Genomic DNA, 72,089 nt, shown 5'->3' on the forward strand with positions numbered 1-72,089 from the left:
CAAGCTTTCTCTGCCCTTAACCTTGTTCTGAACACCTCCAAAACAAAGGTTATGTGGTTTGGTAAGAAGAATGCCCCTCTCCCCACAGGTGTGATTACTACCTCTGAGGGTTTAGAGCTTGAGGTAGTCAGATCATACAAGTACTTGGGAGTATGTCTAGACAGTACACTGTCCTTCTCTCAGCACATATCAAAGCTGCAGGCTAAAGTTAAATCTAGACTTGGTTTCCTCTATCGTAATCACTCCTCTTTCACCACAGCTGCCAAACTAAGCCCGACTTAGATGACTATCCTACTCATGCTACATTGCGGAGATGTAATTAACAGATCGACAGATAAGGGTGCTCTCGAGCGGCTAGATGTTCTTTACCATTCGGCCATCAGAATTGCCACCAATGCTCCTTAGAGGACAAATCACTGCACTCTATACTCCTCTATAAACTAGTGTCACGAACCGGCTCAAAGCCCGTAACAAAGGGAGACAACGTGGAGATAAGGAGTAACAAAATATATATTTATTAACTAAAGCAACTAAGGAAAATATACAATGGTGTGTGTGTAATCAGTAATCAGTAGTGTGAGTGTTTTGCATGCATGAATGTGATAATGCAGGATGTTGAAAGGTGCCAAAGCAAACAAACAAAAGGCCACCATGACCACAACACAATCTACAAAGGTGTCTGCATGGAGAGAGTCTCTTCCATGAATGTGGAAGAGGTCTATTTATCCTGGGAGACACCTGGCCCAGGTGTTTCCCATGAAGCTGACGACCCTCCCAACTCCGCCCACCGGCATCCTAATAAGGAAACAAGAACAAAGACAGAATACGGCAGACAGAGTGGGAGGGTCGTCACACTAGTCATCTCTGTATACCCATCGCAAAACCCGCTGGTTGATGCTTATTTATAAAACCCTCTTAGGCCTCACTCCCCCTATCTGAGATATCTACTGCAGCCCTCATCCTCCACATACAACACCCATTCTGCCAGTCACATTCTGTTAAAGGTCCCCAAATCACACACATCCCTCGGTCTCTCGTCTTATCAGTTCGCTGCAGCTAGCGACTGGAACGAGCTGCAACAAACACTCAAAGTGGACAGTTTAATCTCAATCTCTTCATTCAAAGACTCAGTCATGGACGCTCTTACTGACAGTTGTGGTTGCTTTGTATGATGTATTGTTGTCTCTACCTTCTTGCCCTTTGTGCTGTTGTCTGTTACCAATAATGTTTGTACCATGTTCTGTGCTGCTACCATGTTGTGCTGCTGCCATGTTGTGTTGCTACCATGTTGTTGTCATGTTGTGTTGCTACCATGCTGTGTTGTCATGTGTTGCTGCCTTGCTATGTTGTTGTCTTAGGTCTCTCTTTATGTAGTGTTGTGGTGTCTCTCTTGTCGTGATGTGTGTTTTTTCCTATATTTTTAATTTTTAATCCCAACCCCTGTCCCTGCAGGAGGCCTTTGCCTTTTGGTAGACTGTCATTGTAAATAAGAATTTGTTCTTAATTGACTCGCCTAGTTAAATAAAGGTTAAATAATAAAAAAATAATAATTGAAAACTTCTATTTCCAACATGACTATAAAATACGATCTTATAGTGTTAAGCTTTCACAAGGCAATTTAGAGAAACAGATCGCAATTTTGGTGCGCATCGAAAAGAGTCATGAGTGCATTCAGGTGTGTGTTCTGTGACAAGTTTTCTTCAAAATAGACAAACAGGCTCATTCTGTTCAGAACAACACAAGGTTTGATGTCATGTCATCTTGCAGTTGTTCATCAAACATAGTGATCATAAACTTTGACACTGTATATGACATGAGTTTTATGATATGGAAATGTGAAGTGCACATTTGGACTCAAGGGTATTTGGCTTGCTTGTATGACATCAAAGCTGTATTTATAATCATCGTCTTATCTTTCAAAATAGTCCTCTTAATTTACATAATTTCAAAATATGCAAGAGTTGCACGATTAGCGGAGGGATGGGGGCAACTTCTTGTCATGCATGGTGCCCAATTTCAGAATGGCTGTCAGTCAAAACCCATACCTTGTTAAGCGCAGAGCTTGAGGTCTGACGTCATTGATAGCATGTTACTGTACATCCACGGCATTCCAATTTAGCTGCATATCAGTGCACAAATCTGACATTCCAACCCGTTTATGGGTATGAGTGTAAAGGGCGACACAAAATCCAGGCGGTCAACTGATGAATTAAAAATGAGAGTGCTATTGTGATATACACATATGTTGATGTTGGGGTGGTGCTGGAGAAGATGAATATGAAGTTGAACATTTTGACGTTTCCCTTTAAAACAACTTTCTATCACTAGATTTGAACATGTAATCTTTGGAACTAGAGGCAGATGCTTACACCCATCCGCCATCACCAATACTTTGGCTAAACCGAAACCTTACTTGAAGGTATCAGTGCCCACTGTTGCCTCTAGTGGCCGGTTCCCACATCATCTCCTGACGTCCTCAGATATGGATGGACGTCAGAATACTGACTTGTGTCACGGGTGATCTGCCTGGATAGCATATGGGGAGATCCTTTCTTGGAATACCAAGGGTCTACAATGATTATACACAGATAAGTACTCCATTCCAGGAAAACCATTGGTGCCCTGCACACCTAAATACTAGCTAAAGAGTGCTCCGTTGCCATGGTTCTGTTTTTCTCATTGTGCTCTTACCATAATCCCTCTCTGATAATGCCAGTACCTGGATTTTTATGGAGGAAGACAAAACAATATTCGTCCCATCCAGGAATGGCTGCACATTTAGATCCCCTCAGTTGATTAGAAGCATGTTTATTATGTGGAGGAAAAAGGGAACTCAAAGAACACGTGTTTCTACAACCTAGGAAGGATTCTGTTTTGCCCTGACACTGTACAGTGTGGATTGCATACAGCCTTTAGTGTCTTTGATTACTTAATGCATTTGTGGTTCCTGTGTTGCTGCTGAAAGGTAGAGTATCTGCAAACCTATTTTGGAGACTGTGTCTCTGCATACCTCCTCTTGGACTCTGTCTCTCACCCAGTGTGATCTCTCCTGCTGTCTTGTCCATCAGAGCATGGCAGCCAGGACAGCCAGTTCAGCCCTCTCCCTGTGCCAGGCCTAATCCCCTTTATCTTAATGGCATCCACCTGCTATCGGCAGGATGGTGGGAACAATCGACCCTCTGTGTCTCTTTATCAGCACGGTGACCTCCCCCTTCAATATCTCACTGCCACCTGCTGTGACAGGCATCCCCTCTCAGCCTGATCCTATCACCCACCCTGACCCTTCACTGTCCATCACAATCTCCTCCATGTAGTATGTTTCCCAGTCCTGCCTACTGCTTATCAAACATGATTTCAAATGAAGTATACAAGAGGTGTCACTGTCAGGCTGTAGGCCTAGCCCACAGACAAAAGTTTAAATCAGAGTCAATATTTTAGAATCATATAGTTGAGATTAAATCATATCTTAAATTGAGAGGTAGCAGAGAGAGGGGGATTCCATCTCTTTTTGTGGCATTTACCTTTCCCTGGGCACCTTAAAAGAAAGAAGGTGGAAAGATTTAATGTCATGAAATTATGAATGATGATGGTGATTGCAATAAAACCAACTGTACAAATGATGGTATGTTCTGTATTAAATGGGAACCAATCTAGTCAGAGAACACCCTACGTGACTTATACAAACATTTGATGTATATTTACATTGGCTTTGGTTTATTTTTCTTTCCATGTACTGTAGCCTACTTGGACTGGTCTCCGTAGACCCAGTGTGAGGCCTGCAGCTCCACAGCAGGAGATCCCACAGGGAATTTTAGCTCAGAGGAAATAGTAAGAGCAATATCATATGGTAAAAACAAGGTTCCCATCTAGCAGTGAAGGACCCACAGTATTTCTACACCCCGTAAAACTATGATGAGATCAATACATTCAGCTACTCCAGATGGGATTTGAAACGAGTTTTAACACGGTTGGAGCATTTAGCTCAGCCTCAGCATGAACACAGTGTCCTGGTTTACTTCTTGTGTAAGACATTTCCATTTGTTATTGACTTTTACAGTTCATTCTTATCTAAAATAGTTATTTTAAAGTCACACGACATCGCCCTCTACAGGGTATGAAATGGATCATATTAGAGACATGATATAGTTTACCACAGTATGAGTCTTAATACCCATAAAACCTAGCGGTCAAACATGGTCATTTTTCCTATAGGGGATTTTAGACACTTCTAATAGGGGCTGTGTTTCGTGTAGACTAACCCTGGTGTGATATTTTGATATTTTTTAACACTTCTAATAGGGGCTGTGTTTCGTGTAGACTAACCCTGGTGTGATATTTTGATAACCGTGTAAATCTCTCTCAGGCAAAGTGTCTTTTATCAATATATTCGCCTGTATTTGCTAATGCTAATTATCTGCTAATGTGTCTATCACACAGAACAACAAATGTCTGTCTCAAGCTTCATGTCACTCACCAGGGCCATGATGATCTGGATGAGCCTGCCGAATCAAGGCAAAGCTAAAAATCTCTAGCTCATGGTTAGCTAGTTAGCAACATTAGCCTTCATAAGCCGTCTATTTGTCTAGCCATTTAAATGCATGAGAAATTCATAAAAACGAGTTTAGATTTCTTTGGCTTTTATAAGCCAACAGTCTAGCTTGATAGTTAACTAGCCAGCTAACTTTGATGGTGAAGCTAGGCATTCTTGATAATGTTTGTTTGTGTCTATGGGTGAGGGCTGGGGGGGATGGGTAGTCTGTATTTTTCATCCTATAGCTTGTTTTCCATCTTCTTTTTAAATAGTGAGTCAACATGTTTTCAGCACTTTTATTTCCATGACTGATCAAAACAAATTTTGTCATGCTCTCTCTTGTCTCTTTGCGGCAGACATACACTGAGTGTACAAAACATGAAGAAACCTTCTTAATATTGAGTTGCGCTTTGGAACTCTCCATCTTATCTCTATAAACCCACCCTACCTTCACCCATTTCCCCTATGCTACTTGATAACATCTAGACTCAGTAACACGTTTAAAGATACTTACACACGGGCCGTGGTAAATGGCAATTGAACCATGAGAAAATCCGTCTACCGTGTGTAGAGAACAGCGTTCCCGGTTGTTGTCAGTTCAAATGTTGTAATTTAAACATAATCTTTGCTGCTTACCGCAGCCCGTCTGTAAGTGGCATTAAAAGTGTTGTGGTGTACTGCTTTTGCTACATTTTGTCGCCTGTGTAATGCCGTACTCCTCTTATTCTGGGGTTCAGACTGAATGCAGTGGTAAAGGTGCTGCTCCAACATGGACCTGTTAAATTGACCAGAAGTGTATTGACAGAGCTGCATTTAGGCATGGCTTCCTTGTTTTCAGTCTTAAGTGTGTTTGTCATTCTGCTGGAATAGTATTTTATATTAAACCTACTTTAAGCATCCAGTTGTTTCTCCATTTGTAACTGACCCACCGAAAATTACAATATGCTATTTTACATGTTGTGTTATTTGTGCTGGTCTAATTCCTAACATGGAAAAGCGCTCTTGGTTATTAATAATGATTAATATGGTGCCCCTCAATGTCCCAGGTTTCAGGCATTAGTGAGTAAAATGATTGAATCTTTACTTCAAGTCACATGTTTATATGTTATGTATAAAATGCATATTTTATGCATTGTTTACTATTTAAATGTATTTAAAATAATGTAATTGTTGGAGTTTGGGTGCTTGACGTGATTGATGGGTGACTAGGTGCATTCTTGTCAAATAAATATGCTTATTCATTCATGATTCTGCAATCATTCTGGCTTTGAATCTGCAACAGAACATGTCAACAAGTTAGTTCTGAATTGCGTTAATATAGCAGTGCATTCTGACACCATGAATTGAAATAGATTTCACCTCGTTCATATAGTTGGCAGACATTATAAGGGATTAAATATAGACTCCACTGGCTGAAAGAGAAGAGGATCTGGTAAAATAAGGGCATGTTGCTAATTTCATCTTGGTAGCTAGCTTTTTTTGCAAAACAATTGCCTACTATTCATGGCACAATGTAAATATCTGACTGCTACTAGGATAGTATTCTGTAGAAGACACAAGACCAAACCATAAATAAGCCAACAAATATTAGTTAAATATGGAAAAGTAAATTAACATTTTCAATGTATCTTTTGTTTTGGATCAAGGTAGCTAGAAGCTAGCTAGCTGACAGCAAAGGTGCCGGAGCTTGCAGGGATTTATAGTCTTGCACAATGTCTACTTTGATGCTAATTAACATTTTCAAATTTGAGAGGAAATAGAGCCGAATACATTAAAGTCACCTGGTTCAAGAGAGATTTACACGGTTACCAAAACATCACACCAGTGAAAGTCTACATGAAACACAGACCTTGTTAGAAGTGGTTCAAAAATCCCTTATGGGAAAAATGAATAGTGAAAAAATGATTGGAACCATTTCCAGGTTTGACCTCTACGTTTTATGGGTATTACGACACGTCCACTGTGGGGCTATTTCTCTAGTTCATTCTTTACCCTTTTAGTCCCCAAACAAGCTCCCAGAGCTCTGGTCCCAAACACACATTAAGAATTGTCAGCATTGCTTCACATTTATACACGATTACCAATATCAAATGAACCAGGGCTTTTACAGTACTGAAGGTTCTCATTTATTAAAAATTCTAATAATGATATGTTTGTAAATGTTGTGTAAGTCCCTCTTTTTTTGTTTTGTTGTTGTGATGTCCGTTATCAGTGGTTAATGGACGATGAGGCATTCTGGCAGCAGGCAGTTGCCTAATTGCCTGGAGCACAACAGTGGGAGAGTAATTACAGGGACACAGAGGAGTATATGACTTCATGACTGGCACCATTTAATGATAATGGGGTGCAACTCACAGTAATGTGGTCAGCCAATCACACTGGACTGGCTGGGACACATCTCAATGCAAACGAGCCATGACTGGAATACAGAGTAGCAGCTCGCCCACACAGCTCAGCACCGTTCAACACGGGAGTATGCATATCATTATGACTGTGACCCCCCCCCCCCCCCTCCACCCCCTGCAGTGCCATGATTATGTCACCACGGATGGACAGGTTTAATTCTAGATAAACTAATCTCCTCCTGCTAGTAAGCAGTGGATGAATAGTCAGAAATATCTACACTTTTACAAGCACAGATTGTCCTTTATGATGGCACAATGAAAAACTTTGCATTGACCTTATCTACATTTCACAAGTACCAGTATTCATAAACTAATTAGGAATATGCCCATTATATTAGACAGTCATTGCACATCATACAGACAATCGGTAAAAGCGATTATATACTGGTCTGGGGCTTGTGTTATGTCACTCCTTATCATTTGAATTAAAAATAGAATACTGACTTCCTGACAAATCACAGAGTTTTGAAACCTAAATGTACACTGAGTGTACAAACACCTTCCTAATATTGAGTTGCACACCTTTTGCCTTCAGAACAGACTCATTTGTTCAGGGAATGGACTCTACAAGGGGTCGAATGTGTTCCACAGGGATGCTGGCCCATGTTGACGCCAATGCTTCCCAAGGTTGTGTCAAGTTGGCTGAATGCCCTTTGGGTGGTGGACCATTCTTGATACACACAGAAACTGCTGAGCGTGAAAAACCCATCGGAGTTGCAGTTCTTGACACACTCAAACTGCTGTGCCTGGCACCTACTACCATACCTTGTTCAAAGGCACTTAAATATTTGAATGGCAAACATACACAATCCATGGCTCAATTGTCTCAAGGCGACAAACTGACACGTTTTAATTTTGGTGAAAACCAACTTTATATCGAAGAAATGCCTTTGATTTCGATGCGAGAAGACCATTAGACCCAATGACGAGGTTCTGCGCATGAGCTTAGCTAGCCAAGATCGCCATGTGATCGGGGATTTCTATTGGAGAAGCAGTTTTAGCCTATCTTCATACGGTAATGTCTTTGGTTAAGGTTATGTTAAAATCTGATTTTAAAAGAAGATCAATTGAAGAAATAGGCAGGTTTATGACTTTGTGGCTATGGTAACTAGTGATGACCTGCATTATGGGTAACTAACAACAGTAGCTAATCAAATGTGTTGTACCGTGATGCGTTGTTCTGGAGGTAAAGTCAAGCTGAAAACATAAGCGAAACTGATCAAACTTGCATTAGGTTAGCATATAAATGATTATAGCTACATCGATTTAAAACTTGTATGACATAGCTAGCCAGCAAATTTGCCAAATATCTTGAACAATGATATCGTATTCAGAATTTACCAACACTGGCTCTAACTTTTGGTTAGCTAGCCAGTTAACGTTAAGATCAAGTTGCTTGCTCTTCTCGTCTGAATAAATGAGCGCCTTGCGAGAGCACAACAAAGACTTATTGATGCAGTTGAGGCACCAAACCAAAAGAGTATTGACTATCCAAGGCAGCTTGGAGAGTGACTCGGATGGGAAGACAACAAAAAACCGAGGTCAAAATAAAGAAAACAGACCCCCTGCAAAGACCATGATGACCTCGGTACTGCCAGGTCTGCTCTCAGTAAACCTACTGTACAGTTCAAGGAGAGAGACACTGAGACACAGGCCACAGCCCCACAGAGAACTGGATGTAGATAGCAAGCTAGCTAGCTATGTCAGTTGAATGCAAAATAACTGATGCCAGAGTATTTTTACATGCAAACTAATAATTCAATATTAAACTGATTATGTCAGAAGGCAGAGTATGGCATTAGTCATGTAAACAGCTTACTCTGCTTGCAGTGGCGGTCGGTGACGTTTAAGATGAGGGAGGACTTTTTTTAATGAGCATGGCCTTATTTCTATTACAGCATATTGGATGACTCATTCATATTCCATTCACCCAGCTCAATGTAACATCGATAGGTTTAGGTTATTACATTATACTTGAGTTTTCCCCTATACCCATCATGAGGTTGCTACATCCTAGCCTATGAATGAAAGTTTACAATGTAGATGCACAGGTTGAGACACAATTTTTAGTAATCAAGGTGACAGACAGTGACACATTCAATTCCACCTTGCACCTTGCAATTCCACCCTGCATCTAGATGATCTAGGGTGTAATTATTAGTCCAAGCGTCGCAAACTAGAGTTTCTATTGGACAAATACAGGTATGTTTCTCCCCGTTCCGTTTTCTTCAGTTTAAGAAATATTTTTCAACATAATCGTCGGAATGAATACACTCCTGATCAAATGGCCACCAGACTATTTACATTGACACCCAACCCCCTCCATTTGTTTTGTAAACTGCTGCTACTAGCTGTTTATTATCTATGCATAGTCACTTCACCCCTACCTAAATGTACAAATTACCTCGACTGACCTGTATCCCCGCACATTGACTCGGTACCGGTACCCCCTGTATATAGCCTCGTTATTGTTATTTTATTGTGTTACTTTTTATTATTTTTTACTTTAGTTTATTTGTTAAATATTTTCTTACCTCTTCTTGAACTGCACTGTTGGTTAAGGGCTTGTAAGTAAGCATTTCACGGTAAGGTCTACACTTGTTGTATTCTGCACATATGAGAAATAAAGTTTGATTTGAAAAACAGTTCACTTTCATAGCAGCCACATACAGCATGATCACTTTGCTCGTTAATTCCTTCTTGCATCTACACGCTCTCCTCTTCTCACCTTTTCCCTTCACTTTTGGACTTCAGTGCACAACACATCAGCTGTCTGTGACCAGTCGATAAAACCTTTCCAAGCAAAACCCTCATATAAAAACCGCTACACACAGCCTACATCATTGTCACTATATTAGCTAAAGTCATAGTCAATATTGCTACTAGAGCTAACGCATTAGTAAACCCGCTACAATATTGCAGTACAGTGTATAATCAGCAAGCAGTGAAGTGAGTTTGGAAAAACTTGAAGTATGCATCTTATAGTTTTCACATACAAACGTTATATGTCCGAACTCAGAATAAAAAAGTATTCACAAAAATAACATGGTCATTGCCGATTTTCTGCATTCATCAAAAGTCCCATCAGAAGCCTGACTTCAGATGTGTCCATGTAAACAAGATTATTAGGGAAATTGTTCTTCTTGCAAAGCATGTAAATGTTTTAAACAAACTATTATATTAATCTTATTATCCACAATAATCACATTATTGTGTGTATGTAACTGTGCTCTAGACTAATATTGGCATATCAGTCACATCATAAGATTTCCATAGAAAATAATGCTGAACCCGTTTTCCTCAGGTGAGGCAGAGGAATCTGTGAAAGTCACCCTCTGTCAGACCTCCACACCATCCCTTACCACAGGACACAAGCTCAAACCAGGCCAAGCTGCAGAACACACTACTGTTTACACAGGACTTTTTCAAGACCGAGCCAACGGCTGTCTTGCAAGTCTTGTCAGATCACTGGATATTAGGAGGGCCTTTACAAGGCCCATTCTCTATAATCAGGAGAGTGAACGTGTGATTTTGTTATTACAGAAGTGGTGTGTGGACAGTTCTGTTCAACTCCATTACTATGCAATTAAAAAGCAATGACTAGGCTAATTTCCAATTAAGGTTTAATTTGATAGTCCTAAATCAAAGTTGTTACTGTTGCAATTACTCTGTTACTACTATCATAGACCATTTAAAGAAAGATAGGTATATCTTCTCCCACTAGATGGCACTGTATCATCAAAGTGGAGCAATACAACTGCTTAATCTCACTGAACTCACTGCTGCATTTTTATTGAGCAGCACATTTCACCTTTTATAGTCTCATTAAAAATGTTTCCCTCTGCTTGTGTCCATAGAGGGAGGTGGATAACGACACATTCCAATCCCCTGGACTGGAGCAGATGTCAGCCTCAGAGAGACAGCAGCCCTTACTGGGCTATGACTGGATAGCATAAATGAATTCTACACAGAAAAAAAGCTAACCCAACCAGTTTAGTTTGTCTGTTTGAAATTGATACACTGTTTTCCCTCCTCCCTTAGGGATTGTGGATGCATAGAGCTCCATGACAGAGTGATCTGCACACTTCGACAGGTCAACAAACAGGCTAAGTGCATTTACTTAATCTAATATATTTTTCTTGAGCTGTGATTATGATCTGTGGTTCAAGTATTTTTAACCAAAATAATATGAGGGCTATGACTGAAATAGCGAAGTATTATTATTTGATGAATGACTGTTGATATACCCTCCTTACAGATGATCTGAAGAGGACCTCTCACCCTCATCACTGTCAATAAAGAAGGAAAACCCCCAGCACACCATGGGCATTCACCAAGTGTATGAGTAACTCTAGCACATTTTTGGATTAGACCTACATAATGTCACTATTGCTTACTGAAGAAGAGACCCTGGATGACTGTCCTGTCTGAATCAGTTTCTCCTTGTTGTTTAAGTACGTTCTGTTACAGGACTTTTTCCACATTTTGTTATGTTACAGCATTATTCTAAAATCGATTAAATAGTTTTGTTTCTCTCATCAATCTACACACAATACCTCATAAAGACAAAGCAAAAACAGGTTTAGAGATATTTGCACATGTATATAAAAAAACACTGAAATATGACATTTACATAAGTATTCAGACCCTTTATTCAGAACTTTTTTGAAGCACCTTTGGCAGCGATTACAGCCCTGAGTCTTCTTGGGTATCATGCTATAAGCTTGGCACACCTGTACTCAAGTAAAAGTCACCCAGTAAAATACTACTTTAGTAAAAGTATCTGATTTTAAATATACTGAATAATCAAAAGTAATAGTACATGCTAAAATATACTTAAGTATCAAAAGTGAAGGTAAATGCAAAAAAGTCATGTTATCAACGGCCGTTATGGTCGCTCGTCACTAAAACACTGCATAGTTTATTACATTATTTTAAAAAGGAACTCTTAAACAACAAACCCAAGACTGACTAACAATGCCGAGTACCCAAGGAGGTAAGGTAAACAGCGCTTCTCAGACTTCTTCCCCTACAGTTAAGCGTCAGAAGACCGCCTTCAGCACTGAAACTGAGGCCTTCATAGCTGGCGCAATTTCTGAAGCCAAGCAACAGAACTCTCTCAAGGGTATGTTGCAACGGATGTTAGCTGAGGTGGTGGAACCACTCAAAAGAAAACATCAAGAGACTTTTGCGGCTGTTGAAGCTATTCCAATCCACATTGAGAGAAGGATGAAAGTGATTGAAAATCTGTCTACTAAAGTGGACAATCTGCAAGGTGAAAATAGGGAAAGCAAACGGAAAATCAACAACTGTTCTTCACAACTGGAGAAGATGCAGCTCAAGATGGCAGAAATGGAGGACCACTCACGTCGCTCAAATGTAAGCCCATCGCATCTACTCGGGACCTGGAACTAGTAATGCTTCAGACAGACCCGAGGACGCTGATCTTCAAGGTCCCCGATACAACGACCGCCAAGCCATTCTACAAAGAGCCGGAGCAGCAGAGTTCATTCACCATGATGGTAATGTTCTGTGGTTTTTCTACAGCACACACACACAGCAAAGTCTTCAACGAGGTCCGGAACAAACTCAGACTGAGAGGCATCCAGTCACTCCTCACCTATCCAGCAACGCTCCGGGCCACACACAGGAGAGTGTCTGTCATTCACCACAGCACAAGACGTCAAGGAGTTTGTGGCATCACTGGGCGAGTACAACCACGAGCACTGCAGTGAGCACCACGCCACTGGTCCTGTTGAGAGGAAGAAGATTCAACAACGGGGCCATGCAAGCACCGGGGAACCTATGGATTAAGTGAACTGGTCAAGATCATTTTCCCACAACTCCAATGAGTTTTGAGGAACATTTGATCTAATTAACTTGTGATCATTATGAACTTCGACAACAGAGCACCAGCAAGCTAGCTAGCTAGAGAACTAGCTTTCCAGCTAGCTGGGTGATTGGGAAAGTAACGTTACAGCTAATAACGTTAGCAGCTAGTTAAGTAAGTCTTCATCACAACTGTTAGCTAGCTAACCAATTATCTCTTCAGTAGTGTTCAGTATAACCTACATGTTGTTGAAAGTTTATCTGGCTTCTATAAACTAAAATAGTATGTGGGCCCCCCTCTCCTTCTACGTGGCCCACATGAGTAAGAAATTTAAAACGTGTTAACCCTCGCAAGGCTGCTGGCCCAGACAGCATCCCTAGCCGTAGAGTCCCTAGCGTCCTCAGAGCATGCGCAGACCAGCTGGCTGGTGTGTTTACGGACATATTCAATCGCTCCCTATCCCAGTCTGCTGTCCCCACATGCTTCAAGATGGCCACCATTGTTCCTGTACCAAAGAAGGCAAAGATAACTGAACTAAATCGCCCCGAAGTACCCACTTCTGTCATCATGAAGTGCTTTGAGAGACTAGTCAAGGATCATATCGTCCACAGACGATGCAATTCACCATCACACTACACACTGCCCTATCCCATCTGGACAAGAGGAATACCTATATAAGAATGCTGTTAATTGACTATAGCTCAGCATTCAACATCTTGGTACCCTCCAAGCTCATCATTAAGCTTAAGGCTCTGGGTCTCAACCCCGCAAACTACCTGCCCTCCAGGACACCTACAGCACGTGATGTCACAGGAAGGCCAAAAGGATCATCAAGGCCATCAATCACCCGAGTCATTGCCTATTCACCCAGCTATCATCCAGAAGGCGAGGTCAGTACAGGTGCATCAAAGCTGGAACCGAGAGACTGAAAAACAGCTTCTATCTCTAGGCCATCAGACTGCTAAACAGCCATCACTAACATAGAGAGACTGCTGCCAACATAGAGACCCAAATCACTGGCCACTTTAATAAAGGTATCACTAGTCACTTTAATAATGCCACTAATCATGTTTACATATCCTACATTACTCATCTCATATGTACAGTTGAAGTCAGAAGTTTACATACACTTAGGTTGGAGTCATTAACTTGTTTTTCAACCACTCCACAAATTTCTTGTTAACAAACTAGTTTTTGCAAGTCGGTTAGGACATCTACTTTGTGCCTGACACAAGTAATTTTACCAACAATTGTTTACAGAAAGATTATTTCACTTATAATTCACTGTATCACAATACCAGTGGGACAGAAGTCTACATACACTAAGTTGATTGTGCCTTTTCAACAGCTTGGAAAATTCCGGAAAATTATGTCATGGCTTTAGAAGCTTCTGATAGGCTAATTGACATAATTTGAGTCAATTGGAGGTGTACCTGTGGATGTATTTCAAGGCCTACCTTCAAACTCAGTGCCTCTTTGCTTGACATCATGGGAATTATTTTTTAAATCAGCCAAGACCTCAGAAAAAAATTGTAGACCTCCAGAAGTCTGGTTCATCCTTGGGAGCAATTTCCAAACGCCTGAAGGTACGACGTTCATCTGTACAAACAATAGTACGCAAGTATAAACACCATGGGACCACGCAGCCGTCATACCGCTCAGGAAGGAGATGCATTCTGTCTCCTAGAGATGAATGTACTTTGATGCAAAAAGTGCAAATCAATCCCAGAACAACAGCAAAGGACCTTGTGAAGATGCTGGAGGAAACAGGTACAAAAGTATCTATATCCATAGCAAAACGAGTCCTATATCGACATAACCTGAAAGGCCGCTCAGCAAGGAAGAAGCCACTGCTCCAAAACATCCATGAAAAAGACAGACTACGGTTTGCAACTACACATGGGGACAAAGATCGTACTTTTTGGAGAAATGTCATCTGGTCTGATGAAACAAAAATAGAACTGTTTGGCCATAATGACCATCGTCATGTTCGGAGAAAAAAGGGGGAGGTTTGCAAGCCACTTCACAAAATAGATGGCATCTTGAGGAAGGAAAAGTATGAGGATATATTGGAGCAACATCTCATTACATCAGTCAGGAAGTTAAAGCTTGGTCGCAAATGGGTCTTCCGAATGGACAATGACCCCAAGCATACTTCCAAAGTCGTGGCAAAATGACTAAAGGACAATAAGATCAAGGTATTGGAGTGGCCATCACAAAGCCCTGACTTCAATCCGATAGAAAATTTGTGGGCAGAACTGAAAAAGAGTGTGCGAGCAAGGAGGCCTACAAACCTGACTCTTACGAGCTCTGTCAGGAGGAATGGGCCAAAATTCACCCAACTTATTGTGGGAAGCTTGTGGAAGGCTAGCCGAAAAATTTTACCCAAGTTAAACTATTTAAAGGCAATGCTACCAAATACTAATTGAGTGTATGTAAACTTCTGACCCACTGGGAATGTGATGAAAGAAATAAAAGCTGAAATAAATTATTCTCTCTAGTATTATTCTGACATTTCACATTCTTAAAATAAAGTGGTGATCCTAACTGACCTAAGACAGGGAATTTTTACTAGGATTAAATGTCAGGAATTGTGAAAAACTGAGTTTAAATGTATTTGGCTAAGGTGTGTGTAAACTTCCGACAACTGTATTTCATACCATCTATTGTATCTTGCCAATGTGGCTTGGCCATCGCTCATCCATATATTTATATGTATATATATTCTTATTCCATCTCTTTATTGCATTTGTGTGTACGAGGTAGTTGTTATGAATTTATTAGATTACTTGTTAGATATTACTACACTGTCAGAACTAGAAGCACAAGCATTTCGCTACACTCGCATTAACATCTGCCAACCATGTTCATTTGATTTCTTTATACATTTCAAATCTTCCCAATGAAAAAGCGTGATAGTAGTAATAATATTTACTACACAACTCTGACTTCATCTTTCAGTTTAGATCCAATTTAAAATACTTTTTAGAAATAAGGAGGACTCAACTATGGTATGGTTAGCTGTTAAAGGTTTCATAAGAGGAAACTTTTTCCTCTAATTTACAGAAAATCAGTGAATTGGAAAATCATTGTAAAATGCAGAAAGACTCTCTTAAAAATAACTAGTCAACAGAGAGAGAAATTGAGCTAAGAACAATTACACAGGAACTTAATGACCTGTTGCGACGTAGAGCAGAATTCATTATGCAAAGGGTGTGACAAAAACACTATTTTCAAGGGAGTAGTCCAAGCCACTTACTGTCACTTCAGTTTAAACATGCTGAAACAAGATGAATACAGTTGATCAGATCTACTAGGGGATTGAAATCTGGATCCTACAGAAATAAATGCAACTTTTAGAGCATAATATTCAGATTTATACAGTTCATCACATAGCTTTGATACTTCTGCTTGTCGGCAGTTCCTGGAGAACCTTAAGTTGCCCAAACATTCTCAAGAACATATCATTTTATTAGAGGAACCTGTCACTTTATCTGAACTGAAAGCTGCTTTTTTAAATAAGATAGATAAAAATTGCCTGGTATTGATGGAATACCTCCTGAACTCATTCTCAACTGTTGGGAAGAGCTAGGACCAGTTATTCTTGAATCTCTTAACATTTCTATTGAGAAAGTACAATTCCACAGAAACATCAAATCAGCTATTATATCCCTAAGAAAGGAAAAGATTTTCGGCCAATGAGTTTAATCGGAACATAAATGAAGATGTATGCCAAAGTTCTAGTCAAGAGATAGTTATTAACAAGCTCATACATCCTGAACAAACAGGGTTTATTAAGGATCGTCAGGCAGCCGATAACGTGTGCCGCCTGTTTCATGTGGTTGCTGGGGCTTCCTATCTGGATACCCCGTGTGCTGTGCTATCATTAGATGCAGAGAAAGCCTTTGACTGCTTAGAGTGGGAATATCTATGCCTTGTTCTTGAACATTTTGGTTTTGGGACCAGATTTATACATATGATTCGCACCATGCATGTGAATCATTCTTCTCTTATATCTATTGGCACTACCCATTCTAATCCATTTATCATACAACGAGGACGTAAACAAGGCTGTCCCGCCTCCACTATGCTATTTGCTCCCTCTTGAACCGCTGGCACAAAGCATACGTCAACATTAGGCTTCCTCACATATCAAAATCAAACAAACTGAACAAGCAATTTCTCTGTATGCAGATGACATACTGCTCTACGTCACAAACGCTCAGGAATCCCTCCAGCCAATAATGTCTATTTTCCGATCAACTGGTCTACATCAGCTCTACTAGCTCTTAACTCAGCTATGGGAAGCGTGCAACTACCACCCATGATCCCAGTGAAGAAACAAATCACGTACTTAGGCATTACCATATCCCCATCTATTCACACTACTGGCAGGAAGAACTACTTAGAAACTTTTCAAAAGATCCAAAAATACAGAAAAATATGGTCTGATATGGCCACTTCTTTGCATGCTAGAATCTCAATGATCAAAATCTCAATTATCCTTCCTCATATCAATTTTATGAGTTCCATGTTATCACTGCCTCCTCCTATAGACCATTGGTCTCAACTTTACTCCATCATAAAGAAGTTAATTTGGGGGAGACCACAGATTAAATATGCAACACTACAGAGAACAAAAGCATCAGGTGGACTTGCAGTTCCAAATCAAAAAAATGTATCACCTATCATTCCAAATGAATTTCCTGAAGACCTGGTTAATCCCAGAGGCTTCTGTTCCTTGGCGTGCTGTAGAAGAGTCAATAGTTTCACCAATTAGATTACAAGATGTATTCTTTTCTGGATTGACTCCTAGAAAATGTGTGTTATTGTTTGGACCCATTGTAGCACACTCAGTAAATGTGTGGAAAGCTACAAAGAAGCATATGAGAACTAATCTTAAATTGCATTCATACTCTCCAATATGGCGTAATAAATAATAATTATTGTGTAAGAAACCATTTATATCAGATTATTGGTCTAAGAAGGGTATGTATACTTTCAAAGACATTCAATTTGAATGGACTCCTCAGTTTCCAGGAAATCCACCAGTGTTTTAATGTCCAGGTTCATAATTTTGTCTTTACCTTCATCTCCGCCTATCCATGTGAGCCTATGGGCTCCCATGGGGAGCAGAACTAGCAGTACATCCATTGGTCAAACTTCTAAACGGACATGTGCCCCTCAAAAGCAGTGGAGAGAGAGAGAGAGCGAGAGAGTACTGGGGGAATGGCTGCAGGTCAAGCAGACACCGGATGACCACTAGGGGGTGTGGCAGGAGCAGATGTGACAATTAACCCCCCCCCCCCCCCCCCCAGGGCGCCATCTGGTGCACAACCCGATTGTCAGGGTGTGAGGTATGGAATTCCTTTTGATCTGGAGTGTAGACTGGAGCACGGGAACGGTTAGCTTGGGATTGGGTCCTGGCAGAGGCACGAGGAACACTCCTCCAGGTGCAATGACAACGGCGCCTGTGGTCCTGGACTGAGTTACTGTTAGATGGAGGAAGGCCAGTGATGAAGTCTAGAGCTATGTGTGACCAGGGGCGACTGGGTATGGGAAGAGGGCGAAGCCGACCGGACGTAGGTTTGATGGAGGTTTTGTTCCGGGCACAGACCGAGCAGGCTGAGATGAATTACCGAGCGTCTCTCACCATGGTGGGCCACCACAATCACTGCTGCAGTAAGGCGACAGTCCGGTTCATGCCAGGGTGACAGGTGAGGTGAGTAGCATGGGCCAGCTGAAGAATTTCAGAGCAACTGAATCTGGCACAAACAAAGCCTTACAACAACCGTTTCCTGGATCAGACTGGTTCAGCTGAGCCTGACGAACACAGGACTCGATCTCCCAGGAGACAGCAGCAACGATGCAGGAGGATGGCATAAGGATTTCTGGCTCGGTACCTGTGTTGTCTGCGGTGAACTGACGGGAGAAGGCGTCAGGCTTGGTATTCTTAGATCTGGGGCAAGAAAGGTTATACAACCTGCTACTGGGGAGGGGAGCTCCAGGCTGGAGGTCAATAGCATAGTCGTACGAGCGATGAGGCGGCAGAGACGAGGTGTGGTGCTTACTGAACACAGGAGCTAAGCTGTGATACTCTGGAGGAACAGAAGACAGGTCCGGGGGTTCTGGAATGGACTGAGGTACAGACAAGGCAGGTGGGAGGACAGAATGTAGACAATTGGAATGACAAAATGTACTCCAAATTGTAACCCTCCCGGTGGTCCAGTCAATCTGTGGGTTGTGTAGTTTTAACCATGGATGGCCCAGAAGTAGAGGAGAATAGGGACTGTCGATTATGTGGAAACTGATTTTTTCTTGGTGATTACCAGAGAGACGCTGGATGACTGGAACGGTTTTCTCACAGACACGGGAGAGAAGCTTACCGTTGAGAGTGTAGGCATCGAGAGGTGAATTAAGTGGAACAGTGTCCAGGCCCAACTGGTTGTCACGAGTCCGACCGAGGGTGTTTCCCTTTCCCGGGCAGGTGGCGCTCGGCGGTCGTCGTCACCGGCCTATTAGCTGCCACTGATTGTTTTTCCTTCCCCTCCTTGTATGTTGAGTGGTAGCACCTGTGGATGTTTAATTAGTTTGTCTTTATTAGACAGCCGGCCCGCCTGGTTGTTGTGCGGGATTATTTCTATGTAACCTTCGGCTCTGTGGTATAGGCACGTGTTAGTGCCCGGTCGGGATTGTTTCCCATTGTACATTTTGATTCCCTGTGTTTTGGGAACGTAACTTTTTTGTGAGCACCCTGTGGTGCGTTGGTGCAATTAAAAGACGCGCAGCATTGAACTCTCTGTCTCCTGCATTTGACTCCACACCCACGACACCCGGAGCATTACACTGGTTGACAACACCTCGGTCCAAAAAGCTCTCGTCGACACCTGAATCTATAAGAGCAGCTAGAGGAAAAGTCTGACTCTGCCACACAAGGTTGGCCTCAAACAGGGGTCTGGGGGAACATGGGCAGGCGATTTGACCCAATCGTATTTTCCCCATATCCCCTGAGCCTCTCTCTTCTTGCTGGACGCAGGGAACAAGTGGAAACCAGATGACCAACCTGGCCACAGTATAGACAGCTCCTAGTATCGACACGCCGCTGCCTCTCCTCCGGAGATAGACGGTTCTGGCCGAGCTGCATGAATTCAGGTTCAGAACATGCCTGGGGTTGGGATACAGTCAGAGGAAAATAACAAGGCACTGAAGCAGATGTTAAGGAGCTTGCAACCTTAACTACCCTCTCCCTCCGACGCTCCCGGAGACGGTTGTCAATGCGGATAGTGAGAGAAATTAGTTCATCAAGATCAGGCTCCTCCCTGGACACCAACTCGTCATTTAGGGTCTCAGTGAGTGAGTTCCGGAATGCTCCCTGAAGAGCCTCCTCATCCCAGTCGCTCTCTGCGGCGAGGGTGCTGAACTCATATGCCATTTCAGCAACACTCTGGGAGCCTTGATGGAGGGACAGGAGTCGTTTAGCAGCGTCCTTTCCACAAACCGTGTGGTCGAAAACCTTTCTCATCTCCTCCGTGAATCTACTACAGGAGAAGCAAATGGGTGACTGTCACTCCCACACAGCAGTGGCCCAGGAAAGCGCTGCTCCACAGAGGCAACCAATCAAAAACTACATCTTGGCTTGTTCACGAGCATAAGAGTAGGTCTGTTGCTCAAATACTAGTGAACATTGTACCAAAAAGGCCCTGCAGGTTCCAAGATTACCATTGTAGCGCTCTGGAGTAGGAACAAACGGCTCCCGGGGCGGAGAGGAGGGACAGGTTGTGAGCTTTGGGCGAAGGTAGTTTCCAGAAGGGTTTTAAGAGCTTGGTCATGTTGATTGAGGGTAAACAGGTCCGGAGGGGAATCCTATAGGAGGTGGTGGTGCGGTGAGTCCAGAACAGGGTAGCACGTGGTGAGAAGTGGAACAGGAGACAGGAGCCAGAGTCAGGGCGGCAAAACTGCAGTGAGAGGATAAACAGCATCAAGCAGGGAAACAGGTACAGCAGGGTAACAGGATCTTGAATAATAATAACGTCTAGAAGCATAAACTGACTGAGCAGAGATTACGATCTGGCAGAGTGGAAGTGGCAGAACTGAGTATTTGCAGAGGTCTAGATAATGGAACGAGTTGTAGCTGGTAGGTATCTGCGGACTCTAGCACACCTGTCCCCAACCACACCATCACACACAAACAGAAAGGGAGGGAGAGAGAGAGAGAGTGTACTGGGGAATGGCTGGGGGGGGGGGGGGGGGGGGGGGGGCAGGAGCAGATGTGACAGGACCAAGGTGTCCACCCTGGACACATGGAAAAAAGCAGCAGTGGACATTTCTGAACTTGTAACCAACGGGCCTTTACATCCATGAATGTGTATCAGTAATTTGTCACCATTTCTGAGGCTATATGATATATTGTTCAGCAGATTTACTATGTAATGTTAATTTATTTGTTTTTATCCCATGATTTATTTTACATGCTAGCACATTGCCGGTGAGGGGTGGGGGGGATTTTATACATTATAAATTCATAATGTATTGTATGAATCCTATGAATTGAAATAATAAAAACTAGAAAGTAAATGCTGTAAATAATTTCAAATTCTTTATATTATGCAAACCAGATGGCACAATTGTTTTGTTTTTAAAATTGATGGATAGGTATGGGCACAATCCAACACTCAGACATAATTTACAAACAAAGCATTTGTGTTAAGTGAGTCCACCAGATCAGAGGCAGTAGAGATGACCACGTGTTCGCTTGATAAGTGTATGAATTGGACCATTTTCCTGTCCTGCTAAGCATTCAAAATGTAAAGAGTACTTTTGGGTGTCAAGGAAAATGTATGGGAGTAGAAAGTATATATATTTCTTGAGGAATGTAGTGGAGTAAAAGTAGGCTTGAAAGTTGTCAAAAATATAAATAGTAAAATAAAGTACAGATACTCAGTTTCTTTATACCACTGACTGTGGGAAGGTCAACATTCTTAAATGGTAATTACTTCTACTTGACATTATCATTCACCTGAAGACAGGACAAGACGTGATTTTGTTTTTTGCTAACATGTGATGGGGGTCCCTGGGTCGCCGGTTTGCCTGGGCGGGGATCCATGAGCAAGAAAAGTAAAAAAAAAAAATCCCTGCATTATAACATTAATAAATCAACAGAGAGGAAGACCCTGTTTGAATACTAAAAAGCAGCCCTCGTCGCTCTTTTCCTTTATCTGAAATAAGGATGGGTAGAAGCTATAGAGGTATGGCTCGGGAAAATGTCCCCTTTATCACACAATTGGAATTGTCTATACTAAAATCAACATTCAAGATCTTCAAGTTTATATCAGAAAGTTGGTTTTAGTGATGCCTCTAGTAATTTTAGTGATGCCTCTAGTAGTTTATATCAGAAAGTTGGTTTTAGTGAAGCCTCTAGTAACGTGTCTGGGTACCAGTCTTTTTAGCTAACATTCTGATATTTGACAAATGACAGAAGCGGCAATGAGTGTAATGTAATAAATGAACAGATGGCAATCAGGCTAAGCCTCTAGTGCTGGGAAAACCAGAATTTAAATGTCGAGTAAATACTTCTTTATCTGATATGTTGCCCGAGTCGGTCCACGAGCGATTACCACAGATGGAAATGGCCAACACCCGCGCTATGTTAATCTGCTTCTTTATTGGACAACCCACTGACGACATAACCCCGCCAAACTCGAACATGAACAAAACCTCCACTGCATCTATTTGAGCACCTTGATCAGAGAGAGATTCAATCAGGCATGGTAAAACAACACGTTTCGGCTTGTTTCTTTTGAAAAACGACATTTTTTACAACTAGCATCTCAGTAGTTTGAAATGGATTATCAACGCCGTATTACCTCATATCCTTTGAGAATACTTTGCTTTTTTAATCTGGTGAGTAGCCTAGCCAACCGTATGTTTTACTGATGCGATTGGGTTTGCATTTTTTTTGCATTTTTAATGAGGAGGATGATGAGACCTAGTAAATTATTATGACTACATGTTAATGACTATTGTGGAGATGATGATGGTGGTTTATTATCATATGTTATTATGATTTTTGTTATTGGTGTTTATAATAAATATTTTATAGTTACAATTACAGTAGTCTGTTACATTTGACATTGTTATAAATGGCAGTGTAACCATAATTCTTAAATGTAACACTATTCTCTCTTGGTTGATACATGTTTTAATAATGGAAAATAGCCTGCAGGTAAGTGAACAAGAAAGAAATGACTAGGTAGCCACTGCTCTTACAGGAACAGAAACCTTTTTAACCAAAACCCCAGCGAGGCCTGATGGTAATTGGCCCTATACTGCCAGTAAAAAGTCATTCTGGTATTGTACATAGTTATATGTAGAGCAGGTCATCCACTGAAATCAAGAATGCTCTCATAACATGTTAGTTAACACCAGGGGGTTAGTTTATTGACTGTTTTATAAAGCTTATCAATCTGAAAGAACTGTTAATATAAGAGTTTAAATTGTGTAGTTTTTTTTTTGTTGCTTAACAAAAACTTTACTTATGACAGCACTATTATTGATTTGGCCTAATATTGTTTTGATTGCCAGTAGCCTACAGCCATAATAAGCTTAATATGTGTCAACATGAACTTGAATGTGGAGCTCAAGATGACCCTTTGGAATTTGTCCACTTAGTCAAACAATCTTTCCCAATAGGGAGATAATACTATACTATTACTACAAATAATAATAATAATAATAATAATAATAACTAGTATTATAATACTATTCAGTTTTTTGTTTTGTATCATTTTTTTTTACCAATAATTTGTTGGTTTGTTTGTGTGGGTGGTTTTGCCAGGTATTTGTTGGTACATTCTGTCACATTGGTCACTGTTTTCTGAACTGGTTTGTGGTTTTGAGAGGAAATGTAGGTGTCCTGTAGATAAGTGTGAGGTGGCCTTGGCATTTCCATCGTGCGTGCAATGTTCGTCATAGCTGACGTCCACTCTGGGAACTGAAATATCCTGTTGTTGCGAAATAAAATAATGATTATTCTAATGAAAAATATTCTCCCTCTCTCTCTCTCTCTCTCTCAGGTTTGTTCTGTGTTGTTGTCTAGCTGTCCTCGTACCTGTGACTCAGGTAACGTAATCAGCTTCCCCCTGATCTAGAGTGTAAAAGTGTGGTGAAAGATTACACTTGTCTCACAGTAGTTACGTGTCCATCTAATTGGCAACATATCTTCATGCGAATATTTTGAAATCCTCATAAAAACAATATTCGCATTTTCCCACCTGAGATGTTTCCATCAAATTGACCAGTTGCGGAGAAAAGGCTGTGCGTGATGACGTGCTGCACATAAACATAACTTTTTCGGTTAAATTCTCATGTACCAAATAAAGAATACAAGTTAAATGGGTTTCCATCGAATTTTCAACTCTACTATTGGTTTTGTAAAAATAAATTACTGATGGTTTTGTTTAAAAAAAAGTGTAGCCTTATATTGCAAATGTGCCCACTCTGGTCTTGGCACATGCGCTCTAGCCAACAGCTGGCAGAAACATTGCGGGTAGGATAGCCTACATCCGGGTCATTCCACCCAGGGCCGAGTGTCTCCGGGTTTTTGTTTTTTCCTTTCAATTAAAACCTAGACAACCAGGTGAGAGGAGTTCCTTACTAATTTGTGACCTTAATTCAATCAATCAAGTACAAGGGTGGAGCGAAAACCCACAGACACGCATCCCTCTGTGGAATGAGTTTGACACATGTAGCCTACATGATGAGATTATTATGGATAAAAGAGCGATATTATTTGTATTCGTCAAAAAGCAACCAAGCATCGATAATCATGTCTCCAGAATAAGGCCCTGGATATTTATTGGAAAGGAGCATTAATCACCGTGTGCACTTTCAACACCTTCTGAAGTTCATAATAGCGTATTTCATCTGTAGCCTAATAAACAGTAGCGGTGCGTGGGTAAAATGTGTTGTGCGATGTTTGCTCAATAACCTAACAACTTCATATGCCTTGACACCGTGATATATAGGCCTAAAACCGAGACAATAATAATTCAACCACACATTTGTTTCCTTCCAAAACCGGAAAGTCCACAAAACAAATTGCATGTACAAACAGTTACATGACCTGCAGCATGGTCAATCAATGTAATGTTTCAAGCATTTTCGGAATACTAAGGAACTATTGAGCTGCCTCCACTATTCCAAAACCATTTCAACTTCGACATGTCAACGTCATCTAATTACCAATGCTTAGTCTAATACAGTAAAAACTAAAACATACCAAAAACGATTTAGTCCAATCAACAACGTAAGATACATATGATGTGGCTGTCCATGGTACTGATTTCTGTGTGCAAATATGTGTGTGCGTACAAGTAGAAAAAAACATGTTGACTCACTATTTATAGAGAAACGCCAACGTCATCCTCCTCTTTCATGTTGACTAAACGGTCTATGACTCTGTCATACAATACAGTACATGCTTTTTAGTTTTTGTTGTCCTAGGTTACCTGGCTAAAATACTTGCTCTCCTAACTTATTTTCAAAGGAACGATAAGCTAAATAAGATAAGATAAATAGTTAACATTAGCATACTACATCCACTGTAACTACATGTTGAACTTCCATCCTTTCAGGCCAGGGGCACAATGTATGAATTTATGGTTGGATCAGAATCGGCAATATAATAATTTGGCTAAACAGAGAATTAACTACAACCACAAGTCCACAGAAGAACAAATCATTGTGTGACTCCCAAGTTTACTTCCGTATGATGGTTATTATATCAATATTCCCATCACCATTTCTCGCATAATTAATTTTACCAAAACAAAAATATCCCATCTTGTCTTGCGCATTTTGTTTTGTCGTTTACCGACAAAATGTTCCATTATCCGACATGTACGTTACGCGCATAAAAAGGTTGGATGGAAACGTGGTTACTGATACATGGTGAATTCACTTCATGCCATTCAGTAATTGAAAATTGATTCAACACTGTCAGAAACTGCCACTTTGGAGCCTATGATGAAACGTCATGGCACAGGAAGTAGCTGAGCACATACAGTGGGGCAAAAAAGTATTTAGTCTGCTACCAATTGTGCAAGTTCTCCCACTTAAAAAGATGAGAGAGGCCTGTAAATTTTCATCATAGGTACACTTCAACTATGACAGACAAAATGAGAAAAAAAATCCAGAAAATCACATTGTAGGATTTTTAATGAATTTATTTGCAAATTATGGTGGAAAATAAGTATTTGGTCAATAACAAAAGTTTAACTCAATACTTTGTTATATACCCTTTGTTGGCAATGACAGAGGTCAAACGTTTTCTGTAAGTCTTCACAAGGTTTTCACACACTGTTGCTGGTATTTTTGCCCATTCCACCATGCATATCTCCTCTAGAGCAGTGATGTTTTGGGGCTGTTGCTGGGCAACATGGACTTTCAACTCCCTCCAAAGATTTTCTATGGGGTTGAGATCTGGAGACTGGCTAGGCCACTCCAGGATCTTGAAATGCTTCTTACGAAGCCACTCCTTCGTTGCCCGTGCGGTGTGTTTGGGATCATTGTCATGCTGAAAGACCCAGCCATGTTTCATCTCCAATGCCCTTGCTGATGGAAGGAGGTTTTCACTCAAAATCTCACGATTCATGGCCCCATTCATTCTTTCCTTTACACGGATCAGTCGTCCTGGTCCCTTTGCAGAAAAACAGCCCCAAAGCATGATGTTTCCACCCCCATGCTTCACAGTAGGTATGGTGTTCTTTGGATGCAACTCAGCATTCTTTGTCCTCCAAACACGACGAGTTGAGTTTTTACAAAAAAGTTATATTTTGGTTTCATCTGACCATATGACATTCTCCCAATCTTCTTCTGGATCATCCAAATGCTCTCTAGCAAAATTCAGACGGGCCTGGACATGTACTGGCTTAAGCAGGGGGACACGTCTGGCACTGCAGGATTTGAGTCCCTGGTGGCGTAGTGGGTTACTGATGGTAGGCTTTGTTACTTTGGTTCGAGCTCTCTGCACGTCATTCACTAGGTCCCCCCGTGTGGTTCTGGGATTTTTGCTCACCATTCTTGTGATAATTTTGACCCCACGGGGTGAGATCTTGCGTGGAGCCTGAGATCGAGGGAGATTATCAGTGGTCTTGTATATCTTCCATTTCCTAATAATTGCTCCCACAGTTGATTTCTTCAAACCAAGCTGCTTACCTAAATTACAGGCCTCATCTCTTTAAGTGGGAGAACTTGCACAACTGGTGGCTGACTAAATACTTTTTTGCCCCACTGTACATGTAACTGCCAAAATAAAGGAAACACCACCACAAAGCGTTTTAATGGTGTTTGGCCACCACCAGCCCCAAGACAGCTTCAATCTACTTCGGCATAGATTTTAAAAGGGTCTGGAACTCTATTGGAAGGTTGCGACACCATTCTTCCACGAGAAATTCCATAATTTGGTGTTTTGTTGATGGGGGTGTAAAACGCTGTCTCACCCCATAATCAAATCAAATTTTATTGGTCACATACACATATTTAGCAGATGTTATTGAGGCTGTAGCGAAATGCCTGCGTGTCTAGCTCCTGCAGTGGAGTAATATCTAACAATTCACAACAATACACACAGATCTAAAAGTAAAATAATGGAATTAAGAAATATATAAATATTAGGACAAGCAATGTCGGAGTCCGGAGTATAATATATATATATATATATGATGTGATGGAATGTATATTATGGACAGTATGTGGAAAGAATATTTAGTGTATCTGTAGAATACGTAGAGTAGAATAGTACATACAGCAATAGTTGAATAGGATGGCATTGACTAGAATACAGTATATACACACATATGAAATTAGTAATACAGCATGTAAACATTATTAAAGTGACCAGTGATTCCATGTCTATGTACACAGGGCAGCAGCCTCTAAGGTGCAGGGTTGAGTAACCGGGTGGTTGCCGGCAAGTGACTAAGTTCAGAGCAGCGTACTGTGTGGAGGCTGACTAGTGAAGCCTATTTAACAGTCTGATGGCCTTGAGATTGGAAAAAAAAACGCTTCTGTCTCTTGGTCCCAGTTTTGATGCATGTAAACCCCCTATGCTCCTTTGAGTCCCCTCTTTCAAAGTCACTGAGAGCTCTTCTTCTAGCCATGGTATCCAAAATAATGGGCAACTGGGCATTTTTATACATGACCCTAAGCACGATGGGATGTTAATTGCTTAATTAACTCAGGAACCACACCTGTTTGGAAGCACCTGCTTTCAATATACTTTGTATCATTTACTCAAGTGTTTCCTTTATTTTAGCTGTTACCTGTAGTTTTCGTGGCATGTCATACTCTTTTTGGCCAGACAGAATCAGATACATGGGCTACATATAGTAAGACAGAGGGGCACTGTTTTGCTCAATAGGATGCGTTTTCCGGTGTGAAATTGAAGGAAAGTTGGCGAGTGCACTGTTCGGATCACTGTTTTATATACTGCATACACTAGATGACTGATATTGGTTTGGATGTTGGAATCATTTTGGATAAACTTGCAAAGGTAACCTACTTTTCTGTCGCCAGCCCTGTTTGTGTACTGTCTAACAGAGACTAATTTAAGTACTTACTCTTCAACTTCCTTTTTCATCCTATGTTGTTGCACAAACCACTAAACACTCCCTTATGACTCAGCTGCAATATGTAACTTTTTGGGCGGCCACAACAAATTCACATAGAGTGTGAGTTATAGATCTGTCATTCTCATTGACAGCAAGTCTAAGAAGAGCTGGTCATGGGTGCACCTCAGCCACGCTCAAGGTACTAAATGATATCATAACCGCCATCGATAAAAGACAGTACTGTGTAGCCGTCTTCATCGACCTGGCCAATGCTTTCGACTCTGTCAATCACCGTATTCTTATCGGCAGACTCAATAGCCTTTGGTTTCTCAAATGACTAGCTCGCCTGGTTCACCAACTACTTCGCAGACAAAGTTCAGTGTGTCAAATCTGAGGGCCTGTTGTCCGGACCTCTGGCAGTCTCTATGGGGGTACCACAGGGTTAAATTCTTGGGCCGACTCTTTTCTCTGTATATATCAACGATGTCGCTCTTGCTGCGGGTGATTCCCTGATCCACCTCTATGCAGACGACACCATTCTATATACTTCTGGCCCTTCTTTGGACACTGTGTTAACTAACCTCCAAACAAGCTTCAATGCCATACAACACTCCTTCCGTGGCCTCCAACTGCTCTTAAACGCTAGTAAAACCAAATGCATGCTTTTCAACCGTTCGCAGCCCGCACCCACCCGCCCGATTAGCATCACAGCTCTGGACGGTTCTGACCTAGAATACGTGGATAACTACAAATACCTAGGTGTCTGGCTAGACTGTAAACTCTCCTTCCAGACTCATATCAAACATCTCCAATCCAAAATCAAATCTAAAATCGGCTTTCTATTTCGCAACAAAGCCTCCTTCACTCAAACTTACCCTAGTAAAACTGACTATCCTACCGATCCTCGACTTCGGCGATGTCATCTACAAAATAGCTTCCAATACTCTACTCAGCAAACTGGATGCAGTCTATCACAGTGCCATCTGTTTTGTTACCAACGCCCCTTATGCCACCCACCACTGCGACCTGTACGCTCTAGTCGGCTGGCCCTCACTACATATTCGTTGCCAGACCCACTGACTCCAGGTCATCTATAAGTCTATGCTAGGTAAAGCTCCGCCTTATCTCAGCTCACTGGTCACGATAACAACACCCACCCGTACCACGCGCTCCAGCAGGTAAATCTCACTGGTCATCCCCAAAGCTGCCAACACCTCCTTTGGCCACCTTTCCTTCCAGTTCTCTGCTGCCAGTGACTGGAACGAATTGCAAAAATCGCTGAAGCTGGAGACTTACATTTCCCTCACTAACTTTAAACATCAGCTATCTGAGCAGCTAAATGATCGCTGCAGCTGTACATAGTCCATCTGTAAATAGCCCACCCAATCTACCAATCTAAATTAGGCAAACTATTATAATTTTAGCAACCAGGAACTGGCAGAGCGATGTCTGCATATTGCATCTTTGTGGTTTGCAGGCAACTTCACATTCAGAACAGTCTTTGGGGAATCATTCTTCCATTCCTGGATCTTAACTTCAGTGAACCCATTGTACTTACTAAAGTGACAATGCATTGAGAGAGAGAAAGATTTAGGGAAGTGTGTAATCAGGATGTTGATACATTATGTGAACAGCTCTCTGTCATTTGTGTTTGTAGGCTTCATCATTAACAAGTGTAAGTGTGTCCCTTGTCCCAATGGTTACTACTGGTACAAGCTTAATGGCCGTCCTAAGTGTGACTTCTGTACTAAAGCCTGCTCAGGTAACTTTTAGATATAGGCATTACCTTGTGTTAGTTCATTCCTCTACACAATAGACATCATACCCATAATTTGTAGTTTAACTCAAGGTAACAATAGTTTCATGTAAAATGCTGCCGTTATTTTACTTTTGAATAGAGTGGATAAACATATTCAGAGCAAATGTCTCATTGATAATTTGTGTGTTTGTGTGTCTTGTCTTTGTTGGTGGGCAAAGTTGATCGGCACTTGACACAGGTGAAGGAATGCCGCCGGGACTCAAACCGGGAGTGCCACTGTGTCAGGGGCTTTTTCTGTGCCAGCACTGCCCAGTATACCTGCAGGAGGTGTAAACCGTGCGTGTCTGGCACCTTCTCCAACACAGCAAACCTAGCCACGTCCTGCAAACCCCACACAGTGTGAGTCCACAGCTACAGAACACTGGTACCGAGCACCACATGCACTGTACTGATTCACATGTTGTCTACCTATAAATATCTCAAATATGATGCTGTAGCTCCTTCTACTGGATTTGAGTCATTTGAAACTAACAATTGTACCCAAGGCCTACTTTTACAGTAAATGAAATTATTATTAGTACTAGTAGTATCGAACACTGTACTTTCTCATTTAGATAAACACGTTATCTCCTGGCTTCTCCCCTACCAGTTGTGGCCATAAGGGAATGACCATGGTAACAGAGGGCACTGCCTCTCAGGATCGTGTGTGTGCCCAGACTTCCCCCACCTCTCCTACAACTACTGCACTTCCACCTGCTCAAAGCTCAAAGATGTCCCTTCGTTCTGCTATATCCAGTGGTGTCGGCACCAACAGAGAACTCCTCATCGCGAGATCCGCATCTCGACTGGTTTGGTCTCCTGAGAGTATGGCTCTTAGAAAAGCTTTCTCATACTTGAGTGAAATCCAAGCATTTCCTGCTCTGTCCCTGGAGCGTTTTAACAAGCTTCACCAGTCAAGTACTAGAGGTCTTGTTGTCCCGTGACGTCACCCTGCCATTTAATCACACATGTTGTCTATTTATTCCAGACGTTCTCATCAGGTCCTCTCTGTCCCAAGCCAGGAGAGACCCCTCCATCTCCCTCGCAACCAAGCTCACCACCAGGAGAAAGCCATGCAAGGTGGACAGTGACACCTCACCTGCAGAGTCTGCCTCTGCACCCCCTCTTACCACAAAAGACAATGGTATAGTTCTCAAAAGACTAGAGTATCCCCTCTCTCAATTTCTACTAGATGTGACAATTCATAATTATTTCAGAAATTAATTTGTAGTTGGTTTAGTCCTTTAAATGGTCTGTTATATTCAGTGAAGGTAACATAACACTGACAGGTTCACCACTACAGCCTGCTTCTGTCTCTCTGTTCACCCCAGACTCACCTCATCTCCCAGTCCCAGCCTCTGGACAGAGCCCTCCCAGTCTCCCTTTGCTGCTGCTGATAGTTGGGCTCTTAGGGGTCACTCTGCTGCTGATTGGTTACTTTGTGGGGTGTAGGGGGAGGTCACTGGAGTCCATGCACAAGTGGAAAGGTGAGAGAATAAAGTGGTTAGATAACAAACACATATGCAGTGATACATGGCATTTTTCTATAAGACACAGTAAGTAAATAAATACACTAGCAACAATTATTGACAAAGCGAACACTAACACCACCTATACTCCCCTGCAGGGGGAGACAGTGAAACATTGTGTGTATACATACGTGAAAAACAATGTATTTTGATTACTATTATACTCAGTCTAAGACTTGACCACTTATAAATATAATTTTGATTCCTTTAGGTCCAATATTTCGGAAATATGTGAGTACATTACTTATTCTCTAGTTGCATAAAGTTTGAATCAAACTACTGTCCATTGTTGCTAGAAGTATAAATGTTGACTTCTCTACCTTGGGACAACCAGATTTGTAAGGAAAGTCTGAGAGGGAGCTATAAAGCGTGGGAGTGCCAGCCTTGTCCTGCTGCCCTACAGACGGCTTCCTATAAGCAGGCCAAGCTGCCACAGGAGAGAATCCCACACCTGGAGGCCCAGCATCTTCTGGGGAGGGAGACTGGGGGAGATCCTAGACAGGAGGGTACAGGGTCACAACTTCCAGGGGGCATGCAGAATGTCTCAGTAGATCCCTCTGGAGGAGAAAACATTAGCAACATAGTAGGTAGGTGTAGTGGATCACTCTGCACTGTTACTGATTTATTAAATGCATGAATGTCATATTATTACACTGTATATGTTATGTTTGCGTGATGTGCAGACACATTTGGATAGTCATATTTTCTGCTACATTGTCCAATAACTAGGGCCTAGAGCCCTCAAACTCAACTCTGGACCTCAAAACGCTGGACCTTTTTTTTCATAGTTCCCCTTTAATCAGGGATTGATTTAGATCTGAGACACCAGGTGGTGCAATTAATTATCAGGTAGAATAGAAAACCAGCAAGCTCAGACCTCGTAGGGTACGAGTTGATTACCCCTGGCCTAAAGGGTCGGGAAAACTCAGGTCTGGAAAAATGTGACTGTGTTCTGCACAAGGAAGTTTTTTTTTTTTTTTTTTACATGCGTCCGAGTTCACATTACCCGTTCCAGTTGTTTTCTTTGGCCGCGAGTTGAGACATACTTCTTCTAGTTTGAACTTCCTGTTAACGTTTTCCTGCCAAGAAACAGTAGCACCAGTGCAGTGCATACTTTAAATCAGGGTCAGAGGTTAATTTAGTGAGGATACAGGAAGCCAGAATCATGCATACAAAAACAGAAGCACATGCTGCTGAGTGATGCCAGCTTTTCACTTCCTCTGTGTCATATTGTTAATTTATTACACTGCTAAGTCCACCAGGTTTTACATCAGCATTTACTGTGCATAATATATATACATTTGTGTCACCTGTTTCAATAGTTTCATCTGATAATGTTTGTGCTTGTTGGTGTTTGATTCAGGGTCCATATACATCTACTCTCCAGGGACGGTTGTCCTGGGATCCAACAAATCAGACAGGGAGGGGGATCAAGGGGAGAGTGGAGGAGAGGGCTGTCCCCTCACCAGCAAGCCCCAGCAGGAGTCCTCCTACCCACTCCCTTGGGGCTCCGCTCTGGGGCCAGAGGGAATGAGTACGCCGAAGGATACCTGCAAAGAGCTGAGCTACCCCGTGCCAGCCACCAGCAATTGAAAACTATGAAAAAAATGGTGAGGGGGTGTGAGGGGGGGGGGGCAGGTTCAGTCAATATCATACCATCTCTGGGAGAGGGAGACTGAATATTATTTGCTACTGTAAAGACAGACTGAATATTATTTGCTACTGTAAAGACAGACTGAATATTATTTGCTACTGTAAAGACAGACTGAATTGCAAAATACACTGGGGTCTATGGGCCTTCTATTATTAAAGAGTGACAACTTGTTTGAACTGCATGTTATGGTCTTACTTCACAGCAGCAGTGCTGGGACAGTACCTAAGAGAGGAATGCATGTTCTGTATGATATGCGGTGATGACGCTGTGAGTTGGAGTTTCCCATGCTAGGGTACATGTTCACAAATTAAACTGTATCAACCACAAAAAATGAAAAGACAAGCACTTCATACGAGGTGTGAAGTAACTTCAATAACCATGATAGTTGGGGTGTAAAGAGCATACCATTTTTCATTGTGAAGTAATACATGGACTGTCTGGGAAATGTATACTCAAACATAGCCATGTTCAGCATAGGGCATATTTTCATTTTAAAGACAGCATAACACAATGACAATTTTACAAGGCTACTGCCTTAATGTCCTCTTACAGGGAAGAGCAATAATCATACAATTCTCTTTCAAATAAAATGATCCACATTTGCAGACATGAAGCCGCATATAATTGCTATGTTATCAGTAGCCTACATCTGGTCACAAGCATTGTTCTGTGAATTTATATTCAAGACATTGCTATACAGTAACCTACATGTATGATCTCCAGTCTGTTCCTCGACAGAAATAGGAGAATATCAAATTAGGTGTCAAATGAAAGCTAGGGTCTATATTTTTGGGAAATGAAGGCATAGATACATTTTTCAACCATTTCCATTTTAAAAGCTAGGCATAAGTAAAGGCATTGATTTCTGGACAAACCAATGGAAAATGGGTCTTAGAAAACATATACTAGAAAAAGTCTTAAAAGGTATAGGAAATTATCTAAACACAAAATTGTTTTCCTTCTGTAAATTTAAGAAATATTGTCTTGTGCCTTGTAATTCCGTAATCCAAAACCCACATACTGTGTCGTTAAAATATTTTCTAATTTCTCTCCCTCATGAGGATCGAGGATAATGAAAGTTCCCAGAAGTAACAAGTATGTATTTCTCGTGTCACTACTTATATTTTAATTGTATCTGTATCTTTAACTCTGCATTGTTGGAAAAAGACCGATAAGTAAGCATTTCATTGTTAATCTACACCTGTGGTTTACGAAGCATCTCACTAATACATCGATTTGATTTTGTTTTTGATGGTAGACCTACCAATATATTTGAGATTTTGTTTATGAATTATTAAGTGTTTAGAAATCGTAATTCCGTTACTAAATGGATAACTGCTGGAAGTAGAAAGACGCCCTCTGTTTCCTCAAACACTCAGCATTTCAAGGAAACTCATTTATCTTGCCGTCGGGGCGGTAATTCGAGCATTCTTCTGTAGGCTAGGCAATCTGCGGTTTCAGTATTATATGGACTTTTCTCAAGATCTTAAAGGGGCAATAATAATTGTATCAATCATGATACTAAGCACTGTAAGTGGCATCCTTACAGTAAGGATACTTCTCGCGATCATGGTTCAGCGTGTTGAGAACACGGTAAGTGTCCTGCGGACTTTAAGGAAAGTTGAGTTGAGCGACCAAAATAAGCGAGACAATGGTGTAATGGGGAGGGGGCGGGGTAATGCAAAACGCTACAAAAAAACGTTTACTCCAAACGGAAAATGCAAACGACAGTTTTTATAGGACAAATGCAGGTAGGTTCAGTGCTTAACAGAGGCGTGTATTCAAATAAATTGACCAAACAAAATATTAAATAATGTATCTTTCGTGTCTCTGTGTTTCATAATGTTCTTTCATTTCGCAAGAGGCTGAATGTGTCTCACAGGAGGAAGCATCCGAGCGAACGAAACAGCGCCCCCGTGTAGGCCATCTATCTGATGCTGTCTGGTCCAAACGAAACGGGTATTACATTATTGCCGCCATAGCATTGTAGGCAAGGGAAGCCAGCGAGCATTTCGCCTCCCTTAATAATACAATTATACCAAATTAGCCAATCAGCGTTAAGCTAAACTGAGCGAGCGAGCTCAACTGTGAATGGTCCTGGCACACCAAAAAAAGGTGCCCATGGAAGCCAGCTTGGATTTTGGCATCACTCCTATCATATCCCATTGAGAGGATACATCACTGACAGAAAAACGTTAATTGTTGCTTCTCGTTCTGTTGTTGTCCGCTAGCTAGCTACAATTGTCCCTTTCCTAAATTAGCCATGGATGGAGTTAGGGATTTGGACTTGTGGTTTAATTTAATTCTCTGTACTGGCCAATGATTATAATTGCGATTCTGATCCAACCATTAATTGTTGTGCCCCTGGCCTGAGAGGATGGAAGTTCAAAATGTAGCTAGATGTAGAAGGCTAATGTTAACAAGCTAATGTTGCCCTTGAATGGAAGTTAGGCTAGTGAGCAAGCATTTTAGCCAGGTAGCCTAGGACAACAAACAAATTAAAATGTACTGTATAACAGAGTGCTAGATTTTTTAAAACCTTTATTTAACTAGGCAAGTCAGTTAAAGAACAATTTTGTATTTTCAATGACAGCCTAGGAACAGTGGGTTAACTTCCTGTTCAGGGGCAGAACGAGAGATTTGTATCTTGTCAGCTCAGGGATTTGAACTTGCAACCTTATGGTTACAAGTCCACAACACAAGCGCTAATTACTAAGTTACCCTGCCACCCCAGATGTTTGATCAACATGAAAGAGGAGGATGGCATTGGCGTTTCTCTACAAGTAGGGTGAGTCACCATGTTTTTCTACTTGCACAACATACACATACAAATCAAAACCATGGACAGCCACATCATATTTAGCTTACCTTGATTGGAGTAAATAGTTTTTGGTATCTTTCAGTTGTCACTATATTAGAATAAGAAGAGGTGATTTGATGATGTTGAAATGGTGGAGGCAGCTCCTGTTTTCTTTGCGACTTTGTTAATTGTTTTTTATTTCATTTTATATTATATTTAACTAGGCAAGTCAGTTAAGAACAAATTCTTATTGACGGCCTACCCACGCTGGGCCTATTGTGCGCTGCCCTATGGGACTTTGTTGTGATACAGCCTGGAATCAAACCAGGGTCTGTAGTGACGCCTCTAGCACTGAAATCCAGTGCCTTAGACCGCTGTGCCACTCCGGAGCCCTAAATCAATAGTTGTTCAGTGGTCAGAAAATGTCGGAAACATATACTTGTAGGTCATGTAATTAACAGTCTGTTGCTGAACAGGATCCGGTACCTCTCAGTTTTGGTTTCGTTCCTGAACCCATTTACCAGGATCCGGTATCTCTCATGGCATTAAAAATACTTTTCACAGTTTGCCATGTAAAAATTATAATAAAAGCAATCAAAGTTAGGCTAATTCAATTGGACTCCTCAGTAATTCTCCTGGCTGCTATCTAAAAAACGTAATGTGAAAACGTGCCTGATAATTGATTCTTGTTGTGCTGGCCTGGGTTTATGATTTGCGCAACATTGTAGCCTATATAGCCCATCGCGTGGCCATTGCTGTGGTAAGAGAGAAGCGCGCTTGTATCTCGCAGAGAACTAGAATGAGATTCACTTTCTACGATCTCTCCCTCTCTCTACTCTGATAGACATGAGCCTGCTACTCTCATCTCTCCAGCGTTGCACTTCATCATTTATTTCCTTATAGAATCATAGCAGAACGAAGGGGTTCTGGAGGTGCTGCAGCACGCAAGATACATTGAAATACATATTCCATAGTTATATTATTGCTGCTGTCTGTTCAGAAATAAATTAAATACATCAGAATACCAAACCAGGAGCAGGCCTACAATTTAGCCCCAGATGGTCAATAGTTAATTTTTTAAAATTAGCTGTGGATCAGTGGCGGATTTAGGTATAGGCGTTATGGGCAGCCGCCCAAGGGGGCATCTTGCCGGGGGCGTCACGGGGAGCCCACGTAAAAAAAAATCTGAATGTCATTTTTGCGCAATCGGTTTTCTATTGCTCATTTGCACTTCACGACAATGATATCATGTCACCGTTGTTTGAATGTTAAATGACGAGACAGAGGCATTGATGCGAGTAACCAGTCTTGTTCATGACATTGCAATACATCCGGGTATCTCAAGCACACCGGTAAAAACACTGGAGTTGCAGTAATTAACATTTACCAACAGATGGCATCACTGTGCCATCTTACACCCATAACATCTTCCCTTTTATAAAATAGGAAAGGAGCTGTCAATTCACTAATAAAACAAACCTAGTAATAATTTCCAACATGAACAGTTTAGTTTGTTTTTTTCTTCCTCAGGTAACAACTTAACACATTTTGATACTCTCTTTACTTTTATCTCTGTCTGTCAACAATCCCTAATGGGAAACCTACAGATTAAGTATTTTTGATTGCTGGGACTGACGCCCACAGCGTGAAAAGACAGGGGGCTTGTCTGCGAGGACTGCGTGTTCCCGCACAGGCGTGTCACCTGAATGCCTAAGGGGAGTATTGATGGGCGAGGGAGCGGCCGACCTGTGATCCCCTGGCTCTTCGCCCAGTACCTCAGTCCCCATGTGACTTGCTGGGGTTCCTTCTTTTGTCATGCGACCCCTATGACCATCAGGGTTCTGAGTAGGTGCTGGCTCAGCAATCTGAAGGTCAACCCTTTTACGATGGTACAGTGATCCATTCACTTCAACCAAGTAGGAGCGTGGTGCCACTTTCTGTACACAGGATCCGAGTCTCCAGAGGCCCGTCCGGTCCCCTGGTAGTGGCTTCATTCGCACCGTTTCACCCACCCTGAGCTCAGGTAAGTATTTTGCTGATTTGTCGTAGATGAACTTGGAGACCTGTCTTCTGTGACGAAGCTTCACCAGCACGTCTGTCACCACACATGGCTCCAGGAGAATGCTGGCTACTGGTAGAGCTGCTTTTAAGCGCCGTGCCATGAGGCGCTGGGCAGGGCTGCTATCCATGCTTTCTGTCGGGGTATTGCGCCAATGCAGCTAATTTTCGGAACTCAAATCCTGATAATTGGAGTCCATTATCTGAAATTATCTGGTTGGCCATAGCGGGCAAACTGAGCCTTGCAGCGTTTGATCGTTGTCTCTGCCCAAGAGGTCGTGGAGGAGGTCAATCTGAATAATGATAATAAGAATAAGAAGTCTGAATAATGATCGACTACCAGCAGAAAGTCTTTGCCACTGTGCTGGAAGAGATCTAGACTTACTATCTGCCAGGGGCGCATCGGTAGCTCGTGGGACATCATCGTCTCTCTCTGTTGCTCAATGGCATATTCATTGCAGATTGTGCATTTACTGACATAGTCTTGGATTTCACTCTGCATTCCTGGCCAATACAGTGTGTCACGTGCTTGTCTGTAACAGGCCTCACCTCCTATGTGACTTGAGTGCACTCGCACCAATATCTCAGGGTGCAGAGACCGGGAATAATGACTCTCTGATACTTGAATATTACTCCATTTTGAACACTGAGCTCCTCTTTGACTGGCCAATATTCTCTGACGGCTAAAGCAGTTTCTTCCCTGCAGTCGGGCCAGCCCATCAGAATCACAGACCTCAATGCCTGGAGTTGCCCGTCCCTGTCTGTGGGCTGTCTGATTTGTATAAGGTGCTGGTCCGTAACGTTGAGGTAGTCAGCCTGGTTGATGTGTTCAACATCCACTTGCTCTGTTTGTAAGCTGCACACTGCGTGTTATTCATGCATGAAGCGTGTGTGTGTGCCCGATGCAGTAGCCCTGCTGAGCGTGTCACTCACATACATCTCTGGCCCTGGCTTATACACCACGTTGTAGTTTTGTAGGGCCAGTAGCATGCTCTGCAGTCGTTTTGGGGCATTCAGAAGAGGCTTGCTGAATATAGCAATAAGGGGCTTGTGATCTGTCTCTGCGGTAATATTGTCGCGCCCGTACAGGTAGTGGTGGAAGCATTAGCATGCAAACACAATGCTGAGGCACTCCTTCTCTATCTGGGCATAGTTCTGCTCTGTTGGGGTGAGTGCCCTAGAGGCGAATGCCACAGGCTGGCCCTCCTGCATGAGGCAACAGCCAAGTCCATACTGGCTTGAGTCACTCTGAATCGTGACAGGTTTTGACACATTGTAGTATCCCAGTACAGGTGTCTGGGTGACCAGTTGTTTTATTTCCCTCACCGCTGCGTCATGTTTTGGGACCCAATGCCAGATGGTGTCCTTGTCCATGAGCCTCCTTAGAGGCTCACACACTTCAGAGAGCCGCGGTAGGAACTTGGCCAGGTAAGTGACGAATCTGACGAAGCGCTGCCTTCCAAGACAGCCTTCACTTTTTCAGGATCCGCCTTCAATCCAGTGGAGGACAAGATGCTCCCATGAAAGCGGACCTCTGGCACTTTAAACTGAAGATTTTTTATGTTTAGCCTTGCTTAACCTGTATGCATCTGCCCATCAGGGCCAGCAGCATGGCGTCATGGTCACATTCTGCCTCCTCATCACTGTCTCCACTGCCCACTACGAGGATGTCATCTGCTATGGGTTCCACGCCACTGAGTCCCATCAACAGCTCATGCTGTTTCTGCTGATACACCTCTGGAGCCACGGAGACACCAAACGGAAGCTTCAACCACCTCTTCCTGCCCCAGGGTGTCCAAAAGGTAGTCATGTAGCTGCTGGGCTCGTCAAGCTTGCACTGCAGGAAGGCATCTCTGGCGTCCATGAGCGTGAAAACTCTGGCCTTTGGGAGCTTGTAAAGACCATCCTCCAACGTGGGCATAATGTAATGTGAACGTCGCAGAGCCCGGTTGAAGTGTTTCGGATAAATGCATATTCGTAGCTTGTCTGGTTTCTTGACGATAACCATATTACTTATCCAGTCCGTAGGCTCGGTGATGGATATGATGTGGCCATCTGCTTCGTATTTATCGTAGCTGCTTTCATGGCCACTGGTACATTGTGGGGTGCACACTGGACAGGCTGGATTGCTGCGTCCAACTCAAACTTTTATTATTAAGTAACAAAACTTGAACAGTCTTTCACATGTTTATATTGATACGGTACAGTACATGACCAAAAGTAGGTTGACACCTGCTCGTAGAACATCTCATGCCAAAATCATGGGCATTAAAATGGAGTGGGTCCCCCCTTTGCTGCTATAACAGCCTCTGCTTTTCTGGGAAGGCTTTCTAATAGATGTTGGAACATTGCTTCCATTCAGCTACAAGAGCATTAGTGAGGTCAGGCACTGATATTGGGTGATTAATCAAATCAAATCAAATGTATTTATATAGCCCTTCGTACATCAGCTGATATCTCAAAGTGCTGTACAGAAACCCAGCCTAAAACCCCAAACAGCAAGCAATGCAGTTGTAGAAGCACGGTGGCTAGGAAAAACTCCCTAGAAAGGCCAAAACCTAGGAAGAAACCTAGAGAGGAACCAGGCTATGTGGGGTGGCCAGTCCTCTTCTGGCTGTGCCGGGTGGAGATTATAACAGAACATGGCCAAGATGTTCAAATGTTCATAAATGACCAGCATGGTCGAATAATAATAAGGCAGAACAGTTGAAACTGGAGCAGCAGCACGGTCAGGTGGACTGGGGACAGCAAGGAGTCATCATGTCAGGTAGTCCTGGGGCATGGTCCTAGGGCTCAGGTCCTCCGAGAGAGAGAAAGAAAGAGAGAAGGAGAGAATTAGAGAACACACACTTAGATTCACACAGGACACCGAATAGGACAGGAGAAGTACTCCAGATATAACAAACTGACCCCAGCCCCCCGACACATAAACTACTGCAGCATAAATACTGGAGTCTGAGACAGGAGGGCCTGGCTTGCAGTCAGCATTCCAATTAATCCCAAATGTGTTCGATGGAGGTTGAGGTCAGGGCAGTCAAGTTCTCACACGCCGATCTCGAAACACCATTTCTGTATGGACCTCGCTTTGTGCACAGGGGTATTTATTTATTTATTTATTTATTTATTTAATTTACCCAGGTAGTTGACTGAGAACACATTCTCATTTACAGCAACAACCTAGGGAACAGGGGGAAAGGAGGGAGATGAATGAGCCAATTGTAAACTAGGGATTATTAGGTGACCATGATGGTTTGAGGGCCAGATTGGGAATTTTAGCCAGGACACCAGGGTTAACACTAGAGTTCGACCGATTAATCGGAATGGCCGATTAATTAGGGCCGATTTCAAGTTTTCATAACAATCGGAAATCGGTATTTTTGGGCGCCGATTTCCGGATTTAAAAAAAAATAATCATATTTTTTTACACCTTCATTTAATCTTTATTTAACTAGGCAAGTCAGTTAAGAACACATTCTTAGTTTCAATGACAGCCTAGGAACGTTGGGTTAACTGCCTCGTTCAGGGGCAGAAAGACAGATTTTTACCTTGTCAGCTCGGGAATCCAATCTTGCAACCTTACAGTTAACTAGTCCAACGCAATAACGACCTGCCTCTCGCTCGTTGCACTCCACAAGGAGACTGCCTGTTACGCAAATGCAGTACGCCAAGGTAAGTTGCTAGCTAGCATTAAACTTATCTTATAAAAAACAATCAATCATAATCACTAGTTAACTATACATGGTTGATGATATTACTAAATATTATTACTAGATATTATCTAGCGTTGACAATTGTAAAATAATATTGAAGACATCAAAACTATGAAATAACACATGGAATCATGTAGTAACCAAAAAAGTGTTAAACAAGTTCTTCAAAGTAGCTACGCTTTGCCTTGACAGATTTGCACACTCTTGGCATTCTCTCAACCAGCTTCATGAGGTAGTCACCTGGAATGCATTTCAATTAACTCATGTGCCGTGTTAAGTTCATTTGTGGAATTTCTTTCCTTAAGCCAATCAGTTGTGTTGTGACATGGTAAGGGTGGTATACAGAAGACAGCCCTATTTGGTAAAAGACCATATGCAAGAACAGCTCAAATAAGCAAAGAGAAATGACAGTCCAAAATTACTTTAAGACAGTCAATGCGGAAAACTAAGAACTTTTAAAGTTTCTTCAAGTGCAGTCGCAAAAACCTTCATGCGCTATGATGAAACTGGCTCTCATGAGGACCGCCACAGGAAAGGAAGACCCAGTGTTACCTCTGCTGCAGAGGATAAGTTCATTAGAGTTAACTGCACGTCAGATTGCAGCACAGAGTTCAAGTAACAGACACATCTCAACATCAACTGTTCATAGGAGACTGCGTGAATCAGGCCTTTATGGTTGAATTGCTGAAAAAAGGCCACGACTAAAGGACAGCAATAAGAAAAAGAGACTTGCATGGGCCAAGAAACACAAGCAATGGACATTAGACTGGTGGAAATCTGTCCTTTGGTCTGATGAGTCCAAATTTGAGATTTTTGGTTCCAACCCCCGAGACACAAAGTAGGTGAACGGATGCTCTCTGCATGTGTGTTTCCCATCGTGAAGCATACGAATAGGTGTGGGGGTGATTTGCCGGTGACACGATACCGATTATTGAAGGACCAAAAAAGCCAATACTGATTAATTGTCTGATTAAATGTTATTTTTTTTGTAATAATGACAATTACAACAATACTGAATTAACACTTATTTTAACTTAATACATCAATAAAATCAATTTAGCCTCAAGTAGATAAGGAAACATGTTCAATTTGGTTTAAATAATGCAAAAACAGTGTTGGAGAAGAACGTAAAAGAGCAATATGTGCTATGTAAGAAAGCTAAAGTTTCAGTTCCTTGCTCAGAACTTGAGAACATATGAAAGCTGGTGGTTCCTTTTAACATGAGTCTTCAATATTCCCAGGTAAGAAGTTTTAGGTTCTAGTTATTATAGGACTATTTCCCTCTATACCATTTGTATTTCATTAACCTTTGACTATTGGATGTTCTTATAGGCACTTTAGTATTGCCAGTGTAACAGTATAGCTTCCGTCGCTCTTCTCGCTCCTCCCTGGGCTCGAACCAGCAACACAACGACAACAGCCACCACATCGAAGCAGTTTTACCCATGCAGAGCAAGGGAAACAACCACCCCAAGGCTCAGAGCGAGTGAAGTTTGAAAAGCTATTAGCGCGCGCTAACTAGCCAGCCATTTCACTTCGGTCACACCAGCCTCATCTCCGGGGTTGATAGGTTTGAAGTCATAAACAGGGTAATGCTTGATGGATGCACAACGAAGAGCTGCTGGCAAAACGCACGAAACTGCTGTTTGAATGAATGTTTACGCTCCTGCTTCTGCCCACCACCGCTCAGTCAGATACGTAGATACTTGTATGCTTGTATGCTCAGTCAGATTATATGCAACACAGGACACGCTAGATGATATTACTTGATAGTATCTAGCGTGTCCTGTGTTGCATATAGGTCGAAAATAGTAAAAAAAATAAGAAAAACCCTGGAATGAGTAGGTGTCCAAACTTTTGACTGGTACAGTGTATTTATCATGTTATTCTTAAAAATCAACAGATGTGGCATTATATTTCATATTCATGGAAAAAATACAGGCAATGACTGCTAATGTTAGCAGTAGCACTCATACACAACTTGTACAAAACGTCAGCCCAGGGCCTGAGTCTTTATACTCAGATGGTACATGTCATGGTAGGTTGTTGATATGATTTGAATCACTGTATTGTTGAGTCATGATATGAATGACAGTTGAAAGTTCAGTTGGCATTAGTCTGATTCTGGTCTTGATTGACTTTGGTTAGCAAATAATAACAAGCAATAATGTTAGTACATGAATGCATAATTAGGTTATCAAATGCTATAATTGTAAAACATTGCACTATGAATAGCATTATTAAACATATCAATAGCAATTTGCAAAAAACATATTCATGATTTAAGCTATACAAACATAGCAACAGCATAGCAAGAGCACAATACGAATGGCAAAAGTGGGATGCAATAACGTGTGGTAGGCCAAAACTAGCCCTTGATCATGACAAGGGCTGGGCAATGGCCTAACAATCTAAAAAAAGAAAACATATGGGCGATTCAATTTATACTTTTCAATTTGAATATTTTCTCAAAATAAGCATTGTATAATTTAAAGGTAAAGTACACTACATTTCAAATATTCAGCAATAATCGAAGGAATTCAGGGCTTGTGACGGGCTAAATTAGAAGCCTTCCACAACCATAAGACCCACTACTAATTTAATGATTTTTTCTAAATAGTTTAACCTGCTTTTTGCAATCATCCTGATCTGGCTTTTGAAAATGCACTTTCCAAGTTTAACTAAACTCAGAAAAAAAAGAAACGTCCCTTTTTCAGGACCCTGTCTTTCAGATATAATTCGTAAAAATCCAAATAACTTCACAGATCTTCATTGTAATAGTTTAAACACTGTTTCCCATGCTTGTTCAATGAACTATAAACAATTAATGAACATGCACCTGTGGAACGGTCGTTAAGACACTAACAGCTTACAGACGGTAGGAAATTAAGGTCACAGTTATGAAAACTTAGGACACTAAAGAGGCCTTTCTACTGACTCTGGAAAAACACCAAAAGAAAGATGGCCAGGGTCCCTGCTCATCTGCATGAACGTGCTTTAGGCCTGCTGCAAGGAGGCATAAGGACTGCAGATGTGGCCAGGGCAATAAATTGCAATGTCCGTACTGTGAGACGCCTAAGACAGCGCTACAGGGAGACAGGACGGACAGCGGATTGTCCTCGCAGTGGCAGACCACGTGTAACAACACCTGTACAGGATCGGTATAGCCGAACATCACACCTGCGGGACAGGTACAGGATGGCAACAACAACTGCCTGAGTTACACCAGGAACGCACAATCCCTCCATCAGTGCTCAGACTGTCTGCAATAGGCTGGACTGAGGGCTTGTAGGCCTGTTGTAAGGCAGGTCCTCACCAGACATCACCGGCAACAATGTCGCCTATGGGCACAAACCCACCTTCGCTGGACCAGAAAGGACTGGCCAAAAGTGCTCTTCACTGACAAGTCGTGGTTTTGTCTCACCAGGGGGGATGGTCGGATTTGTGTTTATCGTCGAAGGAATGAGTGTTACACAGAGGCCTGTACTCTGGAGCGGGATTGATTTGGGGGTGGAGGGTCCGTTATGTTCTGGGGCGGTGTGTCACAGCATCATCGGACTGAGCTTGTTGTCATCGCAGGCAATCTCAACACTGTGCGTTACAGGGAAGACATCTTCCTCCCTCATATGGTACCCTTCCTGCAGGCTCATCCTGACATGACCTTCGAGCATGACAATGCCACCAGACATACTGATCGTTCTGGGCATGATTTCCTGCAAGACATGAATGTCAGCGTTCTGCCATGGCCAGCAAAGAGCCCATATCTCAATCCTATTGAGCACGTCTGGGACCTGTTGGATCGGAGGGTAAGGGCTAGAGCCATTCCCCCTAGAAATGTTCAGGAACTTGTAGGTGCCTTGGTGGAAGAGTGGGGTAACATCTCACAGCAAGAACTGGCACATCTGGTGCAGTCCATGAGGAGGAGATGCACTGCAGTACTTAATGCAGCTGGTGGCCACACCAGATACTGACTGTTACTTTTGATTTTGAACCCACTTTGTTCAGGGACACATTATTACATTTCTGTTAGTCACATGACTGTGGAACTTGTTCAGTTTATGGCTCAGTTGTTGAATCTTGTTATGCATTTACACACGTTAAGGTTGCTGACAATAAACACCGTTGACAGTGAGAGGACGTTTATTTTTTTGCTGAGTTTAGAACCATGTAAAATGCACATTCACTAATAATGACTAACTTCTTGTAGCAGGCATTAGGCTATAGAAAATGAACAATCTCAAGCCCAGGTGCTAGTGATGAGCCAACTCATTTTTATATTTCAAGTTTAGCCAACTAGGATCTATTTGCTAGCTAACAAGGCTTAACATTTGAATTGTTATGAACACACCCGTGTCTGTCTCCAAGTGTTTGAAAAGCATATTACCCTGTCCACTTTGTTCAGATATTGAAATCAGGTGACCTACCTTATTTCTGACAATGAGAACGAGTTGCCAATTCCTTATACAATTGTGTTACGTTTATTGCACATTTATATATAAAAAAAATACAGACTAGACAGCTAAAATAACAATCTTCAGCTAAAATAATGTCTCAATGTGTTTTGATGTACAAATGACCGATTTATGTTGGACTTGGACCAAACCTCAAATGCAAATAGTGAGTTGAAACCGCTTGTCAGAGGGGAAGATGTGATCTCTCAACTTTGAGAGAGGCAAGGGAGGGCCTTGGTGTGTGTGTGTAAACGATAGAGAAAGAGGCGAAGCGAAAGGTTTCACTCTGGCATTAATAAGCCCAATGCATTTCTAGGGGCTTATTTGGGACCTAAAGTTGTCGCATGCCTTCCTGTGTTCGGGACAACGACTCCCATTGTTTGGGGATCTAGTCATTATTTACAGATCTCTGGTGTAAATGGGGGGTGCAGACAGGACAGAAGTGCAACAGGTCATTCAGGTTTGATGCGGTTGACTACTTCGGCACTGGCACAATGGTTGCGGCCTTAAAGCACGTGGGGACAAACTAACTGGGCCAGTAACAGGTTGAAAATGTCAGTGAAGACCTCGGCCAGCTGCCCAGCACATGCTCTGAGCACACGACCGGGGAAGCCATCAGGACCAGCAGCCTTGCATGCATTCAAACCAAGTTTATTCACCCACTGGGTCATACAGCTGCAGAGACAGCATGATTACACAATCACATATATTTATAACCTCCTACTCCTTACACATCTAGACAGCCAATACATCTCTGTTGCTAGGCAGGAACTTAATTGGTTCCTCTCACTGGTGTGGTTATGGCCCTGCCTGATGCTAGAACCTTTGTGGGTGTGGAAGTGTGTGAGATAGGACTGTAGTAAGAGGGTCGTTGTGGTGGCCCCTCTGGCCCCCCTCCCAAGGGTTTCTTTTCACGTCATCTGTTGACTTGACCTCAAGCCGAATTCCTCGCTCCTCCCTAGTTCCTCAGCTGGCCTGCCTTATCAGAGACTAACTATTACCCTTCACCTCCCTCCTTAGAAACATGGAAATGAATATGAACTTCCTGCACTTCCCCTTGTCTCACTCAGTAACTTTCCATAAACCAAGTTCCTATCCACCCTTCATTGACCCCAATATATATATTCCTTATACAAGGTAATCAATAAGTTCTAGTATGGTAACATGAATAAGTATATTTCAAGCTATTATCCAACATTCCCTCCTTTTTGAATAGTAACTCCATACTGTTCAACATTACATAAACTTTGAAATGAATACATGATTAATATTCTCAGTTGATTTGTATGTTTACACCTCAGAGACTTATGGCCTCTGACTATGTAATCTGCTTCCAGGGCATAAAGCCCTGGCCTCAAATTTATAATCACACTATGCATACTCTATGTGCCATTACCTCCGCTGTTGTACAGATAATGCCATTTCAGCTGGAGCTTTTGTCTTTCTTCTCCTCCTTCAGGTTCCTAAGAGAGTGATAGCAAAAGACTTGAAAAGAAAAAGAAACACAAAATATGACAAGTATTAATAATGCGTTAAGCTATGCATAATCATAATTGGCAAAAACCGAAGTTTAACATGACGATTCCCACTGTACCCAAGAAGGAAAAGATATGCTGGCGCTTGACACAATTTCTTTTTTAAACTCTACAATTACAATTGTTTCTTTAACTCTACAAACAATTGTTCACAATATTAACTCTACTCTAATTGCTCGCGAGGACACCTCTTCCCTTTCGTCAATTCTGTAAAGCTATTTCAGAATAAGATGGAATAAAGTGTCTCACAATTAAAACCCCTAAGGTTTTCTGAGCTTGCGAGAAGTGTTTGGTCGTGCCAGTTTTAATTTGTTACCTTTTAGAATCCATTAGCAAAAAATGATCCAGACTCAAAATTGGTTCTACCCCAGCTACCATAAAGAATGAGCCCGGTATTATTACTGGACCTATTGTAAACAGCATGGGTCGTAATTGCATAGCTTTAGATTCTGTCCCTGTTACCCCACTAAATGTACTACTTTTTCCTGTCGCAAATTTAGCCAATTTGACGACTGCACAGATGCCAAATACCCCTATGTGTTACAACCCAACTCCAGACACTTCCAGGAGTTCCTGCTGTTGTCTGCACAGCCAGTGCAGAGGGCTCAGGCTCCAATTTCCTCTATATTAAAGGGACAGTTCGAAATTTTGGCAATGAAGACCGTTATCTACTTTCCCAGAGTCGGATGAACAAGAACTGCTAGGATGCTAACTGTTCCTGCAGATTTCCAGTCATTGAGCTAAGTTTAAAGTTTTAAGAAAAAAAGCCACATTGCAACCAATGTGTTGTGATAATTGCGTTGTTTGCTCTTTAACCTGTTAACTAATTAGCTTTGCGACCGTGATATATAGGCCTTAAGGCTGAGACAATAAGAAGACACAGTGGCAGAATAAATTCAACCACACCTTTGTTTTATCATACAACTGGATTTCAAACTCTGTCCGGTGAAGTCCACAAAGCGCTGCCTCCACTTTTCCAGCGCCAATCAACGTAAGCTAAATATGACGTGGCTGTCCATGGTTCTGGTTTCTGTGTGCACGGGTGTGTGTGTGTGTGTGTTCATGTTCATGCAAGTAGAAAAACATGTTGACTCAGCCTACTTGTAGAGAAACGCCAATGTGATCCTCCTCTCTTTCATGTTGACGAAAACGGTCTATCCCTCTGTCATACAGTACACTTTTTATTTTTTGTTGTCCTAGGCTACCTGGCTAAAATGCTTGCTCACTAGCCTAACTTCCATTCATGGGCAACGTTAGCTTGTTAACATTAGCCTTCTACATCTAGCTACATATTGAACCTCCATCCTGTCAGGCCAGGGGGACAACAATTGATTAATTAATGGTTGAATCAGAATCGCTGTTATAATCATTGGCCAGTACAGAGAATTACAACCACAAGTCCAAATCTCCATCCATGACTAATTTTGGAAAGTCCAAATTTTAGCTAGCTAGCCCTTGGAGGACAACATCACAACGAGATGCAACAATTCGCTCAATGCGATTTGATTAGAGTGACGCCAAAATCCAAGCTGGCTTCCCTTGACACTTATTTTGAGTGTGCCAGGACCATTCTCAACTCAGTTTAGCTCAACGCTGATTGGCAATTTTTTTTCTACTTTTTCTATCAAGGGAGGCCAAATGCTCGCTGGCTTCCCTTGCAATCAATGCTACGGGCGGCAACAATGTCATACTCATTTGGACCAGACATCATCAGATAGATGGCTTACACATAGAGAGACAGAGGGGCGCAGTTTCCCTCGGTTCGATGCTTTCTCCTGTGAGAGATACATTCAGCCTTGCGAATTTAATGAAAATTATGAAACAGAGAGACAAAAGATAAATTGGTCCATTTCTGAGGGGGAAGCCTGGCTTCACTTGGCATCAATAAATACACGCCACTGTGCATATATCCAACGGATTGCCATGTTACTGTGTTGTTGATTATTCCTTATTCATGACTAATTGTACCTTTTTGATTGTTTCTCTCTTGTTAAAACCACATCTTTATAACTACATTTATCAAGGCACAAGGCGAGACCAAGATGCAGACACAGGAGGCAGATGGTTGGAGTCTTACAATGTTTAATAATCCAAAAGGAGTAGGCAAGAGAATAGTCGTGGACAGGCAAAACAGTCAAAACCAGATCAGAGTCCAGGAGGTACAGAGTGGCAGACAGGTTCGTGGTCAAGGCAGGCAGAATGGTCAGACAGGCAGGTACAGAGTCCAGAAACCAAAACCAGGAGGACTAGAAAAAGGAGAATAGCAAAAGGAGTACAGGAAAAACAAACACGCTGGTTGACTTGACTAAACATACAAGACAAACTGACACAGAGAGACAGGAAACACAGGGATAAATACACTGGCACAGAGAGACAGGAAACACAGGGATAAATACACTGGCACAGAGAGACAGGAAACACAGGGATAAATACACTGGCACAGAGAGACAGGAAACACAAGGATAAATAGACTGGCACAGAGAGACAGGAAACACAGGGATAAATACACTGGCACAGAGAGACAGGAAACACAGGGATAAATACACTGACACAGAGAGACAGGAAACACAGGGATAAATACTGGGGAAAATAAGCGACACCTGGAGGGGGTGGAGACAATAAAGAGGACAGGTGAAAGAACAGGGTGTGACAACATGAAGAACTATTCCCATCATTCTTCTGACTACTATTGTAATTAAAGTGTTCACAGTGAATGATCGGCTTGCATCGTCTTTTGAAGCAAAGACACAGGGACTAGGGTCGCACTCCCAGTGCATAATGTACATAGTATTCTACACATATTGTCTGTCCTGAAGGGCATCAAAGCATGAAGCACTGTCATCAGTTCAAGGGCATTTATATGAATGTGGCAGAGCTGTGGGGAACACAGTCTTTTATTTCTCTTCCCTCGTGTAACTGCTCCCCACCCTGTGAGTGACGTCTCTGTAGTCACCACCTTCCTCAATGACACGAGCCCTAGGGGAGTGCCAGACTAAAAGATAGAGGGTTTCCTCCAGTCAATAAAACCCCAGATTCACTTTCCCTGATTTGTTATGTGTTTGTTTTGGGGGGCTGCCATACGTGAAAAGGAAATGGCTGTTAAAGGCATTCTGTCCTAAAGGGAGGATGATCGTGTGAGGCCTTGGCAGTGGTATAGCTGTATTGTTCAGTCAGACCACGTAGCCAGTCCTGGCAGCTTATCAAAAGTCTCTCTCCTTTCTCCTCCTACCACTTCATGTCATATACAAGATACTGGAGACACACAGGTTTTTAAAATGTGTTTTACTGTCAGTACATTGTGTGTTTTACATGCCCTGTGTCTACTGGCAAATAATGACTAGACCACTAATGTTTCATTGTATATTCCCTCGTCTCCAACAGATATATAATAGGTCTTCATCGGACACAATATCCAACCCTTGGGTTGTACTAGAAGTTTAAATAGAAGAAAAAGGAAAATATTGGTGGACATGTTACTCATCATTCCTCCTTCTGATCAGGTGCACTTTCATGGTCTCTTTTTCTCTACAGGTGTACACTCTGCCATACACACCAGACTCTGCTGAAACCTGTCGCAACAAAACAGCTGAATACTATAACACACTGATAAACCTGTGCTGCAGCAAGTGTGCTCCCGGTAAGTGATGACCGTCAACATGAATTAAACTGTTTCCGTACATAATATGAAAGTAAGGATTTCAGGGCTAGAAAGATGTACGGTGTACATGTACTGAGATGATTACTGTAAGTTATGCATTGTTATAAACTGTGTGGTTCGAGCCCTGACTGCTGATTGGCTGACATCCGTGGAATATCAGACAGTATGTCATGTGTATGACAAAACATGTATTTTTTTGCTCTAATTATGTTGGTAACCAGTTTATAATAGCAATAAGGCACCTCGGGGGTTGCACGTTGCGTCATGCCTAAGAATAGCCCTTAGCGGTGGTATATTGGCCATATACCACACCCCCCTCGTGTCTTACTGCTTAAATGTCATGACAGGGACACGCCTTAAGAATGAATGCAGCACTACCTCAGACACAGTGTGTGAACCATGTCCCAGTGGCCAATACAGTGGGACCTTCAATTACTTCACAAAATGCTTCAGATGTCCCAAGTGTTCAGAAGGTGGGTGGATTATATTGCAGTAAATGATTGGTCATGTTATATACAGTGTTCAGAAGGTGGGTGGATTATATTGCAGTAAATGATTGGTCATGTTATATACAGTGTTCAGAAGGTGGGTGGATTATATTGCAGTAAATGATTGGTCATGTTACAGTGCCTTCAGAAAGATTTCATTTCAACAAACATTAATGACATCGCACTTGCTCAGGCACACGTTCCCACCGTATCCATACCCAATGTTGTTTCCCATGCCTGTAAGACTCTGTCCCATATGACTTCAGAATGTTATGTTGTTTCTATCTGTAGACAGATTTTTTCATTATTTAACAAATAAAGCATTTGATTCACTAATATATCTTGATCAGATAAGTATTCAACATGTCAATACATGTTAGAATCACATTTGGGAGTGATTACAGCTGTGAGTCTTTTTTGGGTCACCCACTGGGCACAGACGCCAATTCGATGTCTTTTCCATGTTAGGTCAAATTAGTTCCATAGAAATTACGTGGAAACAACATTGATTCAATCAGTGTGTACCAGTGGGAAGTTGCTAAGAGTTCTGCACACCTGGTTTGTACAATATTTGTCCATCATTATTATTTTTAACTCTTCAAGCTCTTTCAAGTTGGTTGTTATTAATCATTGCTGGACAGCCATTTTCTAGTCATGCCATTGATTTTCAAGCTGATTTAAGTCACTCGAGTGGCTTAGTTATTAGCTAACTAAGCCACTCGAGAACATTCGAAGTAACCAATCACATCATCTGTTGGAGACAGACAGGTTGAGTGGCGAATGAAGTGAGCTCCTTGCCTCCATAAATGGAGCCACTCGCCCACCTTGCGGAAGGGACAGCTTTCACAAAGCTCTCCTCAGCACAACTAGATTTCTGGTTTCCTACTGAACCGTTCCCAAGTGAACAGTGTGATTAATTCAGGCGAACGTCGTACTTCAGCCCCTGTATTGTGGAGTAACTTCAGCTCCTGTATTGTGGAGTAACTTCAGCCCCTGTATTGTGGAGTAACTTCAGCTCCTGTATTGTGGAGTAACTTCAGCTCCTGTATTGTGGAGTAACTTCAGCTCCTGTATTGTGGAGTAACTTCAGCTCCTGTATTGTGGAGTAACTTCAGCTCATGTATTGTGGAGTAACTTCAGCTCCTGTATTGTGGAGTAACTTCAGCTCCTGTATTGTGGAGTAACTTCAGCTCCTGTATTGTGGAGTAACTTCAGCTCCTGTATTGTGGAGTAACTTCAGCCCCTGTATTGTGGAGTAACTTCAGCTCCTGTATTGTGGAGTAACTTCAGCTCCTGTATTGTGGAGTAACTTCAGCTCCTGTATTGTGGAGTAACCATCCAAAGTGTAATAATAACTTCACTGTGCTCAAAGGGATATTCAGTGTCTGCTTTTTTTTTACCCATCTACCAATAGGTACCCTTCTTTGCGAGGCATTGGAAAACCTCCCTGGTCTTTGAGTTTGAATCTGTTCTTAAAATTGACTACCTGACTGGGGGACCTTACAAATAATTGTATGTGTGGGGGTACAGATATGGGGTAGTCATTCAAAAATCATGTTAACCACTATTATTGCACACAGAGGGAGTCCATGCAACTTATTATATGACTTGTTAAGCACAAAGGGGTTGAATACTTATTTACTCAAAACATTTCACGTTTATTTTTTATTAATTTGTAAAAATGTCTGTATACTTTCTGAAGGCACTGTAACAGTGATTTAGATTTGTTGTATTTTTTTCCTTAGGATTATGTGCATGTGTGCGTGTGTGTGTGCGTGCGTGTGTGTGTGTGAGTTGATACACCTAATCTGTAATGAGCATCTTATTTGTTTATGTGAGAAGACAAAGGCCTGCAGTATGCCCAGGATTGCTCTAGCACCACCAAAACCCAGTGTATGTGCCAGACTGGGAAGTTCTGCATAATGGAACAACACCCAAACTGTAAGGAGTGTGGCAGTTATACACACTGCCAGCCTGGCCATGGTGTTGCCATAGAAGGTACTATAGCTAGACACGAGTTTGGCCTGACCGTATTTATCACAAATTCAACATGTTTCTGTCCTCATTGAAAATTATACTGAAAGTTGAAAGTTTGAATATAACGGTTCACTGTAAATGTGTTTGTGTTGGTGAATGTTTCAGGGACAACAGATTCAGATGTGAACTGTGCACCATGCCCTAATGGAACCTTCTCTGACCAGCACTCCTACACCCAGACCTGCCAGCACCACACAGAGTAAGTGACACACACACACACACACACACACACACACACACACACACACACACACTAACTTTATTATGTTAACAATGACACTGTATCCTCAGCTGTGTGTCGCAGAGAAGGGGTGTACTGACTTATGGTAACACCACATCAAATGCTGTGTGTGGACCTAAGGTTAGACCACCGACCCGCCCACCGACCACAATTCCGACCTCTGGTACAGGGCATACCACGCCAAGTCTACAGAACCTGCATATAGGGGGCAAATCACCAGGTTTTGACCTTCGTATAGGTAAATATAGGCAGCTAAATACAGATGTAGGATCTTAAATTGAGAAAGTTTGCTACAGCAAGAAAATGATCCTGCAGCAAGAGGAAATGTGAATTATTATGTGGATTACAATTAATGGAAATATTTTGTAGGGGTTGATACATTTTTTGTTATGGAAAATCAAGTCTGGCATTTTAAAGTGGAAATGACAAACTTTAGAAGTCTTTTTAAACCTTGAATACATTACACGTTTGCATTTCGGGCTGTGCAGGAGAATTTTCAGCAAAAAAAAGTGATCAAATTAATATTGTACAACTGTACAGCAGTCCGTGTGTCAGAGATATGAAGTTGTTGCACCACACTCAGGATTTTTACATTTCTTTGCCTCCATCTCTCCTATGTGTGGATACCGCTGGGTTGTACCTCTGCTCCTGTGTCTATTAGTTTCAGGTGTTATCGGAGGTGTTATCGGAGGTGTTATCCTGCTGCTGATCATAGGCACAGTCATTTACAAGAAAGGTAAAGCATTAGAGACTAAGCACTTGATTTGGGTAATAACAATATAATTGACCGACTGTAAGGATAGATATGCATATACCAACATTTTAGTGTAGGTTTACTATGTTCTCTTACAGCTTTCATAGGGTCCAGGCTTGTATCTTCTATAGAAGATAGAAATGGAAATTGGGAGGCCATTAAAGTGAGTTTTTTTCTATTTGACCTAAGTAAAGCATATGTTGGAGACAAGAACATTTCAACAGCTTCAACTCAATCTTAAACATATCGCATATCTCTCTCTCTCGCTCTTTCTCTCAGTTTGATAGTGACGGACCAATGGTTCTTCAGAACAGTTCATTCATTACTAGCTATCGGGAACAGCAGCAATGTTTGATGGGAAAGGGAAACTGCAGCAATCCCAGTCAGGCAGAGAACCAGCAAGATACTAGAAGGACCTGGGTGTCAGAGTGCTCCAACAGCCTGGAGGGCCTGTCAATAGGCCCCCTTCAGTCCACTCCTCCACAGTCCAGCACCCAGCCCAGCCCTCAACCCACCAGCCCCCAGCCTACCAGTCCCTTGCCATCTAGTCCCCTAGTTAATGTCAACATCACTGTTAACTACCCTGTGACCTTAGGAAATGGGTCATGCGCCACACCTACCAGCACCCACATAGACTCATCCCAGGCTGACCCTGAGCTCCCTCTATCAAGGGAGGAGGAGGTGCATGTCAACATGCCACAGCAAGAGGGCGGAAAAGAGGCACTTACGGCAATACAGGAGAGTGGAAATTATGTTTGAGGACTGGCAGCAGATAGGACAGCACCAGACAATAGATTATGTTTTAATTATATTTTTTCACACTGGTTGTTGTCTCTGTTTTTATATGATTGCTACTACTGTTGCTGACTGAATTGGTGGAGAGAGACTGCACAGAATGACTGTTCATGTGTCTTAGGCATGGACTTGTCATAATGTGCTGTGCTGGAAAGCCTTGAGCACCTGAATAGAATGTCAATGACTGTTCAAAGAATGATTGATATGTGAGTAATGTATGTAATTACTGTGAATGTTGTAAATATACACTGAAAAAATATATAAACACAACATGCAACAAATTAAAAGGTTTTACTGAGTTACAGTTCATAGAAGGAAATCAGTCAATTGGAATAAATTAATTGGGCCTTAATCTATGGATTTTTATTGACTGGGCAGGGGCGCAGCCATGGGTGGGCTTGGGAGGGCATAGGCCCACCCACTTGGGAGCCAGGCCCAGCCAATCAGAATGAGTTTTCCCCCACAAAATGTCACACCCTGATCTGTTTCACCTGTCTTTGTGCTTGTCTCAACCCCCTCCAGGTGCCGCTCATCTTCCCCATTATCCCCAGTGTATTTATACCTGTGTTCTCTGTTTGTCTGTTGCCAGTTCGTCTTGTCAAGCCTACCAGCAAGTTTTTCCATGCTCCTGTTTTTCCTAGTCTCTGTTTTCTAGCCCTCCCGGTTCCGACCTGTTCTGCCTACCCTGACCTCGAGCCCACCTGCCTGACCATTTACCCTGCCCTGACCTCGAGCCTGCCTGTCTCCCTGTAGCTTTTGGACTCTGACCTGGTTAATGAACGTCTGCCTGTCCTCGGCCTGCCTATTGCCTGCCCCTTGTATTTTAATAAATATCAGAGACTCAAACCATCTGCCTCCTGTGTCTGCATCTGGGTCTCGCCCTGTGTCATTATATAAAAGGGCTTTATTAGAGACAGAAATAATCCTCAGTTTCATCAGCTGCCCAGGTGGCTGGTCTCAGACGATCCTGCAGGTAAAGATGCCAGATGTGGAGGTCCTGGGTTGGCGTGGTTACACGTGGTGTGTGGTTGTGAGGCCGGTTGGACGTACTGACAACTTCTCTAAAACGATATTGGAGGTGGCTTATGGTAGAGAAATGAACATTACATTCTCTGGCAACAGTTCTGTTGGACATTCTTGCAGTCAGCATGCCAATTGCTTGTTCCCTCAACTTGAGACATCTGTGGCATTGTGTTGTGTGACAAAATTGCACATTTAAGAGTGGCCTTTTATTGTCCCCAGCACAAGGTGCACCTGAGTAGTCATCTAATTTTATTTGTCACATTTGCCTAATACAACAGCAGTTGAAATGCTTCCTTAAGCCCTTAACTCAATTTTCTTAAAACTACATTGTTGGTTTAAATCCCACAATAAAATAACAATAATGAGGCTATATAGAGAGGGTACTGGTACTGAGTCAATGTGCAGGGGTTACAGGTTTGTCAAGGTAATTTGTACATGTAGGTAGGGGTAAAGTGACTGCATTGATAATACACGGCAAGTAGCAGCAGGTTAAAACAAAGGGAGGGGTCAATGAAAATAGTCCAGGTGGCCATTTGATTCATTGTTCAGCAGTCTTATGGCTTGGGGGTAGAAGCTGTTGAGGAGCCTCTTGGTCCTAGACTTGGCGCTCCGGTACTGCTTGCCGTGCGGTAGCAGAGAGAACAGTCTATAACTTGGGTGACTGGTGTCTTTGACAATATTTTGAACCTTCCTAACATGCCTATGGGGTCTGAAAGTATTTTCTCCACATTTTGTTACGTTAAAACCTTATTTTAAAATTTATTAAATAAATAAAAAATCCTCAGCAATCTACACACAATACGTCATAATGACAAAGCAATAACTTTTTTAAAAACGTTTTTGCAAATGAATAAAAAATAGAATTCAGAACTTTTTACTTGAAATTGAGCTCAGGTGCATACTGATTCCATTGATTATCCTTGATTGGAGTCCACCTGTGGTAAATTCAAATTGATTGGACAAGATTTGGAAAGGCACAAACCTGTCGATATAAGGTCCCACAGTGCATGTCAGAGCAAAAACCAAGCCATGGGGTCAAAGGAATTATCCACAGAGCTCTGACACAGGATTGTGTCAAGGCACAGATCTGGGGAAGGGTACCAACAAATTATGCAGCATTGAAGGTCCCCAAGAACACAGTGGCCTCCATCATTCTTAAATGGAAGAAGTTTGGAACCACCAAGACTCTTCCTAGATCTGGCCACTCGGGCCAAACTGAGCAATCGGGGGAGAAGGGTCTTGGTCAGGGAGGTGACCAAGAACCCGATGGTCACTCTGTCAGAGCTTTACAGTTCCTCTGTGGAGATGGGAGAACCTTCCAGAAGGACAACCATCTCTGCAGCAGTCCACCAATCAGGACTTCATTGGCCAGATGGAAGCCACTCCTCAGTAAAAGGCACATGACAGCCCGCTTAGAGTTAGCCAAAAGGCACTTAAAGACTCTCAGACCATGAGAAACAAGATTCTCTGGTCTGATGAACCCAAGATTGAACTCTTTGACCTGAATGCCTACGGTGAAGCATGGTGGTGGCAACATCATGCAGTGGGGATGTTTTTTAGACTAGTCAGGATCGAGGCAGAGTACAGAGAGATCCTTGATGAAAATCTGCTCCAGAGCGCTCTGGACCTCAGACTGGGGCGAAGGTTCACCTACCAACAGAACAACGACCCTAAGCACAAAACCAAGCTGTCCCGAAGTCACTTCTTCGCTAAGTCTCTTAATGTCCTTGAGTGGCCCAGCCAGAACCCGGACTTGAACCCGATCGAACATCTCTGGAGAGACCTGAAAATAGCTGTATGGTGACGCTCCCCATCCAACCTGACAGAGTTTGAGAGGATCTGCAGAGAATAATGGGAGTAACTCCCCAAATACAGGTGCGCTAAACCTGTAGCGTCATACCCAAGAAGACACAAGGTTTTAATCACTGCCAAAGGTGCTTCAACAAAGTACTGAGTAAAGGGTCTGAATACTTATGTTAGTGTGATATTTCAGTTATTGTATTTTTAATACATTAGAAAACAATTCTATAAACCTGTTTTTGCTTTGTCATTATGGGGTATTGTGTACAGTTTTAAACAGTTTTAGCATCAGACTAACAAAATCTGGAAAAAGTCAAGGGGCTGAATATTTTCCGAAGGCACTGTATACATAAGTATTCAGGATACTTTCCGTATGCACTGTAGGTCCTGAATGGCAGGAAGTTTGGCCCCAATGATGTACTGGGCCGTACGCACTACCCTCTGTAGGGCCTTATGATCGGATGTCGAGCAGTTACCACTCCAGGCGGTGATGCAACCAGTCAGGATGCTCTCGATTGTGCAGCTGTATAACTTTTTGAAGGTCTGGGGACCCATGCCAAATCTCTGACCTGCTCCCTATAGGCGGTCTTATCGTTGTCGGTAATCAGGCCTACCACAGTTGTGTCGTCAGCAAACTTAATGATGGTGTTTTAGTCATGGATAGGGAGTGCAGGAGGGGACTGAGCACGCACCCCTGAGGGGTCCCCGTGTTGAGGATCAGTGTGTTGCCAACCCTTCCACCTGGGGGCGGCCCGTCAGGAAGTCCAGGATCCATTTGCAGAGGGAGGTGTTTAGTCCCAGGGTCCTTAGCTTAGGATGGGCTTTATGGGCACTATGGTGTTAAACACTAAGCTGTAGTTAATGAACAGCATTCTCACATCGGTGTTCCTTTTGTCCATGTGGGAGAGGGCAGTGTGGAGTGCAATTGAGTTGCGTCATCTGTGGATCTGTTAGGGTGATTTACGAATTTCTGGGATAATGGTGTTGATGTGAGCCATGACCAGCCTTTAAAAGCACTTAATGGCTTCCGATTAGGCAGGTTACCTTCGCTTTCTTGGACACAGGAACTATGGTGGTCTGCTTAAAACATGTAGGTATTACAGACTGGGACAGGTTGAAAATGTCAGTGAAGACACTTGCCAGTTGGTCTTTGTATGTTCTGAGTACACATCCTGGTAATTTGTCTGGCCCCGCGGCCTTGTGTATGTTGACCTGTTTAAAGGTCTTACTCACGTCGGCTACGGAGAGCGGGATCATACAGTCACCTGGAACAGCTGATGGTCTCATGCATGCCTCAGTGTTGCTTGCCTCGAAGCGAGCATAGAATTGATTTAGCTCGTCTGGTAGGCTTGTGTCACTGGGCAGCTCGCAGCTGTGCTCCCCTTTGTAGTCTGTAATAGTTTGCGAGCCTTGCCACATTGGCGCCGGTGTAGTATGATTCAATCTTAGCCATGTATTGACGCTTTGCCTGTTTGATGGTTCGTCGCAGGGCATAGCAGGATTTCTTGTAAGCTTCCGGGTTAGAGTCCCGCACCTTGAAAGCGGCAGCTCTACCCTTTAGCTCAGTGCGAATGTTGCCTGTAATCCCTGGCTTCTGGTTGGGGTATGTACGTACAGTCACTGTGGGGATGATGTCCTCAATGCACTTATTGATAAAGCCAGTGACTGATGTGGTGTACTCCTCAATGCCATCGGAAGAATCTCGGAACATGTTCCTGTCTGTGATAGCAAAACAGTCCTGTAGATTAGCATCTTTTTCATCTGACCACTTTTTTATAGAACGAGTCACTGGTGCTTCCTGCTTTAATTTTTGCTTGTAAGCAGGAATCAGGAGGATAGAGTTGTGGTTGGATTTACCAAATGGAGGGCGAGGGAGAGCTTTGTACGCGTCTCTGTGTGTGGAGCACAGGTGTTCTAGAATTTCTTTCCCTCTGGTTGCACATTTAAGATGTTGATGGAAATTTGGTAGAACTGATTTAGGTTTCCCTGCATTAAAGTCTCCGTCCACTAGGAGCGCCGCCTTTTGGTGAGTGGTTTCCTGTTTGCTTATTTACCTATACAGCTGACCGAGTGTGGTGTTAGTGCCAGCATCTGTCTGTGATGGTAAAAAAACAGCCACTAAAAGTATAGCTCTAGGCAAGTAGTGTGGCCTGCAATTTATCACAATATACTCTACTTCAGGGAAGCAAAATCTAGAGACTTCCTTAGATTTCGTGCACCAGCTGTTGTTTACAAATATGCACAGACCGCCCCTCCCCCTCGTCTTACGAGGGTGTGTTGTTCTATCTTGCCGGTGCAGCGTATATATCCCGCTAGCTGAATATTCATGTCGTCATTCAGCCACGATTCTGTGAAACATAGGATATTACAGGATATTTCATGTGGGCATTCCTGCATCTGCTGGAACACCCCCCTCCCCCCTCGAACATTCCATTGGTTCCTGTGTGGTGATACTGATGGTTTTCCGGGACTGATGGCAACTGTAACATTTTTACTAAGACTAATCCAGCTACAGACAGAAGTGACTTCACGTACCAGGTTAGAAAAACTAACGCAGTAGGTTAGGATAATTAACATAGCAGGTTAGAAGAATGAGGTTAATGTTAGGAAAAAAGCTAAAATGGTCCAGTTGTCAACAACTGTTATTCCCGACACAACTGGATGGAGATGTGGGAGAAGTAAGCAGAAAAATCGCGGGTGGAAGATGGTGGATGTTTTGTTTGAAATTGTTGGCGCATCGAGTGGAGATAAGAGTGAGGATTGGACTGCAATGGTGAACAAGAAGGAACATAAGAGAAGTAAAGTGGTCATGGAATCTGGCAAATGCCAAGCCTTGCTATTACTTTTTTTGTTGTTGCAGTGAGGGTTTTAGACCGATGGCAATATCAGGGAGATCCATTTGACATCCCAATGAATATCATAGATATGTTGGATAAGGTTGCGTCAGTGAAGATACCAAGAAGTGGGCTTATTTTTATTTTTTTTGTGTTTCCGAGGAGCAGAGGGAGAGTGCAGTGCAACCAAAAAGGATATCGGATTGGAATGTGTTGCGTGTGGATCTGCGTAGCAAAGCGGCTATTGTCCCGTTCTGACCTTTATTTCCTTTGTTTTGTCTTTATTTAGTACGGTCAGGGCGTGAGTTGGGGTGGGCAGTCTATGTTTGTTTTTCTATGTTTGGTTTCTGTTTCGGCCTAGTATGGTTCTCAATCAGAGGCAGGTGTCGTTAGTTGTCTCTGATTGAGAATCATACTTAGGTAGCCTGGGTTTCACTGCTGGTTTGTGGGTGTTTGTTTCCGTGTGAGTGTTTGTCGCCACATGGTACTGTTTCGGTTTTTGTAGATTTCACGTTATCGTTTGTTGTTTTTGTTTGAGTGTTCATTTTGTCTTTAATAAAATATCGTCATGAACACTTACCACGCTGCATCGTGGTCCGATCTTTACTCGTCTTCAGACGAAGAGGAGATCTGCTGTTACAGAAACACCCACCAACCAAGGACCAAGCAGCGTGGTAACAGGCAGCAGCAGCAGCGGCAAAGTACACAGGACTCCTGAACATGGGAGGAGATTCTGGACGGCAAAGGACCCTGGACTCAGCCAGGGGAATATCGCCGTCCCAAAGCAGAGCTGGAGGCAGCGAAAGCAGAGAGGCGCCGGTATGAGAAGGCAGCGAGGCTGGAAGCCCGAGCGGCAGCCCCAAAAATGTATTGGGGGGTGGCACACTGGGAGTGTGGCGAATTCAGGTAGGAGACCTGCGCCAACTTCCCGTGCTTACCGGAGAGCGAGAGGGACCGGGCAGGCACCGTGTTATGCGGTGCATTCCAGCTCCTTGTATCGGCCGGGCTAGAGTGGACATCGAGCCAAGTGCCATGAAGCCGGCTTCACACATCTGGTCTCCAGTGCGTCTCCTCGGGCCGGCGTATATGGCACCAGCCTTACGCATGGTGTCCCCAGTTCGCCAGCACAGCCCAGTGCGGGCTATTCCCCCTCGCCGCACTGGCCTGGCTACCGGGAGCATTCAACCAGGTAAGGTTGGGCAGGCTCGGTGCTCAAGAGCTCCAGTGCGCCTGCACGGTCCGGTCTACCCAGTGCCACCTCCACGCACCAGCCCTCCGGTGGCAGCCCCCCACACCAGGCTGTCCCTCCGTCTTCTGCCTACAGGGTTTCCCGCTTGTCCAGCGCTGCTAGAGCCTTCCTCCTCTCCAGCGCCGCCAGAGTCTCCCGTCTGTCCTGAGCCGCCAGAGTCTCCCGTCTGTCCTGAGCCGCCGGAGTCTCCCGCCTGTCCTGAGCCGCCGGAGTCTCCCGCCTGTCCTGAGCCGCCGGAGTCTCCCGCCTGTCCTGAGCCGCCGGAGTCTCCCGCCTGTCCTGAGCCGCCGGAGTCTCCCGCCTGTCCTGAGCCGCCGGAGTCTCCCGCCTGTCCTGAGCCGGCCTGTCCGGCGCCGCCGGAGTCTCCCGCCTGTCCGGCGCTGCCGGAGAATCCCGTCCTTTCGGGACCCGTGGCGTGGGTCCCCAGTCCAAGATCGGCGGCAAGGGTTGCCACTCTAAAGAGGCCACGGAGGCGGGCTAAGAGGCGCACCAAAACTATGGTGAAGTGGGGTCCACGTCCCGCTCCAGAGCCGCCACCGTGGACAGATGCCCACCCAGACCCTCACCCTATAGGTTCAGGTTTTTCGGCCGGAGTCCGCACCTTTTGGGGGGGGGGGGGGGGGGGGGGGGAACTGTACTGTCCCGTTCTGACGTTGATTTCCTTTGTTTTGTCTTTATTTAGTATGGTCAGGGCGTGAGTTGGGGTGGGCAATCTATGATTGTTTTTCTATGTTGGGTTTCTGTTTCGGCCTAGTATGGTTCTCAATCAGAGGCAGGTGTCGTTAATTGTCTCTAATTGAGAATCATACTTAGGTAGCCTGGGTTTCACTGTTGGTTTGTGGGTGTTTGTTTCCGTGTGTGTGTTTGTCGCCACACGGTACTGTTTCGTTTTTTGTAGATTTCATGTTATCGTTTATTGTTTTTGTTCGAGTGTTCATTTTGTCTTTATTAAAATATCATCATGAACACTTACCACACTGCATCTTGGTCCGATCCTTACTCCTCTTCAGACGAAGCGGAGATCTGCTGTTACACCTATCAAGGTGGTTGTCTTTGGAGTTGCGCTGAGTGTAAAGGATGTAACTGAAGAAGTATGATGAACAAAAATATAAACGCAACATGTAAAGTGCTGATCCCATGTTTCTCTCAAATTTTGTGCAGAAATTTGTTTACATCTCTGTTCGTCAGCATTTTATAATTTGTCAAGACAATCCATCCACCTGACAGGTGTGGCATATCAAGAACCTGATTAAACAGCATGATCATTACACAGGTGCACCTTGTGCTAGGGACAATAAAAGGCCACTCTAAAGTGTGCAGTTTTGTCACGGTGCCAAAGATGTCTCAAGTTTTGAGGGAGCGTGCAATTGGCATGCTGACTGCAGGAATGTCCACCAGAGGTGTTGCCAGAGAAATGAATGTTAATATCTCTACCATAAGCTGCCTCCAACGTCATTTTAGGGAATTTGTCAGTACATTCAACCGGCCTCACAACTGCAGACCACGGGATCGTCTGAGACCAGCCACCTGGAAGGCTGATGAAGCTGTGGGTTTGCACAACCAAATAATTTCTGCACAAACTTTCAGAAACCGTCTCAGGGAATCTCATCTGTGCGCTCGTCGTCCTCACCCGGGTCTTGACCTTCGATTGCCATTGGCACACTGAATACGTGTGCTCTTTACAGATCAATCCCGGTTTCAACTGTACTGGTCAGATGGCAGAAAGCATGTATGGTGTTGTGTGGGCGAGCAGTTTGCTGATGTCAACGTTGTGAACAGAGTGCCCCATGGTGGCAGTGGGGTTATGGTATGGGCAGGCATAAGCTATGGACAAAAAACACAATAGCATTTTATTGATGGCAATTTGAATGCACAGAGATACCCTGACAAGATCCTGAGGCCCATTGTCGTGCCATTCATCTGCCGCCATCACCTCATGTTTCAGCATGATAACGCACGACACCATGTCTCAAGAATCTGTACACAATTCCTGGAAGATGTCCCAGTTCTTCCATGGCCTGCATACTCACCAGACATGTCACCCATTGAGCATGTTTGGGATGCTCTGGATCGACGTGTACGACAGCGTGTTCCAGTTCCCGCCAATATCCAGCAACTTCGCACAGCCATTGAAGAGTAGTGGGACAACATTCCACAGGCCACAATCAACAGCCTGGTCAACGAACGAGATGTGTTGCACTGTGTGATGCAAATGGTGGTCCCACCAGATACTGACTGGTATCCTGATCCACGCCCCTACCTATTTTTTAAAAAGATATCTGTGACCAACAGATGCATATCTGTATTCCCAGTCATATGAAATCCATAGCTTAGGTCCTAATTAATTTATTTCAATTGACTGATTCCTTATATGAACTGTAACTCTTTGAAATTGTTGCGTTTTTATTTTTGTTCAGTGTAGCTAGCTAGCTAGTTAGCGCACAGTGTCCTTCACTCCCGCCTGTTGAACACCTGCCTTCGCCGCGATTAACAAAACTGCGGGAAAGCAGTGCTCGTCAAGAGGGGGTGAAGGACAGTCTACTAGCTAGCTAGGTAGTTACCGATCCCGCCTGCTGTGTACCAGAGTCCTTGCTAGTTAGCACCCAGTGTATTTTGCTAATACCTGCCGAACACCTGCCCTTCTTCTGTGGGGTTTATCGGCAATTGGCATCCTACGTTATAGTTCATCCTATGCAGCCCAGCCTGCCGGCTGTGTACCGGAGTCATAGCTTAAAAATTTACCAATAGAAGTATAAAGACGGGTTCCTTTGTGCCGCAATTGCACCTTCTCTGCTGACGGTGTTCCCCAACCAACACTCTTAGCAGTGTTTGAAAAAAGCGGATGTTTCAGGTTGAAAATACTGTATCGGTGTAAACCAAACTTCCATTTATCTTGAAAAACAGAAGTAGGGACTCCCCTTAGGCATCTTTCTACTCCGCTAGGGAAACACTCTTTTCACGCCACTTTGATACCGAAGTGACTTTTTCATAGCAGGTTAGGAGAATTAATGTAGCAGGTTGGGAGACTGAGGTTAAGGATAGGAAAAGAGTTAGGATTAGCGAAAATGCTCTGCTAACCTTTCTTGATATCAAGTAAAAATCTATTAATGCTCGCCAGTGGTCCGTGGCCATTTATTTTGCATCGGGGACAACAGTTGTTGAGAACTGTAGCATAGTAGCTAAGCCTAACCCTTTTCCTAACCATAATCTCAGTCTCATAACCTGCCACACTAATTCATCAAACCTGCCACGCTAATTCACCTAACCTGCCACGTTAATTATCCTAACCTGCCACAATAGTTATCCTAACCTGCTATGTAAACAAGTAATCTGTGTCGAGAGACCCTCAGTCTCATAACACCGGAACTGACCAATAGCAGGTAACAATGGCTGTTCCCTGATAACAGTGATAGGAGACAGAGGATGGGTCAACAACATTGTAGTTACTCTGCAATACTAACCTAATTGACAGAGTGAAAAGACAGAAGCCTGTACAGAATAAAAATATTCCAAAACATGCATCCTGTTTGCAATAAGGCAGTAAAGTAAAACTGCAAAATATGTGGCCAATAAATTAATTCTTTGTCCTGAATACAAAGCGTTGTTTGGGGAAAATCCAACACAACACATCACTAAGTACCACACTTCTGTAAGGGTTTTCGTCCTCCTCTTCTGATGAAGAGGGGTAGTATGAAGGATCGGAGGACCAAAATGCAGCGTGGTAAGTGTCCATAATGTTTTTAATATAGACAATAGAACACTCGAACAAAACAATAAACGATGATGTGAATATACAAAACCAAAACAGTACCGTGTGACCCAAACACTCACACAGAAAACAAACACCCACCACCCAAAAGTGAAACCCAACAGCTGCCTCTGATTGAGAACCATACTAGGCCGAACTCAAAAACCAACATATAAAAACAAACACAGACTGCCCAACCAACTCACGCCCGACCATACTAAAACAAAGATATAATAACAGAACTAAGGTCAGAACGTGACATCTTCATATTTTCAAGCATGGTGGTGGCTGCATCATGTTATGGCTATGCTCGTCATCAGCAAGAACTAGGGAGTTTTTAGAATTGGATAGAGCTAAGCACATGCAAAATTCTAGAGGAATGCCTGGTTCAGACACTGGGAGACAAATTCTTCTTTCAGCAGGACAATAACCAAAAAAACAAGGCCAAATATACACTTAAGTTGCTTACCAAGGCAACATTAAATGTTCCTGAGTGGCCTAGTTACAGTTTTGACTCAAATCAGCTTGAAAATCTATAGCAAGACTTGAAAATGGCAGCCTAGCAATGATCAACAACCACCTTGACAGAAGTTGAATAATTTTTTTAAGAATAATGTGCAAATATTGTACAATCCAGGTGTGCAAAGCTCTTAGACACTTAACCAGAAAGACTCACATCTGTAATCTCTGCCAAAAGTGCTTCTATAAAGTATTGACTCAGGGGTGTGAATACTCATGTTAAATTAGATATTTCTGTATTTTATTTTCAATAAATAAAACATTTCTAAAAACATGTTTTCACTTTGTCATTATGGGGTATTGTGTGTAAATGAGTGAGAGAGAAAAATATATTCAATCCATTTTGAATTAAGGCAACAAAAAAATGTGGAATAAATCAAGGGGCATGAATACTTTCTGAAGACACTGTAGATAACGTTAGTTTGGGTTAGGTTGCTTGCTACCTCGCAAGCTTGCTAGCTAGCTAACTGTCTATGTGTGGGGTGCCTTATACAGTTACTGTTAGCTAGCTAGAGCTGTCTAGCTAACGTTAGTGATTACATTACCTTCAGTAATGCCTGGGTATAAAAGTAATGTTAAACCAGACTTCAAATTGAATGGTGTAGCTAACGTTACCTAGCTAGCTAACTGTCTATGTGTTGAGTGCCTGAGTACTGTTAGCTAGCTAGAGCTGTCTAGCTAACTTGCACGATATGGTGGACAGTTTTGAAGTAGGCTAACATTATGTGGTGCAGTGAGTTTGTCCTTGAGAAAGTTGTAGGTAAGGAAATTAAAACAAAACATTAGCTGCTAGCTAACCTGTAGGTACACATTTTAATTAAGCCAAATGCAGATTATGTAACATTATAGGCACCAAAGATGTTAACAAAATGATCAGCTAATACATAAACGACATTAAATACAAATGCATTCATTATGGCCCGGGGGATAAGGCTCCACAAGGAGACCACTAGTGACTGGCTATGACTTGGCCTCAATCGAATCCTAGAGCTGACAAGGTAAAAATGTGTCGTTCTGCCCCTGAACAAGGCAGTTAACCCACTGTTCCTAGGCTGTCATTGAAAATAAGAATTTGTTCTTAACTGACTTGCCTAGTTAAATAAAGGTTAAACATTTTACTTTAAAAAATTACAAAATAATAAATAAAAAAAGTTACTGGCCTGAAAGTTTATGCTCTTGTTTAGGTTGAACCTGTTAGTTTTCTGGATTTTGTTGTTACTGTATGTCATTTGACGATGTGGTGCTTCCTGAGTTTGGAGTAGATGTTGGTGATGAGTGTGATGATTAGTGTGTAATGGTGGTTGTCAATGCCAATTTGTGTTTCAGTAATGTGTTGCTTTAACATAAAGGTGATGGGGACGGCAAGTAGCTTAGCGGTTAGGGCAAGTAATCAAAAGTTCATTGGTTTGAATCCCCGAGCGGAATAGGGGATAAATCTGCTGATGTGCCCTTGAACAAGGCACCTATTAGCGCATTCATCTGTGGTGTTGGTGGCGACAGTGACCAGGCCAGGCTCGTTGGTAAAGGGAGACTCTACTTCCTTGTCCCCAGTGGCTGGTGTCATTGCTCTATCGGAGGCCACACGGACGAAGTCAGTGGAGTCATGGCCGACCACATTGCCTGTTATCCTTGCCTTCACCCCACACCTTGTGAGAAGGCGGCAGAATGCAGCCTGGAACTGCCCTGTGTTCGGGTTGTATTTCCAGCCTCCTGTAAAGACAGATGGTGGTGTCATCCTGAGACAAGGCCAAGGTAGTTCAAAACATACCAGATCTCCTCACTGCATTGAAGAACAGCTCCAGATGGTCTTGGCTGAATGTATATGTGAGGACATGCTTCTGTAGTTGCAGGAGAGCAGGGAGGATCCTGATGAGGGAATCTATGTTGACCACCCATTCGGTGACTGCAGTGGGTCTGGGAGAAAAAGCTTTGAATTGTAACGAATTGTTGAATTTTAGTTCAAGGTTAAATACAGTTAGTAGTTAAATACAGTTGTAGTTTGGATTCTTATAGGTGGTATGGGTCTGCACTTCATTCAGAAAGAAATAACTAGGTTTTTGTTTCTTCTAACCCCGTCTGATAACAGGACTTCAGAGGAGGCATCAATGGACACATGCTGAGAAACAGCTTCAGGTATTGTTGTGCTTTTTAAGTCACCATTTTGTTGTGCATTAAACAATAATATCAGGTCACCCTTTTCCTGGCGTATAGAGTCTTGTCCCCCGTGTTTTAAGTTGAGCAGGTACTTCCATGCTTCTGTCAGGAATGCATCAGTTTGGTGCAGATTGTCAGTGTTGATGGCAGCCTTTGAGCCGAGGCCTCCTTGTGCTCCTTGTGTTGAAGACGTCAAACAGCTTGTCTATGATCTGTAACATAACAATAAATAGTTTGGTTTGCATTTCAGATGTCATTCCCTGAGATAAATGTGTGAGATAAGATATACAAATACGAAATTATTACCTCACAGAACCTGACTGTAAGCATGCAAGCTTAAAACTTGTGTTCCTCACACAGGTACAGCATTTTCAGGGCCTGGGCAACAGAGCGGCAGGGGATTCCTGTTGTCCAAAATCGACATACCTCCTTGGTCGACAATGTGATCACCTCATCCTCACTTTTGAGGCATTTGTAGCAGTGCAGTGAGTTCCTAACAAGCTTGAGCATGTGGCATATAACTAAAAAAAAGATGTTGGCTTGTCCACCCCAGATGGTGTAAAGGACGTTACGGTGGTCTCTTGGGTGTTAAGGTCGAACTGGCATCCAAAAAGACGAGACATTGTTGTGTTCGATGCATGCCTATCCATGGTCAGCGCCTCCAGATGTACTGTATATTGATGTCGTTGATGTGCTCTGTTAATGTTATTTGGACTTCCCCAGTAAGTGTCCGGGTGAAGAAGTAGGCCACTGGGGCCTTCCATTAGCCATCAAGGCCCACTATCATAAACACCAAGGCTTCAACTGCTTCCCTCTTACTACCCTTGTCATCTGTCATGTCAACAAGGCCCACATTGTCATCTGATGCCGAGTTATACAGGACGTTCTGACGTACGCTCATCCCATCCAACATCAGACATTACCTGCATGGATGTGGTTATGATTAGAGGAAACCATGTAGGATATTGGTTTGTGTCGAGGCAATTTCCTGATTAGTTCATTCCTGTGCTGCTCTGTTTGATACAGCTTCCTTTTGAAAGCCTCTGCACTTTCAAAATGGTAGCTATGATCTCCATGTTTACAAGAAACATTGTTTTATTTAAAAATGTTGCGTTTTATTGATCAATGTGTTGTGTTTACAGGAATTACATTAAGTCAATAAGCAGGGATGTACTATGGCAGTGGTTCATTATTGAGTATTTCAAGAGTACAGAAAATGTGATTTGGGTCAAATAACCCCCAAAAAGTTGAAAACCACTGTAGAATAGGATGCTTACACTGTAGACTGCCTTTTGGGAAGCTGATGGTGTTGGGCTAGTGATGGAATGTCTTGCGTGCTGAACATCCTGAATATCAAGGAACACTATTTAAATCTATTGTAATCGTCAAAATGTATGTTTTGTCGGTGTTCTATTATATGCTTTCTATTCTGTGTTGGTGTCTTTTCAACAACTTTTTATATGGTGCCAAAGTAGGTGAGAAGCTAGTACAGTAAACCTGTGTTATGACGAATCATGCCATTCCTACACTTGTCAGCTAAACCTATAATTTCCATAACTAAAACATTTCCTTTCCTAATTTCATATCACAGTATGTCCTATGCTCCACAATGTCAGCAACCTGCTGAAATAGCTCTCCACAGATCTTAATTTTTGTATGTGTACAGTAGAGGGTGTCTATGGTGTGCTTGCAGGGTATGCATTTCCTGTGGAAGTTGATGGTATGGGAGTTGGAATAGGGTTTTGCAGGTCAAGGGTAGGATCTTGCAAGTCGAACAAAACAAACAAAAAGTTACCTATAAGCAGTTGTTACAACAACAAGAAAATAGTTTCAAGTGTTTTGTCCAAATACTTGTGGATTCTACTAATAAATGAATTAACGACTTGACCAGAGAGGTCCAGGACCTGAAGAACAGTTTGCTGTTCTCCCAGGGGCAGCTCAACGAGTTGAATCAGGAGAACGGCAAGATGACAGTTATCTGTAAGTCATTGAGAGAGGACATCAGTTCTGTGTGTGAATCCATGATAACAATGACAGATTAATCAGACTTAATCAGATCTCGAGGGACAATCAAGGCGAAACAACATGGTTGTGGACGGAATTGCAGGATCTCCGCATGAGACCTGGATGGAGACTGAGGACAAAGTGAGGGAAATGATCTCTGAGAAATTGAAGTTGGACCACAGGAAAATTGAGGTGGAGCGGCTCACAGGGTTGAAAAACCCACCATCGGCCCAGGTGACAAGCCCAGGCCGATAGTGGTCAATTTCCATTGATTAATGGACTGCTAAATGTATATTTTTTTCTCTTGCTTTGTCTGCTCTTTTCAATATTATGTATATCTCTGATAAGCTGCACAGGAAAGGGCTGAAAATAGCCCATATTAATATATGTAGCCTTAGAAATAAGGTTCATGAAATCAATAGCTGCTAACATCAGATAGCATTCATATATTAGCCTTTTCTGAGACTCACTTAGATAATTCATTTGATGATACATCAGTAGCAATACAAGGATATAACATTTATAGAAGAGACAGAAATGCTTATAGGTGAGGAGGTGCTGTATATATTCGGAGCCATATCCCTGTAATGCTTAGAGAAGATTTTATGTCAAGTGTTATTGAAGTGTTGTGGTTGCAGGTTCACTTGGCACATCTAAAGCCTTTTCTTTAGGGGTGTTGATATAGGCCACCAAGTGCTAATAGTCAGTATCTAAATAATATGTGTGAAATGCTTGATAGTGTATATGATGTAAACAAAGAGGTCTACTTTCTTGGGGACCTGAATATTGTCTGGTTTTCATCAAGCTGCCCGCTCAAGTGGAAGCTTCTTACTGTAACCAGTGCCTGTAATCTGGTTCAGGTTATTCAACCTACCA

The 72,089-nt window shown here is 42.7% G+C and overlaps 2 protein-coding genes across 3 annotated transcripts; both read left to right on the forward strand.

The window, feature by feature from the left end:
• The first annotated feature begins 22,468 nt into the window (after nt 1-22,468).
• On the forward strand, nt 22,469-33,536 carry LOC110494627. The gene is made up of 10 exons (XM_021569859.2): nt 22,469-22,666; nt 23,839-23,884; nt 30,032-30,136; nt 30,352-30,532; nt 30,783-30,997; nt 31,161-31,316; nt 31,504-31,659; nt 31,913-31,932; nt 32,036-32,288; nt 33,065-33,536. Exons 1-10 carry the CDS (start codon nt 22,607-22,609, stop codon nt 33,292-33,294), a joined length of 1,422 nt encoding a protein of 473 aa, XP_021425534.2. The 5' UTR covers nt 22,469-22,606; the 3' UTR covers nt 33,295-33,536.
• Nucleotides 33,537-34,620: 1,084 nt separating this feature from the next.
• On the forward strand, nt 34,621-56,186 carry LOC110494628 (tumor necrosis factor receptor superfamily member 1B). 2 transcript variants are annotated; one of them, XM_021569860.2, is made up of 9 exons: nt 34,621-34,948; nt 51,441-51,546; nt 51,915-52,040; nt 53,898-54,053; nt 54,198-54,291; nt 54,384-54,571; nt 54,995-55,069; nt 55,186-55,250; nt 55,367-56,186. In XM_021569860.2, the coding sequence occupies exons 1-9, from the start codon at nt 34,823-34,825 to the stop codon at nt 55,844-55,846; spliced, it is 1,416 nt and encodes a 471-aa protein (XP_021425535.2). In that variant the 5' UTR covers nt 34,621-34,822; the 3' UTR covers nt 55,847-56,186. The 2 variants fall into 2 exon arrangements, with proteins under 2 accessions (XP_021425535.2, XP_021425536.2); XM_021569861.2 differs by lacking the exon at nt 34,621-34,948 and adding an exon at nt 35,755-36,143.
• Nucleotides 56,187-72,089: the final 15,903 nt, after the last annotated feature.

The sequence above is a fragment of the Oncorhynchus mykiss genome, chromosome 17, assembly GCF_013265735.2.
Source record: "Oncorhynchus mykiss isolate Arlee chromosome 17, USDA_OmykA_1.1, whole genome shotgun sequence".
Classification (NCBI taxonomy): domain Eukaryota; kingdom Metazoa; phylum Chordata; class Actinopteri; order Salmoniformes; family Salmonidae; genus Oncorhynchus; species Oncorhynchus mykiss.

Bases quoted from the DNA above. Each gene is read 5' to 3' on its own strand.
- LOC110494628 (XM_021569860.2), top strand. From the start codon at position 34,823: ATGGACTTTTCTCAAGATCTTAAAGGGGCAATAATAATTGTATCAATC. The intron at 54,054-54,197 runs GTACTATAGCTA...TGAATGTTTCAG, and splicing joins CCATGGTGTTGCCATAGAAG to GGACAACAGATTCAGATGTG. The intron at 55,070-55,185 runs GTAAAGCATTAG...GTTCTCTTACAG, and splicing joins CACAGTCATTTACAAGAAAG to CTTTCATAGGGTCCAGGCTT.
- LOC110494627 (XM_021569859.2), top strand. From the start codon at position 22,607: ATGGATTATCAACGCCGTATTACCTCATATCCTTTGAGAATACTTTGC. The intron at 30,998-31,160 runs GTATGGCTCTTA...TATTTATTCCAG, and splicing joins ACTGGTTTGGTCTCCTGAGA to ACGTTCTCATCAGGTCCTCT. The intron at 31,317-31,503 runs GTATAGTTCTCA...TGTTCACCCCAG, and splicing joins TCTTACCACAAAAGACAATG to ACTCACCTCATCTCCCAGTC.